At 36.6% G+C, this 72,089-nt stretch overlaps 3 protein-coding genes across 3 annotated transcripts in view; all 3 read right to left on the minus strand.

Moving 5' to 3' along the window:
- Positions 1 to 36,917: 36,917 nt before the first annotated feature.
- On the minus strand, positions 36,918 to 42,357 carry LOC106079790 (ankyrin-1-like). The gene is made up of 2 exons (XM_056035250.1): positions 42,220 to 42,357; positions 36,918 to 38,669 (listed from the first exon to the last, which is right to left on the minus strand). Exons 1-2 carry the CDS (start codon positions 42,329 to 42,331, stop codon positions 37,108 to 37,110), a joined length of 1,674 nt encoding a protein of 557 aa, XP_055891225.1. The 5' UTR covers positions 42,332 to 42,357; the 3' UTR covers positions 36,918 to 37,107.
- An 11,652-nt stretch (positions 42,358 to 54,009) lies between these two features.
- Positions 54,010 to 56,473, minus strand: LOC129927243 (ankyrin repeat domain-containing protein 50-like). Its single transcript, XM_056035249.1, has one exon. It carries the CDS (start codon positions 56,396 to 56,398, stop codon positions 54,446 to 54,448), a length of 1,953 nt encoding a protein of 650 aa, XP_055891224.1. The 5' UTR covers positions 56,399 to 56,473; the 3' UTR covers positions 54,010 to 54,445.
- Positions 56,474 to 67,406: 10,933 nt separating this feature from the next.
- The window catches only part of LOC106077637 (uncharacterized), a 13,365-nt gene continuing 8,682 nt past the window's right edge, over positions 67,407 to 72,089 (minus strand). The window contains exons 5-8 of the mRNA XM_056035248.1: positions 71,015 to 71,615; positions 69,349 to 69,553; positions 68,633 to 68,906; positions 67,407 to 67,528 (exon numbers count right to left, since the gene is read on the minus strand). Of these exons, the coding sequence (XP_055891223.1) occupies positions 67,419 to 67,528; positions 68,633 to 68,906; positions 69,349 to 69,553; positions 71,015 to 71,615 (1,190 nt within the window). The 3' untranslated portion in view covers positions 67,407 to 67,418. The remainder of the gene's footprint in view (positions 67,529 to 68,632; positions 68,907 to 69,348; positions 69,554 to 71,014; positions 71,616 to 72,089) is intronic.

The following is a 72,089-nucleotide window of genomic DNA, read 5'->3' on the forward strand; positions in this document are numbered from 1 at the left end:
ATGAAGGCGATTTTTAGTCTAGCTAGGCCGTGTGACGTAGTGTTTTTTTTTTCCCTCTGACGTTATATGGAATTAATTCTTCAAATGAAATGAAAAAAGAACTCGGTATAGTAATGTTTATTAAGCCTCGTTATGTGACTCGCGTTTAAAAAAGGAATGATATCTTGATTTAGATCTAATCTAGATTTTTTAAACTAGATCTAGATTTTTATTACAGTATATCTAGATCTGGATTTATATTCTAATTAAAATTATTTTAGAGTCTAGATCTAGAATTTCTAGATCTAGTTTAGACTAAAATAGACTAGATTAAGATGTAGAATTTCAATTTCTAAACTTAAAGTGTAAAAAAAAAGTGTAGATTTTCATTTCCAAACGTTTTGATCAATATTGTAATGTTTTAATATACTAAAACTAATCTACTATTTTTTTTATTAAATTTAAATTTAAATTTACGGCAAATGAATCTTTGAAACATTATTACTTTTGACCATCGGATGGCTGCCTGGTCGTGCGGTTTGCGCGCTGGACTGTCGTTCAGATTTATGGATGGCCCAGGGTTCAAACCCTGCCCGCTCCCATCCCCCGTCGTCCTGCGGGAGGTTTGGACTAGGAAGTAATTATCTTCAACTCTGAAGGAACATCCGAAACGTGTAAAACATTTTACATCAAAATTAAATCACCTCTTGAATATTATTTGCAAATATGCAGATCCGACAGGGATCCGACTTCGACGGGGGCCGCCTCTGAGTTTGTGTAACACAAACTCTCTTTGTAATCTTGTTTTTTTTACCGTTTCACTCTTTTGAAAGAAAAAAAAATGCAATTGAATGATTTATTAAATGTTTATTAGATGACCTTATTAATGGTAATAATTAATTAATTAACTAACTAATTAAATAAATTAATTAATATATAATTTAGTAAATTAATTAGTATTTCATTTTGTCCTTTGTAGAAGAAATTTTACATGAAATCAAATCAACAACCTACTAAAGTGACTAAATCATTGGTAGATTCTTTCTTTCTTATATTCAATGAAAATGACAAAGAGTCCAAACTAATTTCTATTTACATCTCGCTTCAAAGAAAGTGGAACTCGGCGGTAAGCTTAAAACTTGAAATGCAGCATCTGTTATGGTTCAGAGAATAAGTGGCTTGTTTATGGAATAGCGCGGTGGCCGATTGGTTAAGTGCTTGGCTCCAGGGGTCTAGGGTTTAAATCTCGGTGAAGACTGGGGTTTATAATTTATAATAACTTAATGGGCACGCTCAGACACACTCATCTCTTGTCAGGGGCGTAACCAAAAAATTTTCATCGTTTGGGGGGCCCGGGGGGCTTGACCTCTTTTGGGGCCCCTGCAGTTACTTAATATTAAACTTTCAATGTAAAAAACACTCATTTGGGGGCCCCCCTCAAGTGGGGACCCGGGGGGATTTTCAAATTCCCCCCCCTCCTCCCCCCACCCTAGCTACGCCACTGTCTCTTGTGTCTTACATTAGTCTGACACTCTTTGGGAAAACTAAAGAGGTTGGTCGTTGTGCTGGCAACATGACACCCTCGTTTCGTTCACCGTCAGCCATCGAAACATATGATCCCAACATCATCTGTCTTATAGATAGTTCTGAAAGATGGACTTTATGTTATCTTTGTTGAAATGCACACTTTAGTTGAGAAGCAGTAGAAATAGAAAAGGTCTACATAAGCAGAGAATCATGAGCTTGGTTTTTAGTAAGGTAACATCGTTGATTGATTTAGTATTAGACCTGCAAGCATATGTATTACATCTTTATAGTGATAAGACAATAGAGTACTTATCATCTTTCATCTGTAAATAAATCTTAGCTGATGTTTCTCATGTATATCAACTCGCTTGTTAATGTAGCCTTTTAATTTAACTTTACATAGTAAAGTATTAACTCTTTCTCTCCTATATGACGATACCGTCGTTGATTTGACCCCATTAAATTAATTTGTGTATTTTTATAAACGTTATATTTGTGTTACATAAATTCCCCACGAATTCTATACTAAATACAAGATTTTGTGCAGGGGCGGACTGGCTATATGGGCATTCGGGCAAATCCCGGTGGGCCGGTATCCAAATGGGCCTGTAGGACCACAGTATGTATCTTCTTTTTTGAAATTACGTCTGTATTTTTATAAGATAAGGGCCGCAGGGATGCCACCATTAAATTGTTAAATTTTTCATAGTATTCCTTTTTCAGAGGAAATCTTTTACAGACTCTACAAAGGCCTACTAATTTAATCGAACAAATTTTCCGAAATAATGTAATAGCCTACATCGGTAGAGCTTCATCCTTTTAGGGCCTATACACTTTACGATTAAAAAGCAATATAAAGCCTTTATTCCTTATAAGGACATAGTGTTCACTGTAAGCATGTGCACATTTATCGATACATTATCAAATTTAACATAATGATATTGACGACAGGTTGACCTAGAACTGGATGTCCATCATATAATATACAATTGATGGGTCGGATGGTATAGAAATGCCCAGATCGGTTTTGATACCCAGTCCACCCCTGATTTTGTGATAAAGTTATAGAATTTAATAAAAACAGGGACGTGATCTACAAATGAACAAAATGAATAATTCTGTCAGATCATGCAAAATAATTACGGAGAGAAAGAGTTAAATTATCTATACCGGCGTTTCCCAAACCTTTTATTGATTAGAACACTTCGCATATGCTGAGTATTTAGCGAAACATTTTGCTTATTTTTTTTTTTACGAGAGATTAATTCACGTGGTGGCCTAAAAAAAAAAGTAAAGTTTCCCTTTCAGACCTTGTGGTCTATTGGGCAGATGATGTAAAGGTCAACTGATTCTGTGGCTTACGGTTAACGAGGGTGTCATGTGGCCAGAACAGACTTTACTTTTCTTCAGCTAATGTCAGGTACCCATTTAAGCTGGGTGGACTCAGAGGCGATTCGATTCGGGATTCGAACCCGGGACCCTAGGTTCAGAAGCCAAATGCTTTACCACTCAGCCACCGCGCCTCCACGTGGTGGCCTACTAGTTGATTATTCCAGTAGTTTGTGGAACACCTATCCAGGCCTCGTGGAACACCTATCCAGGCCTCGTGAAACACCTATTCAGGTCTAGTGGAACACCTATTCAGGCCTCGTGGAACATCTATTCAGGCCTCGTGGAACACCTATTCAGGCCTCGTGGAACACCTATTCAGGCCTAGTGGAACACCTATTCAGGCCTCGTGGAACACCTATTCAGGCCTCGTGGAACACCTATTCAGGCCTCGTGGAACACCTATTCAGGCCTCGTGGAACACCTATTCAGGCCTCGTGAAACACCTATCCAGGCCTCGTGAAACACCTATTCAGGCCTCGTGGAACACCTATCCAGGCCTCGTGAAACACCTATTCAGGCCTCGTGGAACACCTATTCAGGCCTCGTGGAACACCTATTCAGGCCTCGTGGAACACCTATTCATGCCTCGTGGAACACCTATTCAGGCCTCGTGGAACACATATTCAGGCCTCGTGGAACACCTATTCAGGCCTAGTGAAACACCTATTCAGGCCTCGTGGAACACCTATTCAGGCCTCGTGAAACACCTATCCAGGCCTCGTGGAACACCTATCCAGGCCTCGTGAAACACCTATCCAGGCCTCGTGGAACACCTATCCAGGCCTCGTGAAACACCTATTCAGGCCTAGTGGAACACCTATTCAGGCCTAGTGAAACACCTATTCAGGCCTCGTGGAACACCTATTCAGGCCTCGTGGAACACCTATTCAGGCCTCGTGGAACACCTATTCAGACTGTGATCCGCGGATCAGAGGTCCTCAAGAAAGCAGTAGGTGGTCCATTGAAAGAAATTGTATATAATTAAATTAACTTCTTAGCTTATAGCCGTTTTATCCGATGGGATTATTTTAATAATGATTACAGTTAAATATATATATATATATATATATATATATATATATATATATATATATATATATATATATATATATATATATATATATATATATATATATATATATATATATTTATATATATATATATATATATATATATATATATATTACGTATATATATGACGATCTAATTTAAAAACCTTCTTTACTTGGATATTCCCGATTAAGCATTGAACCCTTTAGCGTGTGGACAGACTCAGCCAACATGCACAGTAAGTCTACACTAATAGAAGAGCAGTTTATTGAAATATCCATAAAGAAGAACTTAAATGAATAGTTAAACAAGGATCCCATAACTTCTGGTTACAAAAACATAGTCCAATTTGATTTGATTTGATTTTAGGCACATCGGCACAATTTAGGCCATGTCGTGCCTGCATTCCCTTAAGGACTACTCTCTCTCTACATAACAAGGGCTAAATTCTATACAGTTAAATCATTAAAATCAAGGTCTATTCACAGTTAAAATAGTAAAGGTAGTAAAAATTTAAAAATTTGGTAAAAATCTAATGTAAATAGTACATGTTCACAAATTCATAAATCAGATCTTCGTAGACAGCCCCACTTCCCGGATAAAGCCCAGTACCTTCCCAGGGTCGACATTGTCGAATAGTGTTTTTAAGTTAGTGGCTCCCTGACATCCTGGTATCTGGGGCAATCAACGAGTCCAATTTTATATCCTGCATTATGTTCATTGTGGGAAAAGTTTCTGACTTTCTAATATTCTTATTCTGTATAACTTGGTTCTATGGCCGTAATGAAGCTCGTCACAAAATAACAAGAAGCTGACTAGACATTTTGGTTTCTTGAGATTAGCTGTTTCTAATTACAAACACTGACACCAACATAAATAGACTTATTAACATCTCACCAACCACATCCAGGTCATTAATTTGATTACAATTTTATTTTTAAAAGTTTTAAATCTCAAGAAACACTCCTTCGACGAAATTGGTCTAAACATGTATGTAGCTTTTTCATTTAGTAAGCAAGTTGTGTCTTTACAACGGGGTCCCCGAATCAGAAAAAAAAGTTTTGAGAACCACTGCTTTACTGGCATCGTGAGAACATCTTTTAAATTTCTAGAAATCAATTAACTTTAAATAAAATCTTCTTAAAATTCTTTAAAAGTGCGAGCTACACTTCTGTTGAGCCAACTGAATAAACAAAAAGAACCGTAACTCTTTCATCAAAACGCTTAAACATTTTATGCAAGCTTTTGAATTTGTTAAGAAAAGCATTAAACATTTGGGTGGGAGACTATTCATCAATACAATTGGAAATCAATATAAAATTAAGGAAACATAAACTAGTATGACACACTTTTATGCAAGTATATTGTCACCATAATTTGCTAATGAAATAAAAAGTTATTGGTATTGTAGTCCATTATTTGATAGCGATAGCCCATGTCACATTAAAATAAATATCAGAGAAACTAATTCTGATATTTTTTTGTGTGGACATAATGGGTCTGAAGTGTAATGGAAGTTCCCTTACTGTCAACTGGAATATGAAATGCTAATTTTAAAAAAAATGTAGCTTTGAAGAGGAACATTAGTTACCTTTATACAGTAAACTGACTAACCAACTTTTGGGATTAATGACTTTAAAATACATAGTTAATGTCAAGTCCAGGAGGTGCTAAAGTGACCAAGGAAGAACATGAAAATGGAGTGACTATATTTACCTTTCCAGTGTAGAGCCTTTGCCTGCTAGCCAAGTCAACCACCGTCTTCGGGGCACTACCCAAAACGTTGCGGTGTGTGGCAGCCATGGGGCGGTCGTCTCTCTTTATTTGAAAAATTTGATTTGCTTGTTATTTGGTTTTTATGTTAAGAGACTATGGTTTACTACATTATTTGGCCAGCAGTTCTTTTGTCATATTACATATTTTAATTATAAAGAAACCAGCATTGAAGGAAGTTATTTCAAACCTGCTCAAGTGACTTTATAATACATAGTTAATGGCAAGTACCCGTGGTGCTAAAGTGACCAAGGAAGAACATGAAAATGGAGTGACTATATTTACCTTCCCAGTGTAGAGCCTTTGCCTGCTAGCCAAGTCAACCACCGTCTTCGGGGCACTACCCAAAACGTTGCGGTGTGTGGCAGCCATGGGGCGGTCGTCTCCCTTTATTTGAAAAATTTGATTTGCTTGTTATTTGGTTTTTATGTTAAGAGACTATGGTTTACTACATTATTTGGCCAGCAGTTCTTTTGTCATATTACATATTTTAATTATAAAGAAACCAGCATTGAAGGAAGTTATTTCAAACCTGCTCAAGTGACTTTATAATACATAGTTAATGGCAAGTACCCGTGGTGCTAAAGTGACCAAGGAAGAACATGAAAATGGAGTGACTATATTTACCTTCCCAGTGTAGAGCCTTTGCCTGCTAGCCAAGTCAACCACCGTCTTCGGGGCACTACCCAAAACGTTGCGGTGTGTGGCAGCCATGGGGCGGTCGTCTCCCTTTATTTGAAAAATTTGATTTGCTTGTTATTTGGTTTTTATGTTAAGAGACTATGGTTTACTACATTATTTGGCCAGCAGTTCTTTTGTCATATTACATATTTTAATTATAAAGAAACCAGCATTGAAGGAAGTTATTTCAAACCTGCTCAAGTGACTTTATAATACATAGTTAATGGCAAGTACCCGTGGTGCTAAAGTGACCAAGGAAGAACATGAAAATGGAGTGACTATATTTACCTTCCCAGTGTAGAGCCTTTGCCTGCTAGCCAAGTCAACCACCGTCTTCGGGGCACTACCCAAAACGTTGCGGTGTGTGGCAGCCATGGGGCGGTCGTCTCCCTTTATTTGAAAAATTTGATTTGCTTGTTATTTGGTTTTTATGTTAAGAGACTATGGTTTACTACATTATTTGGCCAGCAGTTCTTTTGTCATATTACATATTTTAATTATAAAGAAACCAGCATTGAAGGAAGTTATTTCAAACCTGCTCAAGTGACTTTATAATACATAGTTAATGGCAAGTACCCGTGGTGCTAAAGTGACCAAGGAAGAACATGAAAATGGAGTGACTATATTTACCTTCCCAGTGTAGAGCCTTTGCCTGCTAGCCAAGTCAACCACCGTCTTCGGGGCACTACCCAAAACGTTGCGGTGTGTGGCAGCCATGGGGCGTTCATCTCCCTTTATTTGAAAAATATGTTTTGCTTGTTATTTGGTTTTTATGTTAAGAGACTATGGTTTACTACATTATTTGACCAGCAGTTCTTTTGTCATATTACATATTTTAATTATAAAGAAACCAGCATTGAAGGAAGTTATTTCAAACCTGCTCAAGTAACCTAGGGGTCGCACCGTCTTCACCGGTTCGCTGGGCGCTCAGAATATGATCCATCTAAAAGAAGAATCTAGGAATAAAAGAAATGGATATCTTAGAATACAATACTGTAAGGGAGTCTCATTAACAAAGACTACTTATACCTTACAACAATAAGCTTAATTATCTGTAGCATCAATGTGCTTTGAAAATCAAGCAAAGTATGAGGTTTTATGTAAGAGAGATACCACTAATTATTAAATCCTTTTTTTTTTATCAATTTATATATTGATATTTTGATATTAGAACAGGAAGTGAAAGAAAACAACGTGTACAATTATCTAAGGGGACAAAATCCCAAATATTTAACCATAAATGTGAACTGTGAAGATAAATTTCTCTTGTTGGTATCAAACGAAATCATTAGAGTTACCAGATATTAATAGACTAAACAGTAATTAAAAAAAATTATTCGTGTTTATTAAAATAACAATTTAAAAAAAAAAAACAATAAAAAATTTGTATATTTGAAATTCATTTCAAAATGGGTGTTACATAAAAAAAAATAAGTTTACTAAAAAAAAAGAACAAGGTTACAAAGACAGTTTGTGTGGAAACACAAACTCAAAATCGGCCCCCGAAGTGGTCTACCCAAGCAGGTAAAAAGGCAGGTTTCAATATTCTCAGAAAGAATATCAGAATGAAATTCTATCAAAGGCAAATGACAGAAAAGAATGGAGAAAAAATGTTGACAGATCATGTGTGGTGCCCCAATTGCCCAGCAGAGCAAGGGATAAGTGAATGTGAAGTTAAATGTAAACCTGGGATAACTGATGTGTTATAATGTGTATCTAATTGGTGTTATTGCTCTGCAATGTATTCCTCTAGTTAAGTCCTCCGTACCGTCATTATTTTTTAAAATTTGGTTCCACTTATATGCATACTAAATAGCTTTTTTCTAGTAATAAAAAAGTAAACTTTTTTTTGTAAATGTAGTGGTTAGATTGCCAGAACTTACTTGACTTAGCAATACAATTGTAAAAAAAGATTGACAAAAAAAATCTAAAACCATTTGCATAAATGTGATAAAAATATGGTAAATAGTCATCACCCTTACTAAATAGCCTCCTGTGTTTGTTACTATTAATAGTGAAATTTTAAAAATAGTGTACTTTTGTGAAAACACTGCTTGCATACTTGATTTAAAAAATTAAGACTTTTCGAAAAGAAAAAAGTAGGCGTTGCGTCCTGGGTTCGAATCTCGGTGAAGACTAGGATTTTGAATTTCGTGATTTTTAGGGCACCGTTAAGTCCACCCAACTCTTATGGGTACCTGTCTTTAGCGGGGAAAGTAAAGGCGGTTGGTCGTTGTGCTGGCCACGTGACACCCTGTTGATAACTATTGGCCACAGAAACAGATGACCTTAGCATCATCTGCCACATAGATAGCAAAGTCTGAAAGGGGAAACTTTACTTTTTACTTATTTACCATAGCTGAGTGGAGAGTAAACAATTTCATGTAAGTAATTTAAATAACAACAATCACTAAAGAACATTCCTAGCACATTCGCTAGCTCTTTCTTTGGATATAAATTATAAACATGCTTGATCTCTTATTGTGTTTAAATTTCACGACTTTCAACCTTTCATGCTTATCTGTACCTATATTTCATTCTGGAGGAGCGGTGGTTGAGTGGTAAAGCGCTTGGCTTCCAAACCGGGGGGGGGGGGCGAGTTTAAATCCTGGTTGAAAAAAAAAATGGGATTTTTAATTTTGGGATCTTTAGGATGCCTCGGGGGTCCAACCAGCTATATGGGTACCTGACATTGGTTGGTCGTTGTGCTCGTTCCATGACACTCTCGTTAACTATGGGCAGGGGCGGACTGGAAGTCAAAACCGGCCCGGGCATTTCTATGCAATCCGGCCCCCAACATGCCATATGAGAGAGATCGAATTATACATCTCCTCAAAATCATTATGCTAAGCTTGATAATCTGACAAATAAGGTTGTAGTGTAACTGAGTTGATTTTCTGCGTGCGTCCAGCGTGTCAGAAGGTCATGCTCAGTGTGTGTGTTTCATGTCCAGTGCGTGTGTGTTTATAGTACTGCATCGGTGTTATGCGAGACGTGCTGGTTTCATTCACTGTTTACTGTGGTCTAATTTTGTGGAATAAAGCCATTGTATTGGTAGACTAGTCGTTATCATTTCATTACAACGGTGTTGAATGTTTCTAATTTCACCCTAACAGTTGTAGCTTCATGACCTTTTTCCTTTTGGGAGTATAGCATCTTGAGCACATCAAAATAACTGAATCTCATTTTTGTTAGAGCATCCTTTCTTGATGACCACATTGTAGGACAAAACTTTTCAAAGTGTAATAGAGTCTTTACTCTCCATATTAGATTTAAGACGCCCCCATCTTGCTATGTTGTGAGCATAAAACACCTACGCATTTTTCACACTCCGCGAGTTAGCAGTTTTTAAAACCAATTTTACAAATTTTTAAAATTGCTGTTGTCTTTATATATCACAATATTCCCAAAAATATAAATTTTTACTTAATGTGCAGTATTTTACTTTTTACACTCGTGCATAATGTTCCGGAACTGTGAAACTATCTTACTAGTTGTTACCTCTGTGACTGCTGTCAAATTAGCCGGTCAACATTGACCAGTGATTATACTTGTTTAGATTCCACAAAATAAAATGTAAAATGTTTTATATGTTTCGGATGTTCCTTCAGAGTTGAAGATAATTACTTCCTAGTCCAAACCTCCGGCAGGACGACGGGGGGGTGGGAGCGGGCAGGGTTTGAACCCGGGACCATCAATGAATCTGAACGACAGTCCAGCGTGCAAACCGCACGACCAGGCAGCCATCCATATAATAATAATGTTTGCTCACTGAATGAGACAATAATATATGTTCTTGAAGTTAAAAGTCGGTACGGGGAAAACCTGCCCTTATGGAGCATCAACAGAGAATGATGGCCATGTCCTTCAATGGTGCATACTAAATCAAGAGACTCGAACAAGACACTCCAAAGACTATTCGGAGAGCTGCCTGATCTGGAAACCACTGCGCCATTCATCTCAGATATAGAACTACTGATCTGAACCCTCCAACATGTAAAATGAGAACGAAGAAGAAGAACAGATGTATGTGTACCCAAATATTTTGAACAGCAGCAGAGGTTTTTTAATTTAAAAAATACAGCTTCTGGCACCCATAAGACTCCCGTGGTAGTACTGACTGGAACTTCTCTTTGCTTGGAGTCATGTCCTCTGGAGCTGAATCAGCTTCTGTGCTAAATGGTGAGCTGATAATATTTAAAACTGGTTCTTGATGTCTTAAAATTTGCTTTTATAAATTGCACAATTAAGGAATCTTAATAAGTGTTGTACTTTTAATTATTTCACTAAAAATAGTTTCACCTTTCAGCAAAGGAAAATGACAAAAACTATTTTCCTTTGCTTGCCTGTAGAAATGGGAAAGCCTTGTTTGAAAAGAATAAACATGCATTTATATTTTATATATAAACAACCAATTGCAATAGCCTTTATAAAAGACATGATATCTGTCTTTCACTCTTCATTAGAAATATTGGTATCAAAGTCACAGTCAATGTCCTTCAAGTAATATAACAATTTCTTCATTGAGATTTTATATTCTTCTCATTTGCCTTGCCCGTGCTAAGCTAGCGTTACATTGGATTTGTTCATATATCGGAAACCGGTAGTTAACATCACTAGCTCTATTAAATATGATTTCTAAGATTAACATATTATTGCGTTAAAGAAATTTTATGCAACTTTGTACAAACTTTCCTGTTTAGAGTTTATGGTTGGGATATTTATTTAGATCGAGTACCATCAGTTGTTACTCTTGCCATCTTGTTCCAAGCCTACCCAACACTCAGAGATTGTGTCTTGAATTGAGTGTATTGATGTATACCCAATAAGCATAATCTTCGTTTACTTAAAACTTTTATAATGAGACAGTTTCAATAATTTATATAGATATTATTTTTAATATTTGCATTTTTATATGTATATACCGTGGGCTCACCAGATTTCTACATGTGTCGGCGGGCCGCATAAAACACTTCGGCGGGCCGCATGTGGCCCGCGGGTCGTAATTTGCCCACCCCTGGTCTAAAATATTTTTTAGTTTACGAGATCTAAACGGGACGGACGGACAGACATTTCACACAAAACTAATAGCGTCTTTTCCCCTTTCGGGTGCCGCTAAAAATGTACAATTATCTAAGGGGACAGAACTTTGCTATTTCAGTCATTCCTATTACTATTAAAAAATTAATCTCCCTTATCGATACCAGCATTTAATTTACCTGATCCGTGAATGGGTGTAGGAGAAATAACGTGGAAAAACTATTTACCAGACAAACAGGTCGACAGACAGAGTTGATATAAGCTTTGTAAACCCTTAACTTAGACTTGGATTTTTAATTTCGGGATCTTTGGGCGACTGTGTCCACCCAACTCTAATGGTTACCTGAAATTAGTTGGGGAAAAGTAGTGGTAGTTGTTTGTTGCGCTGGTCACATGACACCCTCGTTAACCGTAGGCCAAAGAAATAGATGACCTTTACACTATCTGCACTATAGATAGCAAGATCGGAAAGAGGAACTTTGCTTTTCTTTTCATATTATAGTATGCCTATTAAAATAGATCAAATTCTACTTAATCTAAATTGGGTGAAAATGTTATGAGCTCAAAAAAGGGTTGGAGGCCCTAGCCGAAGTGAATTTGGGGGCCTCACATTAAAGAAAAACAGCGAGCAAAAACATTACCTGCCCGTCTGTATCTAAATCGACAAAACTGAAACTCAGGTATCGCTATTTTTAGTAGTGGCTCTTCTTTGAGATCTGATCCTAGTTTAGCTATTTATTTCTCCCTTTTTTTTTTTAGTCCTAAACGTGGCCAGCATCAGGGCGGCTGCCTTGTTTGCCCATGCCTAAGGCCGGCCATCCAGTTGCCTCAGTATAGCTTAGTGTTATTATTGTGTGGGGTGTATTACTTCAGTGAATTTACATGAATATATGGCAGAGTAATGCTGTCTTGTGAATTGTTGAATTAATTGAATGTATGTGTTTAAAGGAGTTAATAAAAACCAAAAAAAAATTACAGCAGCTTGTTCAGTGTGTTTTAATCATTTCAACTTTCCACGGCAATCAATGGACCTCATTCACCAATCGTAAACAAACAAAATTTAGCCAATGATTCTCTATCTCTTCTATGCAGATCTAATTTTTAATACAGAATGGCTATCACGTTACAGTTTTTTTTTTCGTTATTTTATCAATATTATCATGTGACTAAATATTAGTTGTTTACAATTGGTGAATGAGGTCCATTATGTTTGTGCCATTGAATATACAGAAACTAAAATAAGCGTTGTATTGTCAACCAAATTTCAAACATAAAATCAGCACATAATTGGCACTGAAAACATTTCGTCGTATGCGTAGCGCGGAGTTCACATTTTAGCATTAAAATATCGTACATGATAGAATTAAATATGTAGATACGTATACTCTATTTTTGTTTATAATAATTTAGAAATTTGATTTCACTGATAAATGGGATTTTAACATTGGTAGCACATATTGAAATAGACACAAAATGTAGCTTCTTAAAAATCATATGTTTAATGCAGAGATAGTTAAGCTTTTATAAATTTACATTAACAATAAAAAAACACATACCGGAATATAGATATTAAATACTAATTGTTACCTCAAACTGTACGTACTGCGATAAAAAGGTCATTTGTAAGTGTTATTACCAAGAATTCGATAAAACTTTATGGTATACGCCTCAAAAAAGATACAAATAATGGCGTTATACAGTCATTAAACTTAGAGGTTGGATTGTTCAAACCCTAGGAAAAGATACCAATAGAAGAGCTTAAAATTGCTGAGATGGGTTGGTCAAACCCTAGGAAAAGACACCAATACAAGAGCTTAAAATTGTTGAGATGGGTTGGTCAAACCCTAGGAAAATGATACCGATAATTACGATTACAATCTACACAGATGTGACATAATTGACACAATAAATGTATTACTTGATATGCCTAGAATCTATTGCAAGTCTAAGGAAATCTCGGAATTGATTATAGATGACTCAGACAATGATGTCTTCCCATGTGTTAAATTGTTTTATAAACACCATTTGTAATAAAATTCAGCAATAACTGATCGTAAAAACCTATGCTTGAGGTTTGAGAACAAGAGCTGGTCCTGCACTACCACTGGAAGTTCGGAGTTATGTACCCTTTGTCGTCTGCCCTGGTCTGAACCTAAAGCAGATGAGACTTTAATGAAGCACAAAAGCTCCAATTTTATTGGCTGGCGAGAAACTTCCTTTAAATACGGAAGAACTTCAGAGTTCCGTTGTTGCAAGTAATTTAAGATGTTTTCATTTCTTGATAAAATGTTGATGTCTGCACCCGTTAAATACCAATTTTCGAAAAAATATTGAACGAAGTCCAGTCTATCCAGAATTAAGGAAAAGGCAAGTGGCGATACAGAAGTCTCAAGCCAGATGTTATTTTTAACAATTATATCTTTTGGACAAATCCCAGATTTCATTAATTTCTGTATCAGTGTCACAGATTACATTATAGAATTGTTTGTACATTTCACTTTTGAAAGTAATATAAGCCCTCGACATGAGTCTCGGGATTTAATCCTCAAATTTAGACACTTGACGTTCAAGTCAGGATTTACCCAAGGGACATAATTAGTATGTTTGAAATCTATTGGTTGATTTGAATTTAAACAAAGACATTTTTGAAAAGAGTTAGCGCCAGAGAATTGGCGGTAGTAAGAAAGAAAAGTCAGTCGATAAAAATAATGTTCTTGTAGCTAGTCACGTTTCTAAGAGCTCTGATATAAAGCCTTTGTAATATGTTCCATATTCATTGATTTGTAATTTGTACATAAACTGTACTTACGTTGTATTTATTAAAGTTCCAGAGTTTTGTTTTATCAAAGAATCGTTAATTGTAATTCTAGATCGTCATTTTTTGCAACTATTGAATTCAAGTAAAATCCCCGGCATAACAACACATCGTAACATCGTGCATGTTGTTACATCTGGCACAAGTGTTGTTACATTGGCACTCTCCGACAAATAAAAGTTCACGGACAACTTTTAACGAAATTTATTCAAGATCTAGGACCAATTTCTAAACTCTTCAAAGGAACTTCATTCTTATTTAACGGAGGACAGAATTTCTGTGTTTAACAGGTCAGTTGGTTATCGATAAATCATTTATAAAGATTTTCGTTAGAGTTACGTCTAACTCACGAAATCTATTATTATATGTAATTGGCAAAAGGAGTAAGACCAATATACATAATAACTGGCAATATAAAAGACCAGTAAAGCAAATAACTGGCAATAAAAAAGACCAGTAAAGCAAATAACTGGCAATATAAAAGACCAGTAAAGCAAATAACTGGCATTATAAAGAAGACCAGTAAAGCAAATAACTGGCATTATAAAGAAGACCAGTAAATAATCATTTGTGCAGCACAAAGTAAACAGAAGACCAGATTTAACCAACTGTTAAACCAGTAAAAAAAGTACATCGGCTCAATAGATCTATATATCAATCATACGACTCCAGTAACTACAAGTTTACTGTCAAGAATTTATTAGCAAATTGAGGCTTCAAGAACTTTGTCACTAGATCTATATTATTATTATATCTGAGATAAAGCCAAAATCCAGATATTGTACATTTAGCTCCAATACAAGAAACTAACAAAGAAATTAAATATGGCCTCCAGTTCCAGAACACAACGACTCTTCGAATTGATAGAATTAGCCAAAGAAAAGCAAATGCCAAAGCCAGACCAGTGGGCAGAGAAACAAGAAGAAAAAGAATATCAAGAGCAAGAAGCTGAAAAACAAAGGCAAGAAGCTGAAAAACAAAGGCAAGAATCTGAAAAACAAAGGCAAGAATCTGAAAAACAAAGGCAAGAAGCTGAAAAACAAAGGCAGGAATCTGAAAAACGCATGCAATTAGAAGAAAAAAAATTGCAAGACGCCGAAAAACAAAGGCAACATGAAAAAGAAAAAATGGAATTCGAAAGGCAAAATAAAGAAAATAAAGAAAGCATTCCAATTCAAGGTCACTCAAGTATGTTTGACAAATACAGATTAATGAACAAAATATCGGTTTTCAACGAAAACATTGACAATATGGACTCGTATCTCATAAGATTTGAAGAAATAGCTACAACATCCGGTCTACCTGAAGCACATTGGTCGAGCTCACTCCTTACCCTCTTGACTGGCAAAGCTGTCAACATTTGCTCACAACTGTCCATCAATGAACGCAGCACTTACTCTGATATCAAGGAAGCTCTACTGCGGCAATACGGAGCAACTTCAGCCAACTATAGAAAGAAATTCTATAATGAAAGGCCACAGCAAAATGATGATCCTCAAATTTTTGTAGCAAATATGTCAATGTGGTTTGATAGATGGGTATCCATGGCAAAAATAGAAGAAAGTTACCAAGCTCTTCGTCAACATATTATTATCGACAACATCACCCATGCTCACTCAGAAGATATTCAATCCTACATTATAGAGAGAAATCCTACTGATATACAGACATTAACCAAGATCATCAGACAATATAGAGCAGCCTATCCAAGCAAGTCAGTCAAACCATCTGTTGAAGAAAATTTTGTCTGCTTTGCTCAAGACAAAAATGCAAGATATAAGTCAGATGACAAAGTCAAATGCAACAAATGTCATAAACTAGGGCATTTCACGTCTCAATGCCGCAGCAGAACCACAGAATGTTCATATTGCCATAAAAAAGGTCACCAAACTCATGAATGTTGGAAAAAACTGGCAGTCTCCAAAAATCAAAATTTTGATAGACCCACATCACCAACTCAAAGATACAGCAATAGAGAGCAATACAATCTCAACAAAACACCTGGAAATAATAAACCAGATAACAACAAACCTCGCTACAGAAGTCATTCACAGGACTCCAGACCACAATATATGCCAAACAGAAGCTCATATAACAGAAGCTATTACAATGAGCACTCAACTATGACAGTCATTGCAAAGTCCAATGGTCTCAAATTTTATCCAGGCTTTGTAGGAGACAAGAAGGTGGAAGTTCTTCGTGACACCGGAAGCACGTCCACATTAGTACATGAACGCTTCGTACACGCAAACCGTTTCACAGGCAACCACGTCCAAGTCACTGCATTCAACGGAACTGTCAGCAAGTTACCTGAAGCCATCATTTATGTTACTACACCATTCTTCAGTGGTCAAACAAAAGCATTAGTAACACCCAATCTACCAGTGGACCTAATCATTGGAAACATAGAAGGAGTTAAAGAATGCACTCCTCAAGAACTTGCTGAATGTACAAATGCCATAGAGCAAGGTCAAAAATGTTTGGCAGTAATGACAAGATCCATGTCCAGACAACAAGAACATTTGGCACCTGAACAAGTTAGCCAAAATAATCACATAGCTACCTCAGTTACGCAAGTTATGCAGAATGCAACAGAACCAGTTACTAGTCCAGTTGCCAGCAACAATCAAGAACACTCAACATGGACACCCCCAGTTACTACATGTCCATCCCTACCTGCTACTAGTTCTACATGTCCATCCCTACCTGACAATACAAGCCCGTCCCTACCAAGTACTTTCCCATCCCTAACCACTGATGATGACTTCATACATCAAGACTTGAATAAGACTGCATCTGCATCAAATACTATGATATGCATTGAACATTTTTGCTACAATCAAGACAAGTCTCATGAACCAGAAGCAGATACTTATATTCAATCAACTTTGGCTATACCAGACAAAAGAAAAACTATGCAACTTGACTCTAACACTCATACAAGTATTCCTCATTTGAAAGAATGTGAGTCAACTCAAGAAGCCATTACAACCATGAACATTGGAAGTCAAAGAATATTACATGAACACATGAAATCAAGATATTTTGCTCAAGGAGATCAAATCAATTTACTGTTACCAGATTGGAGTAACAAGCTATTCTACAAATGGCAAGGTCCATTTACCATCACCAGAAAGATTTCCAACCTGCTTTATGAAATCAATGTCAACAAGGTTACCAAAGTATTTCATGTTCATATGTTTGAACATTACCATGAAACAGATAATGAAGACATCAAAGCAGAAGTTGAACATTTTACAAGCTTAGCAACTATTCCTGAGGAAGAAGAAGAAACATCATCAACACCCATTCCTGAGATAGATGTTTCATTACCAGCATCAAATCAAATTGACATTCCCAAGGTCATCACTCTGGATGACATAGCACTACAGAAAGCGAAGGACGCTAAAGTGTTTCCAGACCATGCAGATTTCTTTACCGGTGTTTCTGAAACATTTCCAGTACTGCAATTTGAAAACAACTCAGAGAGCAACAACATTGACAACACCAAGTTTCATCCTCCTTCTACTCAAGGGGCAACTTTTCTTCAGAAAGGAACAAATGAACTTCTTCAACATTGCTCTATTGAACATTCTAATGCAAGGCATTCTGCTATCATTGTTCTACAGCGTCAAAGTTCATCAACCAGAAAATTGAGTTTTGGTTTCGGACAGTTCTTATTTTCACCAAACTCAAACGCGGTTCAATCAGACATTATCTGTGAGATCATTATGACATGGAGACAACAGCTTCATAAACTGAAAGACCTTTTCTTCAAGTTTAGAAAACGCACATGCACATCCATGTCGGCAATTCAGAAGGGTTCCGAACTTTACATTTCTACTCTACATATGTACTATAGCATATTTAGTGCCGCTTGATCCATTATCATTCATACTCAAGGAAGAACAGTATTCAGTTGTACTTAATCAATTAATTTGTCTACTCATTTTTTCCACAGGAGTTCTATATCAGATGTTGTATTTATTTCAGCACCAAGCAACCCACTGAGGAAAGTCACTCATTCAAGATACTTTGTTTATTATGTTTCAGCATCTTTGCATATGACATGCATCAGACATCTTAATTTTTAAATCATGTGCATTTTATTTCAGGTCGAATATTATTGCATATATCCTATTATAATAGTACAGATACATGACAGACAATTGGAATTTTTCATTGCTTCACACATGTTGAGATTTATATCACATTGAGTATTATTATTCAGAAGATTGATCACATTGAGTACTATTTTCTCAGAAGATTGTCATGTACTATCACAATTATTTTTTCTATGTCAATTTTTCATATGCAATATATTTTTCCATGTACACATTTTCACATTAGTACTAACCAAATGAGTTATATTGTCATATTTTAATTTCATCATGAAGCTTCATAACCTATTCAATTCAAGATTTAATTTATCCAAGTATTATGCTTTGTACAATTTTTGATATTGTTCATGACAAGCATTGTCTCATTTTCATAACCACTTGAATAGTGAGACAGGTATTCAAAATCATCAATAATTTTATTCACTGCATTTACATTTTTCTATTATTGTCGTTATCTCCAAGTTGACTTTATCTTGTCATATGTTACCTCATCCATTTTTCTATAGTTTCATGTATGGTATTTTATGTATACATATGAGCATTTCTATTACCATACAAATGCTAAATGGAGAGGGGGGTAATATGTCACAGATTACATTATAGAATTGTTTGTACATTTCACTTTTGAAAGTAATATAAGCCCTCGACATGAGTCTCGGGATTTAATCCTCAAATTTAGACACTTGACGTTCAAGTCAGGATTTACCCAAGGGACATAATTAGTATGTTTGAAATCTATTGGTTGATTTGAATTTAAACAAAGACATTTTTGAAAAGAGTTAGCGCCAGAGAATTGGCGGTAGTAAGAAAGAAAAGTCAGTCGATAAAAATAATGTTCTTGTAGCTAGTCACGTTTCTAAGAGCTCTGATATAAAGCCTTTGTAATATGTTCCATATTCATTGATTTGTAATTTGTACATAAACTGTACTTACGTTGTATTTATTAAAGTTCCAGAGTTTTGTTTTATCAAAGAATCGTTAATTGTAATTCTAGATCGTCATTTTTTGCAACTATTGAATTCAAGTAAAATCCCCGGCATAACAACACATCGTAACATCGTGCATGTTGTTACATCTGGCACAAGTGTTGTTACAATCAGTATGCCATCATTACCAGCAGCGATGAGTCGATGAATGATGTCTCGTCTGACTAATTCTGTACTAGCACCTTGGTCTATTAGTACCAAAGCCATTTGCTGGACTTTTTTACAGGGGAGCCATTGGTCAAGTACTATAGACAAAGCAGACTTCTCTCGCATGTCATCTTGACCTGAATCAGCTGTCACATAACAGTTCAGATTCACATCAGCGCCGTATTTCAAGAGAGTCTCCGCACAATCAAATTGTTTCGTCATAACTGCAATGTGCAGCGCTGTCAAACCATTTTTGTTTCTTCTGTTCACGTCTGCTCCCTTTTCAACCAAATATTTGAGAACCACTACGCCAAGGCTACTTTGAACAGATGCTATCAACGCCGTACACCCATAGTCATCTGTGTCTTCTAAAACCGCACCGTTCTTTAAAAAGGTCTCTATACTAAGTAACAGTTGTTCCTCCATCTCTTTGGGATTAAGTCTTTGGTCAGCGGCTAAATAATCCCACGAGATTGCGTTGATCAAAGGTGTTGTGTTTGTTCTCAAGTTGACATTGGCTCTTTTGCTTAATAAAAAGTTTATAACTTTGATGTGGATAGTGCTCATTAAAGGAGTCTTATTGTCGTGGACCCCGTCAATGTCCGCCCGTGCGTCTAGCAGAAGCTGGATTAGCTCAATGTTTCCTAACTCCACAGCTCGTATCAATGTTTCTGGTTTGTTCACTTCAACACACTCCTTCATGAGGAAGTCGACCGTCATTGAGTTCTTGCTCCTCAAAGCTTTAAAGACTGCCCACACAGGGTCGAGAGCAGCACCGTGGTACAAAAGGAGGCTGGCTGTACTTATTAAAGACTTTTTTAAAGCTATATCCAGAGCCGAACCGTCGTAAATCCAGCGGCCACGTTGATCATAGAGGTTGACAGGTGCCCCATGGTTTATCAGAAGTGGAATCATCTGGATGCGATTCCAATAAAGAGCGAAAAACAGCTCGTCTTGAGTGACCTTAGCACCATATGCACACAGAATTTCAGCCACTTTGTAGAATCCCATGTTTAGCACGAGCTCCATGGGTGACATCGGACAGCACTGACATTTGTTGACATTTACGCCCAGTCTGCAGAGCTTTTCAATAAGTCTAATATTAAAAATTGTCCAATGATTAATTTTTTTAAGAACATAACAGAGAATGTCAGGCCGAACATTTTGAGTTTCATCTCTATCACATAATCTATACTTCAGCAACGCCAAGAATGTCTCAAAGTCATTTTCAACAGCCGCCAACTTCAAAGGATGTACGTTTTCTAATTTGGCACGATACAGCAACTCCAGCAGTTTACTGAAGCCCTTTCTTTTGGCCACATCAAAAGCACATTCATTTGAATTGTTGACAAGAGCACCATCCAAGGAAATCAAACCACTCTGTGAGTGTTTCTCGGCTGTTTGGTTTGGGTTAGCTCCAGCACTGATCAGCAATTTTACCTTCTTGAGATGAGATGTCTCAATGGCTGACATTAAAGCAGTGTTCCCAGTCGAGTTTCGTTCATCTAGATGTATACGGCTGTCTTCTATTAAACACTGAATTACTTCCCTTGACGTAGCCAGCATCAGAGCAGTATCCCCGTTGTTATTTTTAGCATTGACGTCAGCCCCAAGCCTCAAGAGTCTACCCACAATTCCTAAAAATCCTTTTGCAGAGCAAATCATAAGAGGTGTGTTTCCGTAATCGTCTCTAAGTTCCAGTCGGGAACCATCTTGGAGAAGGAACTGGAGGAAATCGGTGTGGTTTTTATTACAAGCCTCAAAAACAGCCCAGTTCAGGGCGTGGTTAGAAAAATGTTTAGTTTTGTGATTACACAGTCTCAAAAGTTTGAGAAACTCTGACGTACAACCGGAAGCAATTGTTTTGAACAAGATGGAGTCATCGAGCTGAACTTGGTCCTTATTTTCAGCCATGTTATCCTCAACAGCTGCCATGACATCACATGCGTCTGAAAAAAAAATGTCAATATTAAAATTTATTGTCTTGTAGACATTGTAATAACGATAAACATCTATTGTCAAATTTATAGGAAAATATTTAGATCCCTTTTTTTTTTTATCTTCCATGAGGTTATGACTTGAGTAGAGTCATTTTAATAAAAAGTACAATCACTATCAGTTAATTTCTCTGTATTGAAGATTTTCAGAAATGGCGAGTAAACTATAAAGAGCCAAGCCTTTTGGTGTATCCGGCGTACAAAATAAATGATGCGTTGATAACAAGAAGCTCTGTGATGTTTTCTGAACTCTTTAGCTTGTAGAATCAAATTTTCTTAGCTTGAAATTAGTTTTGTCGCATTAAAGTTTAGTTTAGCGACCTTGACATTGCTTTGTTTAAATTAGTTTTTCGTCAAAATCTACAACTGGATGTTTTTAAACAGGGCTGCTTACTCGCATTGAAATTTTGTCGAAATAGTCCTTGGATGCTGAATAAAATGATGCAACGTTTTGCACGAGGGCATTTGCTTGAAGCTCCAAACTGAAGGAAACGTGTTTTTATTTACGGCGTTAATCACCAAAATTAAAACGATGATTGTTACTTGCCCTTGTTTATGAGGCAGATAGCGGCCTTCTTGCACACACATGGCGTTTCGATCTATGCAGAGAAATCGATAAGGTTTCTTACTTTTAGGATTTTCTTTGAACTTTGTGAAAGAATAGCTGGCCATACTCCAGAAGTTTGCTAACGGAAGTTTTACACAGATAATTTAGGGTTAGGGTATGTGTGTCTCTTTTTTTTTCTTAAGTTAATAAATCTACTGTAAAATGTCCCTGAAAATTGTTATAGCGGTTTTATTCTTGTCCTCTACTTCAATTCATTCTTTCAGTCCCTTTGCTTACTCCCCCTGACCTCTTGACCAATTTGTCAGGTCATTGTTTTCCTGCCACGTCTGACTGTACGCATGACGTGACGTCATTCACCACCTTGCCATAGCCTCCGCCTTCTCTATTGTTTTTTTTTTATTTGTATTTGTTAACCCCCCCCCCCCCCCACAACCACGCACACAGCATCATCATGCCTTACTCCCACCCCTTCCCAAATAATCTAGCCTGGATATACTGTAGTCCAGTGGTTCCTTAACTTTTTTGTCTCGTAGTGACCTTCCCATGTTTTCTGGTTTTCGGTAGACCCCCTGCTTAACTTATATTGCATTTTTGCAAATTCATGAACATCTTTTTTAAAACTTATTTCTAATCGTATTGAGTTGAAGTGAATAAGTAATATAGAGCTACATATAGAGCTATAGAGATCTATGGTCTTTATTGATAAAAATCAAATTTAAATAAAATAAAATAACAATCATTTATTACTGTAATCCCCTAACACACAGGATTTTTTTTTTCTGCTATTAATATGTTTCATATAGAACTATGTTGTTTTATGAAGTAGTCCTTCAAACATTAAATAATTAATTAAATAGTTAATTTTTCTTAAATTATGATTGTAATGCAATTTCTCACGTATTTTTTTATCTTTCACGTCTTTCTCAAATATTGGGTCAAAGGAATTGTTTTCACAAATAAAAGGGGCGGCTTAACCAATAAACTTTGAGCAGAAAGTGCTCATTAGCCTTGGCTTGCTACCCACCTAGCAAGAAGGACGGCTGCCTGGTCGTGCGGTTTTCGCTCTGAACTGTTGTTTGGATTTATCGATAGTCTCGGGTTCAAACCCTGCCCGCTACCATCCCCCATCGTCCTGCGAGAGGTTTGGACTATCTTCAACTCTGAAGGGACATCCAAAACATGTAAAACAGGCCTCGCAAAACAGTAAGGAAAACTGAATCCAAAACTCTGCTGCCTTGCAACTATACCGTAACATGGGGGAAGGTTTTGTGCGTGTTATGACACGATTAGGGATTAGTTATTTGTTTCGGGAATAGGGGAAAGTTTTTACTTAGTGACGATGACGTGATAGAACTTTAAAAAGTAAGAACACTCTAGGGTTTGATGAATCAAGACGCTTTTCATTTGGGAGTAGAATTAAGAATTTTATAGGCGGCTATAAGAAAGGACATTCCAGGTTTCCCTTTATTGGTATGAAAATTACTTATTTGTTCAACACCAGCGTCGATTACTTTTATCGATTGTTGGCCCTTTCACTAGTGTTATATGTTCCAGTATTGAGTTCAGCGTTACGTCACCCTGGATTTTTTTTTTCACCGCGGAAGCGCATAAGAGGGTCAACCTTAAGGAAAACTTACGAGTCTTCGACCTTTAGGCAGTTTGCAGCACACTGCCTGTATCAAAGCCTCTGACGCCGCTGTTCCCAAACTGTAAATATGTCGTTTGCAAAGAATTACATAAGAAGTTTTTAATTTTATAATTCATACCACCGTTGCACCCTTTAACTGTATTGTTGCTTAAAGAAATTCTTGAATAATATAGGTGTATTATTAATTTAATTAATACATGTAGATTTGTGTAAAATAGTTTTTTAAAACTACAACGGCTTGTAAAATCAATGTTTTTCCTATTATCCGAATTTCGATATAAGAGATATTGTAAGACGCCCACAAACAACTTCTCTATAAGAGGTGGAAGAGAGATTTTAAAAGTTGAAAAGTTTTTTTCAAATCTTTTTCTTTTTTTTTGTCAGGGTTGCATTGTCTCAAATAATCCTCCATCTTAATTGGTTTCGTATCGTCATAAAAAGTCACTAAGGCAACCGCTTGTTTAACAAAGAAGAAATGAACCCCAATCAATAATCAACGCTGTAAGTCACAATTCTTTTTGTTAAGCATTAGTTACATGTAGAAAAAAATTAAACTCTTTAAGTAAACATTGAAATTAAATACAACAATTTTAGTTTGAATATCAGGATAAATATTTAAAGTATTAACTTAGGTACAAATCATATATTAGTGCATGAAAGAATTACATTAGTGGGATGTAAAAATTAAAGTCACGACCTGCTGAAATGAAATCCATTATCGTGGACCCCCGAGGACATCTCATAGATCCCCAATTTATTTTTTAACTTTCGTAGACCCCTTGGAAGTCTTCGTAGACCCCTGGGGGTATATATACCATTTTGGGAAACACTGCTTTAGTCCAATCGTTATACTATGGCGCTTGTTCCAGGCCTACTATCTCCCACGCTCCACCTACAGCATTTTAAACACTCCATTTAATCACTCGACCCATATATAAATATATATAATAGAATGGGGTTCTGTACCGAGAAATATATTAATACAATTAACTTAATTAACGACACAAAATACTATTTTCACTTATGAAAAGTCTGAATCTGAACAAGATTTAAAATGTATAATATGAAATGCATAGCTATTTCTATCTATTCTACATGCTTTTTCAGTAAAAAATATATCTAGGCCTACTAACTTGCGTTGATACACAAATCAATCCAATAGTTCTATTCCATAGACTCTCTATATGTCTCTATTTACTCTATTAATTAAAACTAGTTTCTAAATTATCTTAATAAATAAATAAATAAAACTTTAAAACGTATTTACCTGCCGCCATGGAAAAAAAACAACAACACCCACTTACTCGAAAACAAGGGAGGTAATAGATTAAGTCTAGAATGGATAGTGCCCACACCTGTCTTTTGTATACCAGTAGCCATTTGGGGGTCAGAGGTCAGGGGCTATCCACAGCGCCCTCTAGAAATGTCCACCTCATAACACTAGGTACGTTGGGTAAGGATGAAAAGAATTCAATCCCCCCCACCCACAGAATCTGCCATCATACCATTGTGGGCGGGGGGGGGTGACATAATATACAAAAATCGGTTAAATGTAAATGTATAAGTATAGGTTATTTAAAAAAGTAAATAATTGTGTACACAAATAATACCTTTTTTTATTTTAATGAAATTTATCCCTTCCCTCTTTGATCATATGATCCTATTGTAATATAGCCTGTTAGTAAAGATTGTACTTTCCAATTTTATCTTGGCCAATGTTGAGATTTAATTAAATTTTCATTGTCATAAATGCTACTATACAGGGTCCTTAGGGCGCTTCTGAGTCTACCCAGCTCCAATGGGTACCTGACATTAACTGGGAAAAATTAAAGGCGGTTGGTTATTGTGCTGGCCACATGATACCCTCGTTGGCTTTGGGCCACGGAAACAAATGACCTTTATATTATCTGTCCCATAGAACGCAGGGTCATAAAGAGGAACTTTACAATCAATTATCAGCAATTAATTAAATTTTACTTCATAGAAAGGGAGAGAAGGCTTGCAATACTGAAATAAATTGAAAAGATTGTGCGCTGATTTTCTATTTAGAAACATTTTTTTCAAATTATTTTTCTATATTTAGCATGTTCCTCGTTGTATTCTCTTGTATAATTTGGATTTGAAAACTAAGATCCTAAAAAAGTGTACGAAACAAAGAATTAAATAATAGTGCTGGGCGCTGGCGTTACTAAACAAGTAACTTGAAATTATTTTGTTGTAAAGACAATACATGCTCTACACAATTGCATATCAATTTGATAATATGCAATGAATGATCCCACACTAATGCTTCCCCCCCCCCTTTGTTTTCCATACAACGAAAAAAAAAAGATCAAAAGTTACAAGAGGAGTTGACCGGGGTTCGAATCCTGATGAAGACTAAGATTTTTAATTTCAAGATCTTCAGGCTCCACCCAGCTCTAATGGGTAGCTGACGTTAGTTGGGGAAAAGTAAAGGCGGTTTGTCGTTGTGCGGACCACATGACACCATTGTTAACCCTAGGCCACGAAACAGAATACCTTTACATCATCTGCCCTATAGACCACAAGGTCTGAAAGGGGAACTTTTTTTTTTTACTCTTTAAAACATACAAGACGGTGCGAAAAATATTCTTGAATGTCTTTGTATTAATTAAACTTTTTAATGAACAGGGCCTACTTGCGGGGGAAAAAAACTGAATCCGCTTACGATAACTATTGTCTAGACAGAATTTAATTTTAGAAGAAAATAACTCAAGGTATTTATAACTGTCAAACTAGGGTTTTCAATGGTGGCCAATAAACCGGTGATTCTTGTTCTAAAAATTTATACACTATTTGTAAATTTTTTTTGAAAAATAATCGTTAGAGCTTTTTTCGAGATATATGTCTACCAGGTTCCACCATCTTGTCTTTTGACAAGTTTATTTAGTTTTCATCCAGATAAAAAGTGTGCAAAATATCTTATAAAACTTTGTAAGAAAAACCTGGCATATTGGCTTCAAAGGCAAATGAAAATATTGAACATTTTATGTCTAATTCAAAAGTCACAATTGATGCTGAAATCAATGTCAGTGTGATACTAAAACTTGAAGTAGTGACAAACGCTAAAACAAAAATGCTTTCCATAATGCTGACACATTTGAGCTAATTTTGGGAACAAAAAAAAAAAAGGTGGATCTAGGCTTGACCTTCACCGAAAGAATCTATATAGGTCAGTTTTATCTAAATACCAAACTAGAGATAGAATGTTCAATTTGAAATAGCTTTAGGTTATATAGAAGTAAGTTAAATGATATAGTCAATATATATGTAGATACTAGAATAGATCTAGCCAGATTTTATCAGTTTGCTGAGAATCAATATCGGCCAATGGTATTTGTAAAAAACAATATAGATACATTTATTTATTTACTAAGAAAGTAAAAAAAAGCAAAGTTCACGTTTGTTATCTGTGGCCCGCGGTTCTCGAGGGTGTTATGTGGCCGGCACTTTTGACCATCTAACATCAGGTACTCATTAGAGCTGTGTGGACTCAGGATAAGCCCTAATAGACCACGAAATAATAAAATAGTTTTCACCAGGATTCGAACTCAGGTCCTCTAGGTTTGGAAACCAAGCGTTATACCACCCAGCTACTGCGCCTCCGATCTAGTTTAAACATTTAAATTCAATAATTTTTCGTATATTTTTTAACTAATAAGTTCTATGTCATTCAAGAGGTCTAGAAATATATATGTTATATGATATATAGGACTTCACGGAAAAAAAGTTCGAGATGAACCATAGTCGTTCTACGACTGAAGGAGGCCAATGAAGGATATATAATAAATAACATTTTTTTGTAGGCCACACAATTCCATTTCAACCAGTCTGTCCTTCGTTGAGTCCACGTGTTTTCCCTTAGTTTACCTCATTGTTTTCCCGACAGCCTTGACATTGATTGGTTAGTCCACCACCTTGCCATATCCCAGATTCCCCAGGCTCTGCTTGATGATTTTTTAGCTTTTTTCTTACTTATTCCCCCCCCCCCTCCAATTAAAACAAAAACAAGCTAGGTAGGTAATCTCATTCCTCGTCCTCCACACAGTCACCCGGCTTGGTTTTAACCCACTCCGCCGACGCCAAAGAATGGAATACGTCGCGCAGGCCAGGCGTGGTTGACCCCAGGCTAGTAGCCTACCTTTAATGTACCCGTCATGTAAGCTAGCTATAGTAGCATTGTTTTTGTTGTTTGTATTGGGGGTTTTATAAAGAACGATAACTTTAGCCTAGTAGACAAAACAAACAAAATATTTAAAATTATATTTAAAACCTACTTTTTAAAATATAGGCTAAGACAATACCTCCTTCGAAAACAAAGTGATTAATAAAAATATTTTAAAATATATTTTACTGCGCCCGATCTCTACCCCCAATCTTATGCGAAAAAAAAGTCCTAGTTGATTGAATGTAAATGTTGTGACCATGGAGCGTGTTACAGTACACTAGATATATAGGTCTATGGTCTAGGCCAATAATATATATACAAACGATATAATCCTCCAGGGGTCTGCGAAGATGAAAATTAAATTGGGGGCCCATGAGATGTCCACGGGGGTCTACGGTAATAAATTTCATTTAATCAGGTTGTGACTTTAATATGTCCATCCCATTACTGTAATTATTTCCTAAACTAATCTATGATTTGTACCTTAGTTAATTCTTTAAATATGTATCATGCTATTTAAACGAAAAATTGTTGCATTTAATTTCAATACATATTTCAGTAGCTTAATTTTGTCTACATGTAACTAATGTTTAACAAAAAGAAAAACTGTACAGCGTTGAATATTTTTAAGTGGTATTCATTTTTTTCCTTGTCAAATAAGAGGCTTTATGACGATATGAAACCATTTACGCTGGAGGATCATTTGGAGACAATGCCACCCTGACAAAATAGATAAAGGTTTGAAAAACTTTCGAACAATCAAAGATAAAGTTCAGAATAGACCCACAAAATCCCTCTTTGACATCATGTAGAGAAGGCGTCTTACAATATCTCTTAACTTATAATAAAAACCGGAAAACACTATTGGTAAAACATTGATTTTATCAGCCGTTTTTTAAAACTGGTTTACACAAACCTACATCAGATATTATTAAAACAATTTCTTTAAGCAGCAATACAGTTCAATGGCACATTGTTTAAAGCTTCTTATATAATTCTTTGCAAACGACTTACATACAGTGTTTTGGATTAGCGGTATCACAAGGCTCTGACTGAATGTAATGCTGTGTGCTGAAAACTGCCTAAGGGTCGCCGGCTCTTTATTTTTAACCGGGTTGACCCACGAGACGTTTCCAGTGTTTGGGTATAGCTGCACGCAGCGGAGGTTTGAATTCAGTTTTCCTTCTGCTAGGTGGGCAGCAAGTCTAGGCTAATGAGCCCTTCCTGCTCGAAGCTACTGGCTTAGGCACCAGTTACTCACCTTCGCCCCTTCTTCTGTTAGTGAAAACACTTCCGCTGGTATAATATTTGACGCACACGTGAAAGATCAAGAAATACACGAGAAACTGCGCTTTGCGAAAACTTTTACAATGATACATAAGGCAACCTTCAATTAACAAATAGGGTAAACCCGTTTTTCATTGTACCCATTCATTTCGCGCTACTATCATTTTAGTGCTAAAGCTATCTCTATTCGCTTTTAACAAATCGCTTTAATCTGTTTCCATAGTATTTTATATTTGATATGGATGTAATTTGTAAACCCATTTTCGCGATACAAATTTTATTTTCGTGGCGAAATAGAAAAACTTGAAAGAAACATTAGGTAAGTTTGACATAGATCTACATCCAATCCACTAGATTAGTAATTCACAAACTAAGGCCAGCAGGCCGCGGGTAATGTCCGGCTAGTATCTTATAAAAACCAGACCTTATTTCACAAAAGATGAGACGCGGTGGATTTGTGGCTAAGCACTTGGTTTTCAAACCTGGGGTCATAGGTTCGAATCTTGGTAAACAAAAAAAGGGATTTTGAATTTTGGGACTTTCAGGGCACACAACTCTAATAAGTACCTTGCTTAAGTTGGGGGAAGTAGGCGGTTGGTCATTGTGCTGGCTACATAACAACCTGCTCGTCAACCGTTGGCCCCCCAAAAAAAACAACAGATGGCCATAACATTATCAGCGCTATAGATCCAAGGGTCTCAAAAGGTGACTTTACTGTATTTCAAGAGAGAAGATGATATAAGCTTTGAAATAAGACTAGAGTAACTTTAATAGTGGAATAATAAACTTAAGATTTACTTCTGGACAGATGCTAAAGGTTTGGACTAGGATGTAATCATTTTTTATGAACATAATCTAGTTACAAATAATATTCACATTTCCTAATGTTGCAATTGAATTTCTCTTTTCTAATGTTCGGCCTTTTGTTAATTGGGATCATACACGTCAGTGATCAAGGTCAGAGCCTTGGGTGAGCTTTTACAGGAGATAGTGTTGTGAGGTGGACACTTCTAGAGGGCGCAGTGGTTTGCCACTGACCAGTAACCCTTTTCCTGATGGCTGCTGATACATAAGAGACAGGCGTGAACATTGGCACTTCTTTCTGCACTTACGTTGTGCAATCTATTACCTCCCTTGTTTTCAAGTCAGTGTGTGTGGTACTTTTTTTTTTCATGGCTGCAGGTAAATACCTTTTTAGCGGCCCCCGAAAGGAGAAAAGACGCTATTAGTTTTGTGCGAAAAGTCTGTCCGTCCGTCCCGTTTAGATCTCGTAAAATAGAAAAGATATTGAAAATCCGACATCACAAAATTTAGACCATTCAAAGTTCTGATGCAGCGGCTACTTTTTTTTTTCTGAAAGCGAAAAATCTAATTTTTTAAATCAGTTATGCAAGCATTTTTTCAAAAAGAAAAAGCTAATTAGTATGCATTATAAGTTAGACCTAATTTAAAACGAATAGCAATCTTGTAAACTTCATTTTCCATAACGTTATTATGAATTGCCGAAAGTAGTATTTTTTTTTTTTTTTTTTTTTATAATTAGAATAAGAGATTGAGCTTTTTCAAACAATTAGATTATAAGAATAAGGCCAGGGGAGGCGCGGTGGCTGAGCGGTAAAGCGCTTGGTTTCCGATAATAATCCTGGTGAAGACTGGGATTTTCAATTTTGGAATCTTTGGGCGCCTCTGAAACCACTCAGCTCTAATGGGTACCTGACATTAGTTGAGGAAAAGTAAAGGCGGTTGGTCGTTGTGCTGGCTACATGACACCCTCGTTAACCGTAGGCCACAAAAACAGAGGAACTTTACATGATCTGCCCTATAGACCACAAGGTCTGAAAGGGGAACTAGTTAGGTCAGGTTCACATCTAACTTATTCACTTTCATCTATCCTTTGATCTGCTGGACCGTTGGGGCACTACACAAGATCTGTCAACCTTCTTTCTCCATTCTTATCTTTCATTTGTCTTTGATATAATTTCATTCGGATGTTCTTTCTGAAAATATTGAAGCCTGCCTGGGTGGACCACTTCGGGGGGCCGATTTTGAGTTTGTGTTTCTACACAAACTGCCTTTGTAACCTTGTTTTCATTTAGAAATATATCTATTTCATTCAAGCACAAAGCAAGACATTTCAATACCATACCTTTGAAAAGCCATCGCACTTTATTATAAAGAATGAGGCCGGAATACTGAGTCTCCATTTCGTTACAAATTCTTTAAACTGACGATAGTAGAGTGCTTTTGACAAGATGCTGTTAACAATCTTAATTACCAAATTCATGACCTCAACTATTTCGCCGGAAATGTTTGGACAAAAAGCGCTTTTTGGTGTATTATGCAGTGAAACGTAAGAATTTCTTGGTTTATTTTGCGCCAAAAAATCGTTGTTAACCCTTTATTTTTTCCATTCATACTTCTGGCTCCATCAGTTGCTATTGAAACGATTTTATTTATATCGATTATATTGTTTTCAAGGTATTTTTGGACGACATTAGCTGTATCTTCTCCTCTAGTTTGTCACGACAGTTGTAGCAACGCTTGGGAAGACATATACCTGACAAAAAGGGCCACTTGTGCCGTGTCTATTATGTCGCAAGACTCATCTATTGATAAGGGAGAAGAAAGTTAAATGTCTTCTACCAACAAATATGTTACATTTCAAGATATGGGGGAGGGGTGAAAAGCGAGTACAATACTCTAATACTCGTTAATCGAATCAGAACATTTTTAAAAGTGTTATTTTTCAATAAAAAAAAAATAATATTTCCGCATGGAACTAAAGAGCCTCAGCTTAGCATCCAAAGAGCCGCATGTGGCTCGCGAACCCCGGACCCAGCTTCAGTAACCAAGTGCTTTACCGTTCAACCACCGCGTCTCCCCTTTAGATTAGTATTCTTTTTGTAATTTCAAAAGTATTCCCAAAATGACTTATGGTATATATCTTTCCTAAAGAAATTATTCAACTGAGCGAGGCTCGGTCGTCTAGGTCAGTCTAGGACGAGAATCAAATTTTCTTGCGTAATATTCGAACATAAATTTCTCGTTACAAGAAGTTTTTTTTTTTTATTGCGTTCTTTTGTTTGTTTTTATGATAAATATTGAAAGCCTTCAAACGTGACCTTCGTGATTAAGACAGCCTTGTCTCAAGCGTCATAGCTTAACATAGCAACAGCAATTCTGCATATACTGGCTATTTCAAAGGAAGTAATTCATTGTCTACCATATGGCATACACATTTAGAGGAATATTGTTAAACTTGGAGCACTGCCCCCCCCCCCCTTTTTCCAAACCCAGGCATGATTTATATTTGGCAATTTGTTATTAATTAATGCGATCAAAGTCACAATTAAGTTGGTGTACACAGGTAGTGACCAAACAAGTTCGTCCCTGTTGGACAAATAAATTACATTTACGCATGCATTGGATGGAAAGAAAGCCAAGCTTAAACAGACCACATGCGGACAACGACTTTGTCTAAACGAGATGCCGACAAATATACAGGCCGCTACTGGATTTGCATAGTCAATTGAAACACTGCATTGTAATCATTATTAGTAACTTGGATTGATTGACGTTTGACGGGAAAGATTGTTTCAAACGGGAAGGGTGGGGGTTGAATAAACCTATGTTAGGTTATTAAGGGGAGGGGCAGGAGGGTAGAGAGGTTAAAGGACCGCATGGTGTGTGGGGGTGGGGGGGGGTGAGGCTATTCAGGGTTTGGCTGGTTACAAAACAACATTTAGAGAAATCAAGGTTATGATTAGGTGAGGGGGGGGGAATTGTCAAGGACAAACATGCCAAGTAAACAATGACGCAACAAAAGGGAAAAGACATAGGCAAAGTAATGGCTAGGAAAGAAAGGGATAATAATAAAGATGGATAAAGTGATTGTAGTACACTGGCGGGTCCAGGGAAGAGCGGTAGGGGCGATTGCCCCTCACTTAGCCGACCCCCCCCCCCCCCCCACGAATTTTAGTAAAGAAATCACACAAATTGTTTGCGAATTTATTAGATATGTTAATAGTATGTACGAATTGTTTATATTTCAACCTATTTTAAGATTTTTTCGCCCCCCCCCTCTAGTGTGTTGGACGATTTTGTGGGATGGGGATGGCATCAACTCCGCATCCCCCCCCCCCTCACACCATAAACGTTCTGATGGGGGGGGGGAGGGTCCAATTTATTTGTAGAAATTACAGCTAGTTAACAGAATAAATTAAATAGCTATATATTAAAACTTGTTATTGATATTTTAACCAATCTTTATATAATGTCATTCCCCTGTTAGTCAAATGGGTGGGGTGGGGTGGGGTGGGGGGCTAATACATCTACTGCAATTCCCACCTAAACCCTTTGAGTGGGGGGACGGTCCTACATTTATGGACAAATCATAAATTGTAAACAAAATTAGTTGAATTACTTAATCATTTTATATTATGTCGCTACCCTTCTGGTATCTTGGCCGATTCGGTGAGGTGGGGGGGGGATGATTACTGTAGAATCTAATTGGTTTACTTAATTTCTCCTCCCACTTCCAAAATTTTTTTGTTTAGAGCTTTGAATTTTAGTCCGTGACAAAACAAAGTTACAAACATGCCTATTGAACAAAATGTATCACCTACAAAGGATATATATACATATGACCTTAAAGAGAAGCTTTAGTAATTTCTTCCGGGAGAGTTTTAAGAGTACTGAAGCTGTATTTGTACACTTAAAAAAACTTTGCTGCAAAATTTCACATTTGGGTCCACATTCACTGTGAACAAGAAATTTGTCTTGTTTAAAAATAAACAAGTGTAAGAACAAGTCCGTGATGACTGTCTGTAATTTGACAGCAGTCACAAGGATAACAACTAGTAAGCTAGTTCCACGGCTTCTAAACTTTATGTACTAGTGTAAACAGTTAAATACTTCACATTACGTACAACTGTACATTGTAGGTAAAATGTTTTGATATAAAATGACAAAAAAAAAAAATATTCGTATAAACTAGTTTCGGAAATTGCTAACTCTTGTTATAATTCCTCAATTGGAAATGTAAAAATGTATTGTAAATGTATAATATAGTATAAATGTGAATTGAAAGTTAGTATACACGATAAGCTAGCTTATTTTTCTAAGTTGTATTATACATATGTATATATGTGGCCCCCCATTAAAAAAAATTTAATGCGGCCCTCCATATAAAAAGGTTGTCCACCCCTGTTTTAGACAATTCAAAGATCTGATGCAATGGCTACTGTTTTCTTTTCTGAACGCGAAAAATCTAAATTATTTTAATCACTTATGGAAGCAGTTTTTTTTTCCATAAAAATACACCAATTTTACAAGTATTCACTATAAATAGTAACAAACACGGGAGATGATTACTTACCATATTTTGAACTTATTTTGCAAACGCATCTAGATTTTTTGTAAAAAAAAAAAATATTTACATTAATATTGCCAAGTTATATATGTTCTATCAAAACTATTACTACATTTACACAAAAAAGGTTTGACCTTTTTTAAAAGGGAAAAAATCTATTTAGAATGGATATAAGTTGGACATAATTTAAAACAATAATATAGAAGTAGTTTTTAATAATATCGCGTGAACGGCAGCACATCCACGACACCATAAGACACTTAACTAAAGGTAAAAAAAAAATTACGCATTTTTTTTCTTGAGGGTTGGAATAAGAGCTTGACCCTTTACAAAACAATTAGATCAATAAAATACTCATTATAAGACATTAGTAAGGTCAGGTCCACATCTAACTTCACATTTACTTTCCCCTATCCTTGGTCTACTGGACCGCTGGGGCACCACACAAGATCTGTCAAACTTTTTTCTTCATTCTTCTCTGTCATTTGTCTTTGATAGAATTTCCATCTGATGTTCATTCTGAAAATATTGAAACCTACCTTTTTACCTGCCTACATCGGGGGCCGATTTTGAGTTAGTGTTTCCACACAAACTGTCTTTGTAACATTGATTATGGTTCAGTGTTAAGTTGTTAGGATACATTTTTAATAGTTATTAATGTTGTAATCTCGGGATCGAAAGCTTAGACAGAATTATACCGGAAATACGACATGTTTGAGACACTTAAACTTGAAGACTCCACAACATTTTTCCCATGTAAATAAACTTATTAAAGGTTTAATGAAGTGTTATTCAATTTTTAAATCTGAAAAGCCGATTAACTGTACGGACTCACATGTGTGGTAAGTCTTGAATAGAGCCCAACAGCTGGCGAATTTTTTTTATTATTGCTATTAACTTTTTATTCTTCTTTCCTGAAGGGTCTCTAAATTTGGTGATTTTACTAAAGGTGTTACTCTAATAATCTTCTTTTCTGAAGGGTCTCTAAGCTTGGTGATTTTAATAAAGGCGTTATTCTAATAATCTTCTTTTCTGAAGGGTCTCTAAGCTTGGTGATTTTACTAAAGGCGTTATTCTAATAATCTTCTTTTCTGAAGGGTCTCTAAGCTTGGTGATTTTACTAAAGGCGTTATTCTAATAATCTTCTTTTCTGAAGGGTCTCTAAGCTTGGTGATTTTACTAAAGGCGTTATTCTAATAATCTTCTTTTCTGAAGGGTCTCTAAGCTTGGTGATTTTACTAAAGGCGTTATTCTAATAATCTTCTTTTCTGAAGGGTCTCTAAGCTTGGTGATTTTACTAAAGGCGTTATTCTAATAATCTTCTTTTCTGAAGGGTCTCTAAGCTTGGTGATTTTACTAAAGGTGTTATTCTAATAATCTTCTTTTATGAAGGGTCTCTAAGCTTGGTGATTTTACTAAAGGCGTTATTCTAATAATCTTCTTTTCTGAAGGGTCTCTAAGCTTGGTGATTTTACTAAAGGTGTTATTCTAATAATCTTCTTTTCTGAAGGGTCTCTAAGCTTGGTGATTTTACTAAAGGTGTTATTCTAATAATCTTATTATTTTCTGAAGGGTCTCTAAGCTTGGTGATTTTACTAAAGGTGTTATTCTAATAATCTTATTATTTTCTGAAGGGTCTCTAAGCTTGGTGATTTTACTAAAGGCGTTATTCTAATAATCTTCTTTTATGAAGGGTCTCTAAGCTTGGTGATTTTACTAAAGGTGTTATTCTAATAATCTTCTTTTATGAAGGGTCTCTAAGCTTGGTGATTTTACTAAAGGTGTTATTCTAATAATCTTCTTTTCTGAAGGGTCTCTAAGCTTGGTGATTTTACTAAAGTTTTTATTCTACTAATCTTCTTTTCTGAAGGGTCTCTAAGCTTGGTGATTTTACTAAAGGTGTTATTCTAATAATCTTCTTTTCTGAAGGGTCTCTAAGCTTGGTGATTTTACTAAAGGTGTTATTCTAATAATCTTCTTTTCTGAAGGGTCTCTAAGCTTGGTGATTTTACTAAAGGTGTTATTCTAATAATCTTCTTTTCTGAAGGGTCTCTAAGCTTGGTGATTTTACTAAAGGTGTTATTCTAATAATCTTCTTTTCTGAAGGGTCTCTAAGCTTGGTGATTTTACTAAAGGTGTTATTCTAATAATCTTCTTTTCTGAAGGGTCTCTAAGCTTGGTGATTTTACTAAAGGTGTTTTTCTAATAATCAGATTTGAAGGTTTAAAAACAAAACAAAGGAACAATGTTATAGAACTGTCATTGTTTAATTTGCATTAAAAAATATTATTAGATATTAACAACAATATATTTTAGTAATATGTACAAAAGCATTAAGGCAACTATCCTCTCTCACAGCCTTGTCAGGTTTGAATCTGTTGGGAAAAAAAAGAAACTCAGTATTGTGCTATGTATACAGTTTAGAAAAAGTTCTTTTATAGTTTGTTTTCTGTAAACTAATTTTAACGAGAATATCAGCACAGCACAGCTCTCTCCACCTTCATTTTCCGAATGAAGCAGTAAAGCTCTGTCAAGATTAATCTGAAAATGACTCATCCAAATCATAAAACTCTGGCAGCCTGTCCACCTTCTCTATTTGATTTTTTGTCAGCTGTACCATTAAGATTGAACCATCTCTCACTGGTTCAAGGACCTTCTTCTCTAGGTTTTCAAAAGAAAGTTTTTCCTTCAATGGAAACGAGAGCTCGGATTGAAGAATCCTTTCACTTCTGCCACTGTCAGACCCTAAAGCTGAAGAGACAGTAATAAGAACAAGTTGTTCTAATTTCATTGGCTGTTGTGAAACTTCGTTCATAAACTGTCGTGTCTTAGCATTACGTGCTTCCAAGTAACTCAAAATTGTTTCTTTTCTAGAGACAAGTTTGACGTTTGATTTCGTTAGATACCCATTCTCGATAAAATATCGAGTAAAGTCAAGGCTGTCAAGCATCAGGGCAACAGACAGTGGAGACAAAGAAGTCTCTGGCCAGCCTAAGATGGTTGTCTTTAGATCCACTAATGTTGGGCAAAAGCCTGCTTTTATTAATTCTTGAACTAGTATACCGTCGTTTCCCGCGGCGATCAAACGATGAATGATGTCTCTTCTGACAAAGTCTGTATGTGCCCTACGCTTTATCAGAACAGTAGCTGTACTCTGGGACTTTTCATTTGGGAACCACTTGTTAAGCACTAAAGAAAGTGCCGAATTGTGTTGTTGCTCATCAAGGTCTTTTGCATTGGCATCCATTAGAAGCTCGACACATCTAGTGTTTAAGTTATATGCTGCCATATATATTGGGGACTTGCCGACATGGTTTTTGTGGTTGACATCAGATCCTTCAGAAATTAAGAGATCTACCACTTCATCGTGGTCTCCCCAAAGTTCTGAGGCCAGTAAAAGTGGCGTGTTCCCGAATTCATCCTCGGAGTCAACTCTTGCTCCGTTAACAATAAGTAATTTAGCTATGTTTTGGTCTTCAAGTGCCAAATGCAGAGGGGTCTTCCCATCGTTGGTCTTAGCATTAACTGAAGCTCGATAATGTAAAAGAATTTGTATTAAGTCTAAGTTGAGATTCTTGACAGCGACGTGCAATGTCGTGTATCCTTCGAGATCTTGTTGGTTGACTTTGCATCCTTTTTCAAGCAAAGACTTTTGCACTTCTAGTCCAAGGCCATTCTTGACGGATGACAATAAAGCGCTGTTACCGCATAAGTCGGTTTCATCGATGTTTTTACAGTTTTGCAAAAAGAATCCAACAATGATCATCTGTTTTTGTTTCAATTCTTCTAACGACAACTTCCAGTTGTATCTTGAACGTATGGCTGATAAAAAACTAAACGACATAGCGTTTAGGAGAGGCGTTGTGTCCATTTTGACATTTATATTTGCCTTGTTTAGCACCAAAAACTTGATGACGTCAATGTCTAGTGCATGCATAATTGGAGTTTTACGCTGATATGCCATGTTTATGTTTATTCCTGAGTCTAACAGTTTCTGCACAGTTTTGATGTCTCCTAGCTCCACAGCTTCAATGAATAATTCCGGATCTTCACTGTCAGCTCCATTTTCTACCGTATCTTTAGCAGACACATACACGTCTGAAACAAGAGAACGTAAAAACAATAGATGTCAGTGTGTCCACTTATGTATTGGTTGTGTGTGTGTCTCATATTCTGTTTGTGTCTGTGTTTGGGTTGTGCGTGAGTGTCTCATATTCTGTGTGTGTCTGTGTTTGGGTTGTGCGTGAGTGTCTCATATTCTGTGTGTGTCTGTGTTTGGGTTGTGCGTGAGTGTCTCATATTCTGTGTGTGTCTGTGTTTGGGTTGTGCGTGAGTGTCTCATATTCTGTGTGTGTCTGTGTTTGGGTTGTGCGTGAGTGTCTCATATTCTGTGTGTGTCTGTGTTTGGGTTGTGTGTGAGTGTCTCATATTCTGTGTGTGTATGTGTTTGGGTTGTGTGTGAGTGTCTCATATTCTGTGTGTGTCTGTGTTTGGGTTGTGTGTGAGTGTCTCATATTATGTGTGTCTGTGTTTGGGTTGTGTGTGAGTGTCTCATATTTTGTATGTGTCTGTGTTTGGTTATGTGTGAGTGTCTCATATTCTTTGTGTGTCTGTGTTTGGGTTGTGTGTGAGTGTCTCATATTCTTTGTGTGTCTGTGTTTGGGTTGTGTGTGAGTGTCTCATATTCTGTGTGTGTCTGTGCTTGGGTTGTGTGTGAGTGTCTCATATTCTGTGTGTGTCTGTGTTTGGGTTGTGTGTGAGTGTCTCATATTCTGTGTGTGTATGTGTTTGGGTTGTGTGTGAGTGTCTCATATTCTTTGTGTGTCTGTGTTTGGGTTGTGTGTGAGTGTCTCATATTCTGTGTGTGTCTGTGTTTGGGTTGTGTGTGAGTGTCTCATATTCTGTATGTGTGTGTTTGTTGTATGTGAATGTCTTATATTCTATGTGTGTTTGTGTTTGTTTGTGTGTGAGTGTCTTATATTCTGTGTGTGTCTGTGTTTGGGTTGTGTGTGAGTGTCTCATATTCTTTGTGTGTCTGTGTTTGGGTTGTGTGTGAGTGTCTCATATTCTGTGTGTGTCTGTGCTTGGGTTGTGTGTGAGTGTCTCATATTTTGTATGTGTCAGTGTTTGGTTGTGTGAGTGTCCCATATTCTTTGTGTGTCTGTGTTTGGGTTGTGTGTGAGTGTCTCATATTCTGTATGTGTGTGTTTGTTGTATGTGAATGTCTTATATTCTATGTGTGTTTGTGTTTGTTTGTGTGTGAGTGTCTTATATTCTGTGTGTGTCTGCGTTTGGTTTTGTGTGAGTGTCTCATATTCTGTGTGTGTTTGTGTTTGGTTGTGAGTGAGTGTCTCAGATTCTGTGTGTGCTTGTGTTTGGTTATGAGTGAGTGTCTCATATTCTGTGTGTGTCTGTGATTGGTTGTGTGTGAGTGTCCCATATCCTGTGTTAGCGTTTGGTTGTGTGTGAGTGTCCCATATTCTGTGTTAGTGTTTGGTTGTGTGTGAGTGTCCCATATACTGTGTTAGTGTTTGATTGTGTGTGAGTTAGATATTCAGTGTAAGTTTGTGTTTGGTTGTGTGTGATCGACTCATATTCTTTGTGTGTCTGTGTTTGGTTTTGTGTGAGTGTCTCATATTCTGTGTGTGTCTGTGTTTTGTTTTGTGTGAGTGTCTCATATTCTGTGTGTGTCTGCGTTTGGTTGTGTGTGAGTGTCTCATATTTTGTATGTGTCTGCGTTTGGTTGTGTGTGAGTGTCTCATATTTTGTACGTGTCTATGTTTGGTTGTGTGTGAGTGTCTCATATTCTGTGTATGTCTGTGCTTGTATTGGTAGTGTGTGTCTCATATTTTGTGTGTGTCTGTGTTTGGTTGTGTGTGATTGACTCATATTCTGTGTTTTGTTTTTGTCTGTGTTTTTCTGTTTATGTGTGTTTACATGATTAAGTTTGAGTGTGTCGGTTCTACTTGTTTCCTGTGTGTGAAAGTAAAACACTTGTGTAAGACTAAGAGTTATGTTTAGACGTCCCTTTAATTTACAATACAATTTGGGATAAATAAAAGGCGCGTAGTTAATGCTTACGTTATACTGGTAGTATGCCCAGCATTATCATATGATTGTATTTGATCAAAGGGTTGGTTGATTTACACTTCTAGGAGTCAGAACTTAATGAAGAATCATGTTTTAGTTCAATTGATAAAGTGAGAGCTTGATTGATAAGAACTAATTAACAGCTTTTTAAATATTGAGCTAGAAAGATTGAAAATAGAAAAGCACTGGCGTCACTAGATGGGTGCGAGGAGTGTGGGACGTACCTGGTGATATTGACCATAGTGACGCCACTGAAGCCCGCTCCTCAGGCACCCAGGCAAAGAGAGAGTTAGTTGAGGGGACTAACATCTGGGAAGGTTTAAAGCAGTGATGCCCAAAATACGGCCCGCGGGCCAGATCCGGCCCGCGACGTGGTTCAATCCGGCCCGCCGAAATGTCGGCACAAAGTGTAGACAACCCCATCGAAAAAAAAGCTGACTTATGTATCTTTACGTACGTTAGGGCCCTTAATTTTTCTTTAATTGATTGGTACTATGACCTTTAACATTAGTGTGTTTATGAAGTGAGAATCTACCAGAAAAAGAGAACGGATCTTAACTTTTTTTTTAGTGGATCATGATAATAAGCCTACATATTTGATCTATTAAAAAAGTGTGTCTGTTTCCAAAAAGAACAACATATAAACGTCATTGTGAAACAAATATGATGTCATTCTTAGTTTGAGCCGCGAATAAAAAGATTGTTAGACTACGCCTAGAGATCAGAGGATTGTTGGAAATATTTACCAAAAATCGACAAGAAAATGAGTCGACGTCAAAGCTAGCTACAATGTTGTTCTTTTATTAAGTACAGAAATTAATCCATTTTCTGACGCGTGAAAAAAAGTCACTTCAGATATCCAATTCCTTAATGTAAGTACTAGCTCCACAGTTTTATAATCTAATAGTTTCAAATTTATGTAAATTTCATTTCGTTTTGTGTGTGTGTGTGTGTGTGTGTGTGTGTGTGTGTGTGTACATTTTCATTCATGTGGCCCGCGACACGAGTGTCAGAAATTAAAATGGCCCGCAGGTCGAATTAGGTTGGGCATCACTGGTTTAAAGTATAGGCCTTTCGTAGTCGAAGATGAGCACATTTCTCATTTCCTATGTACTTGAAGATGACTGTAAAGTACAATCATCGCTTTAAAAATGCGGCCGCATACGTGGCATAGGTAGGTTAGGACAGTTGCAGATAAGCCTGCTTCTTCTCTCTGTTTTTTTGTTGGTTCGGGGCTCTTTCGCCCTAGTTACTCAAACCAAAAGGTTATCTTGACATTTTTAAGTTTAAATAACTCTAAAAGTTAGAAATTATGCAAATCAGTGAACACTAGTGAAAGAAATAGCGCAAGACTTAACTCAAGAAGAAAGTATACAGGCAGAAACACACTCTAGCATGCCAACATGACTGGCTAGCTAAATCCAGTAATATATAGTTTAGGAAAGGACATGAACCCAGTTCACGTAAAATTAAGCTGAGGAATCCTATGTGCTTCGAGGTAAACATGGAAAAGCATAAAGTAAATATGAAAAAAGCATTTTAAAAATATGCCTTTTACCTTCATGTGACCCATCATCCTCATGTAAGTGACTGTACTGACTGAATGTTCTGGGACTCTGATGATCAAGATCACACTGGAATGGTCTGCCTGGATCTCTTAGTTGTTGCATTGATTCTCTAGATACTTGTTAAGACAAACCTACACACACATGTGTATTAATTGTAGTTTTAAATTATGTTCATCTTATATTCTTGCTAAATAGATTATTTCTCTTAAAAAATATATATTCTTTTTTTTTTTTTGTAAATGTAGTAGTTAGTATGACAGAACTAATTTAAACTTAGTAATACAAATGTAAACATTATTTTTTTTTTACTAAAAATCTAAAACCATTGCACATTAATGTATTGAAAATATGGTGAATAGTCTTCTCCCTTACTAAACAGCCTCATGTGTTTGTTACTATTAATAGTGTATAGTTGTAAAAATGGTGTATTTTTTTTAAAATAAATTGTTTCGGATATCGGTGAAGAAAACTTTTTTTTCTAGCGGAATGAGGACAATCCGCTAATAGTTGTGTGTGCTGTCCGTCCGTCTTGTTTCACAGAAACTAGAAAAGCTGGGAAAATCCATTATCGTTCATGCAAAGTTCTGGTGCAACGGTTTCTAATTTGTTACCCAAAGCTATCCGTTTACTTCTTACAATTAAATAGGCAATAAAAAAACATTGTTGAGCTAGGCCCAAGTTTTTAATATAGGGACTGTCAAGTGAGCACAAACAGGGCCGGTCCTAACTATTGCGGGGCCTTATGCGAAACGAATAGCGCGGGGCACAGTCTGGGTAAAGATACGTATAATAAGTGAACATTAAGATCTTGTATTAGAAAATAAATTCGTCTTTACATTTTATTCATTCCCTACTAAGTAAAATATCGCGATCCAATTAACTTGACGAGTCTTGCGTGTAGCGAAGCCATACAGTATATCATTAAACTTCTATTTCCTACATAGATCACGCTCAATAGCAAGTACTGCCAAATTGTTCAATATATCTTTGTGAATTGTTGACCTCAAGTAATTGAATGACACCCCAATATGACAATTTTGTCAATTTTTCATGAGATTTTTATGATTTCATGAGATTTCTAATATTCTCTGGAAAATCTGGAGGCCGCGGAACTCTATTTAGGATGGTTTAATATAATAATGTACACCTGTGGAAATTAGCGCGGGGCCTATGAAGGTGCGGGGCCCCCTGCGGCCGCATAGGTTGCAGTGGCGTAAGACCGGCCCTGAGCACAAGAATTCCAATTTGACCAGGAATCTTTATAGCATTACATGTATAAAGTCAGGACAGAAACCTTCCAGATACTACCTCCTTCCTCCTCCCGCTCTACAGACCTTTGCGATCTATGGGGTAGATGATGTTAAAGTCATCTGTTTCTTTGACCAACGGTTAACGAGCAGGGTGTCATGTGGACAGTACAACGACCAACATCCTTTACTATCCCCAACTTAAGTTAGGTACCCATTAAAGTTGGATGGACTCAGGGGAACCCTAAAAAATCCCGAAATTCAAAATCCCAGCCTTAACGAGATTCGAACCGAGAAGCCCAGCTTCGGCAGCCAAGCACTTAAGCTCTCAGCCACCGTACTCCATAGCATTTCTATTGTATACGCATTAATTTTGCGCTGTACAAAAGCTATTTAAAAAAAAATAGTTCCATAAGCAGCTTTGGTAATAGTTTAGATGCCCAGAGACATTTACTGACCACCATGTTGTTTTTAAGCATATTTATCTCCCTTATCTATATTAATCTTTTTAAAAAGAGATTTCTGTTCTTATGCTGTCAACTTATGCATTTTTAAGTGTATTTACTGAAATGAAGGTCTAAAAAAATGTTAATAATAAATTGATGAAGTTGTTTCTTCATTTTTTCAATAACTTTTTTTAAGAGATTTTTTTTTTCTTATGCTATCATTTTAAATGAATTTTAATATTAGATCTAATAGCTGCTAGAAAGAAAGACAAAACAGCAACAGAAAAATGTTGGCAAGTAATTCAAGGGAGTCTAGTATTGAGCCTTAAAACAAAAATGGCGTATTTCCAATGACAATATATGGTAATAAGAAATAAAACTTAAAAATTGATATTTTAAAAACTATTTATCTCCGAGGAAATCAAATTACATATTTGTAATCTGCATTTTTTTCTGCATATTCTTGAAATATAAGAGAAACCTGATTTAGCGTTTCTAGTCTCGTAAACTAATACCGCAGCTTTTATTTCATTGAAGGACAAGTTCTAGTAAAAGCGAAGATCCAGAATAACATTAACACAGTGGTTAATGCATTTTTCAAGTATTATATTTACTGAGTATTTCTTCACCTTCAGAACTGGGCGTCGACGTCGTGGGCTGATCCTCTAGAGGACTCAAATGTAGGGGTCGACTTTTTCCCATCTGGTTTTCAAGCTTGTTCGCCTGGTTCTCTTGGTCTCTGCCGCTTTCTGTCGGGGAGCTGGGCGTGTCTGCTGGAAAGAGGGAGACACATTTTTAAAAATGTCAAACTTCTAGACAAAAACAACATTAACATTAGATCCGATTTCTAAATCATTTCCAGCCACCAATGCACATTTTGCAAGCATGTAAGAGGAATTGTGATAATTTCTTTTACATCATTATTACATCTTTTATTCATCACGTGATTGTCCTACATCATTCTTCCTTTTTACCTTTTGTACACCTCTCCCTCCCCCTTTTTGTTTCCTACCACATTATTTTTAGCAGTTCTGGCAAATTTTAACTTTGTCAAGCAATTCTCAAAAATAGTTTAGTTTTCAAGGATACTTTATATAGCCGAATCCATTTAAGTTCTTAGAACTCTTAAGATCTACTCAAGATCTAATTCTTTGATCTAGAATCTAATTTTAATCTATATTAGATTTAAATAAAAATAAAAGCGATGCTTATAAACTTAATTAAAGCATTTTTTAATTTACTGTTATCGCATTTTTACCTTAATACGGCTGACCACGCAATGTTTTCTCCAGACCTAGATCGAGGCTCCAGCCATATTTACATTTATTTATTTCTTACTTAGACTAAAACGGTAACGGTCAAACTAAGGTTTTCACGCCTGGCCAACAAGCTAGTAACTATATACACCAATTTTTAAATTTTTAGGAAAATTATTAAATACCTTGAGAACTCGCAGGATGAAGAGTGTCGTGGTCACCATGTCCCGTCTTCTCAAAGGTGCTGGCAGGGTTGAGGTGTGTGGCAGCCATTCGGTGGTCCTCTCCCTTTATGTGAAAAATATGTTGTACTTTTACTAATGTAAGAGTTTATGGTTACTTCATTATATCCTTTACTCAGTGATAGATTGCCTAAATTTTAACTACTAGTAAATTAATAATAAGCGTTAAAATACAAGGAAAGTAAAAGTTATTCCCCACATTGAAAAAGGTGCTGGTACGCTTAACTGGTGCGTACCGTCACAAAACAAAAAGCACTGCATGTTTTAGTTGTGAAGAAGCCAGCATTAGTTATTTCTAACCTGCTCAAGGGTGGCATTGTTAATGCCAGTTGGCTGGTCCATCAAAATTATGAACTTGCTCACGGAATAAGTGTTGTTGAAAATGGCGTGAACAAATTTTTTCCTAGACAAAGTTGATAAAAGGTTTGTAAAAAAAAGGAAAAACAAGCATCATATTTTATCAACTCATTTTGATCAAACTAACTGTTAACATGATGTAAAGTTCCAATTTCAGACCTTGTGGTCTATAGGGCAGATGATGTTAAGTTCCAATTTCAGACCTCGAGTTCTATAGGTCAGATGATGTAAAGGTTCTGTTTCTGTGGCCTACGGTTAACGAGAGTGTCATGTGGCCAGCACAACGACCAACCGCCTTTACTTTTCCCCACCTGTCAGGAAGCCCATTTGAGCTGGGTGGACTCAGGGGCGCTCAAAGATACCGAAATTAGAAGTTCAGTGTTCACCAGGATTCGAACCCGGGAACCCCGGTTCGGAAACCAAGCGCTTTATCGCTCAGCCACCGCGCTTTATCTTATCTTATATAATACAGACGTTACTTCAAAAAAGAAGATGATTACGTCCTTATGTTAACATGATGTACCCGATTTAATTAGTGACAGGATCATGCTGTGAGTTTCTTCAGAAATACTTCAGTCATATATAAATGCAATCTAGATCTTGGCGTAAGCTGCTTAACAGGCGTCGTAGTTACACATGTATTGAGATAGAATCTAGACAGAGTTAAATACACAAACGTTGCATCTATTTTTGTGGTTTCGTTTGTTCAGTTTAACTTGTACATGTTTACCATAGCTGAGTTGGGTGGGGGGAGGGACAGTGGCTGAGAGGTTAAGCGCTCGGCTTCCGAACCTGGGGTCCTGGGGTTCGAATCTCGGTGAAGACTGGGATTTTGAATTTCGGGATTTTAGGACGCTTCTAGGTCCACCCAACTCTTATGGGCACCTGACTTTAGTTGGGGAAAGTAAAGGCGGTTGGTCGTTGTGCTGGCCACATGACACCCTGCTAAATAACTTTTGGCCACAGAAACAGATGACCTTAACATCATCTGCCTTACTTTTTTACCATATTTAAGTGGCGGGTAAACAATGCCATGTACATAATTTGATAACAACAATTGCTACAGAACATTGCTAGCACATTCGCTAGCTCATCCAATGGATACAAATTATAAACATGCTTAATCTCCTATTATGTTTAAATTTCACGACTTTCAACTTTTCATGTTTATCTGTACCTATATTTCATTCTGGAGGAGCGGTGGTTGAGTGATAAAGCGCTTGACTTACAAACCGGAAGGGGGCAAGTTCAAATCCTGGTAAAAAAAAAATGGATCTCTATAATTTTGTGATCTTTAGGATGCCTCGGGGGTCCAACCAGCTATATGGGTACCTGACATTAGTTGGGGAAAAGTAAAGATGGTCGGTTGTTGTGCTGGTCACATGACACTAGTCAATTGTAGGCTACAGAATCAAAATATTACTCACGTGCTTTTGTGGATTGAGACAACTTATTGTTTTGTTAGTGTAAGTCAATCTATTTATGTAGAGAAAGCGGTGTTTAAGACAGCGCTACTTAACTGATCCTATACAAAGTTTTCTATATAATTGATTTATATGCGTAAAGTCTTTGAAATAATCTTTACATGAACAAATAGCATTAGATATAATATTTACACTAACATTTAATTAATTTATTGTACTCTACAGCTATCTTACTATTTATAACGTTCAATTTTCATCACAAAATCGTCTCCCTTATATTCTATGTCAAAACAAAAATAATTACTAAAAATGGATTAAATTATTGTTGTTTTTTTTTTGTTTTTGATTGATCCTTGGTGCAAGAAATAATTGTGCTAAAGCTCAACTTGATCTGAAGTTGGGTGTGGGAACAAACTTTGTACCATATAGACCAGCGGTTCTCGGCGACCCACTAATACGATTCATCAGTAAGCCGCAACCCCTTACCTTAAACTGTATTTCGTTCAAAGGCCTAGTTAGGCTTTAAATGTGATTCTGCTAATGTAATACAATCAAATTTTAAATGTATGCTGTATTTCCATAGCAAAAGCTTTATATAATTGTCTTCAACATTTATTTTCGAATGATAATTCTATTTTTAAAGAAAAAAAAAAAAGAAGTAACTATCAATGGAAAAATGTTTATTTGTTGAAAATTGTTCTGTATCTTCTGGTAATATGTTCGTGTTTTTAAATAGGCCTCTCTCTCTACAACCCCACCCCATTTCTATATCATTTTATTGACGATACACGATCGTTTTATAATTTATTTAGTAACATCCTAATCTGAGTAATATTCTTTGACTTCCTACATTAGAGTGTCAATGTAAACCATGTACTTGTTACAGCACGTAAGAAATGACCACAATAAAAGTTACATAAAAAAATATATACACAAAGATGACAAATGTAACTGTAGTATTAGGCGACCTCTGTAAAATAGTTGATTTAAGCTTTGTAAAATAAAAAGAATGAATAGCAACAATTTGTTACACACGTAGTCCCCCAATGTAACGCTTAGAAACGTGACTGTTGATGTTTATAATTACAAGTATCAGAGTCTGCATTTTTTGTTCCTATTACACCCAGAGAACAGTTCTGTTTCTTTATGAAATGAGTTATTAAAGATGTTTTCTATCAAAAGCAACATTCTCAATTTTTTTTTCTTAAAATTAACCTATTTTTTAGATTTATTTAAAACGATACAGACGGCGTGAAGTTGAACTCTTAATACTTGTCTAACTTGTTCGTATCTCGGTGAAGTCTGGACCCTTGATTTTCCTGATTTAGCATACACTTATAGGGGCAACTGTGATTTGTTTGGGGAAAATGTGGGACTTTGTGGTTGTGCTAGCCACACGAAACTCGCTGTCTATAGTAAAAGATGACCTTTGCATCATCTGCCTCATCTGGATCTGAAAGGGTTAATTTACTTTTTTTTGCATGACACAGCCTATTTAATTGAATTAGCTATTTAGCGTCAAATTTCAATCCCCTTCACCACACAAAAACATTGACACATAAAATGATCATTCTGTCGCAGTGGATCTATATTATCTTATCTTATATAATACAGACGTTACTTCAATAAAGAAGATGATTACGTCCTACGCGTCATGCATTTAGTCATGCATATTAACCAATGACTTAAATTCAGCCAAGTCACTGGTTTTCCTGGCTAGCTCAGGCAACCCATTCCATGCTCTAATAGCACTAGATAAGAAGGAGTATTTGTACAAATTTGTCCTAGCATATGGGACGAGGAATGTGCCTTTATCTTTGTGTCTTTCAGAGTATTTTATTAGATTTTGTTTTTGCATTTGAAGATCATGGTTCAGTGTTTTATGTATCTATAGATCTATATAATTGTTCTTCAGCAACGATTATTTATCATATAAAATATTTATACAAAGTGTCTACCTGTAGTACAGTGTAAATCCAATTAAAGTACACTACATCCTTCCTGTAAGCAAGAATAATAGAAGACTACAGTAAAAACTGTTCACCAACCGATACACGTGAAAAAAAACATACACACAGACACTGTGACACACAACAGTCTCTCAAAGAGTGTCAACTGTAACTTATAACGCCCTATTTCCCCCCACCCCACACAGAACACACTAGGTGACCACTACCACTCTATTCCCTCCCCCCCCCCCCAATCATCATTTAATAAGCCCAGTAGAGCTGTAAGAATATTAACCTTTACTAGCAAAATCTACACAATCTTTATTTTTAAAAAATGTCTAAGGGGAATAGCTCCGGACTTGCAATCATATCTCTAAAATATGTAGACGTTATGTCCCTTATCAGACAAAATAATTACCAACTAATACCAACTATTGATCTACTTCTTGGTTACTTTTTTTAATTGATTCATGTTTTGTAACGTACGTTTAATAATTGTTTAAAGGTTCAGCTTGATCCGAGAATGGGCATAGGAGAAAACAAGGTTACAAAAGACAGTTTGTGTGGAAACACAAACTCAAAATCGGCCCCCGAAGTGGTCCACCCAGGCAGACTTCAATATTTTCAGAAAGAACATCCGAATGAAATTATATCAAAGACAAATGAGAGATAAGAATGGAGAATGAAGGTTAACAGATCTTGTGTGGTGCCCCAACGGTCCAGCAGATCAAGGGATATGTGAAAGTGAATGTAAGGTTACATGTGAACCTGGCCTAACTAGTTCCCCTTTCGGACCTTGTGGTCTATAGGGCAGTTCATCTGTTTTTGTGGCTTACGGTTAACGAGGGTGTCATGTAGCCAGCACAACGACCAACCGCCTTTACTTTTCCTCAACTAATGTCAGGTACCCATTGGAGTTCAGTGGTTTCAGAGGCGCCCAAGACTTCCAAAATTGAAAATCCCAGCCTTCACCAGGATTCGAACCCGGGACCCCCGGTTCGGAAACCAAGCGCTTTGCCGCTCAGCCACCGCGCCTCCCCTGGCCTTATTCTTATAATCTAATTGTTTTGAAAATGCTCAATCTCTTATTCGAATCCTCTAATGGAAGATCTATTATATAGTGTATTAATATTGATAAGGATTTGGAAAATTAAGTTTATAAGATTACTATTCGTTTTTAATTAGGTCTAACTTATAATGCATACTAATTTCTCTTTAAAAAACTGCTTGCATAACTGATTTTAAAAATTAGATTCTTCACTTTCAGAAAAAAAAATGTGACCGTTGCATCAGAACTTTGAATGGTCTAAAACAGGGGTGGGCAACCTTTTTGTATCGAGGGCCGCATTTTAAAAAAGTTTGGGAATGGCGGGCCGCATATATGTATATATCTTAAAAAGATACGCTCGCTAACTGTGTAGAATGTCTTTTAACTCATATTTACACTGTATTATATTCGCGTTTCTTTCTTTTTTTTCACACTCCGCGAGTTAGCAGTTTTTGAAACCAATTTTACAAATTTTTAAAATTGCTGTTGTCTTTATATATCACAATATAAATTTTTACTTGATGTGCAGTATTTTACTTTTTACACTCGTGCATAATGTTCCGGAACTGTGAAACTATCTTACTAGTTGTTACCTCTGTGACTGCTGTCAAATTAGCCGGTCAACATTGTCCAGTGATTATACTTGTTTAGATTCCACAAAATAAAATGTAAAATGTTTTATATGTTTCGGATGTTCCTTCAGAGTTGAAGATAATTACTTCCTAGTCCAAACCTCCCGCAGGACGACGGGGGATGGGAGCGGGCAGGGTTTGAACCCGGGACCATCAATGAATCTGAACGACAGTCCAGCGTGCAAACCGCACGACCAGGCAGCCATCCATATAATAATAATGTTTGCTCACTGAATGAGACAATAATATTTGTTCTGGAAGTTAAAAGTTGGTACGAGGAAAACCTGCCCTTATGGAGCATCAACAGAGAATGCTGGCCATCTCCTTCAATGGTGCATACTAAATCAAGGGACCCGAACAAGACTCTCCAAAGACTATTCGGAGAGCTGCCTGATCTGGAAACCACTGCGCCATTCATCTCAGATATAGAATTACTGATCTGAACCCTCCAACATGTAAAATGAGAACGAAGAAGAAGAACAGATGTATGTGTACCCAAATATTTTGAACAGCAGCAGATGTTTTTAAATTTTAAAAATACAGCTTCTGGCACCCATAGGACTCCCGTGGTAGTACTGACTGGAACTTCTCTTTGCTTGGAGTCATGTCCTCTGGAGCTGAATCAGCTTCTGTGCTAAATGGTGAGCTGATAATATTTAAAACTGGTTCTTGATGTCTTAAAATTTGCTTTTATAAATTGCACAATTAAGGAATCTTAATAAGTGTTGTACTTTTAATTATTTCACTAAAAATAGTTTCACCTTTCAGCAAAGGAAAATGACAAAAACTATTTTCCTTTGCTTGCCTGTAGAAATGGGAAAGCCTTGTTTGAAAAGAATAAACATGCATTTATATTTTATATATAAACAACCAATTGCAATAGCCTTTATAAAAGACATGATATCTGTCTTTCACTCTTCATTAGAAATATTGGTATCAAAGTCACAGTCAATGTCCTTCAAGTAATATAACAATTTCTTCCTTGAGATTTTATATTCTTCTCATTTGCCTTGCCCGTGCTAAGCTAGCGTTACATTGGATTATTTTGTTCATATATCGGAAACCCGTAGTTAATATCACTAGCTCTATTAAATATGATTACTGGCTGTGTTAGCTTACTGCGTTAAAGAAATTTTATGCAACTTTGTACAAACTTTCCTGTTTAGAGTTTATGGTTGGGATATTTATTTAGATCGAGTACCATCAGTTGTTACTCTTACCATCTTGTTCCAAGCCTACCCTACACTCAGAGATTGTGTCTTGAATTGAGTGTATTGATGTATAGCCAATAAGCATAATCTTCGTTTACTTAAAACTTTTATAATGAGACAGTTTCAATAATTTATATAGATATTATTTTTAATATTTGCATTTTTATATGTATATACCGTGGGCGCACCTGATTTCTACATGTTTCGGCGGGCCGCATATAACACTTCGGCGGGCCGCATGTGGCCCGCGGGCCGTAATTTGCCCACCCCTGGTCTAAAATATTTTTTAGTTTACGAGATCTAAACGGGACGGACGGACGGACAGACATTTCACACAAAACTAATAGCGTCTTTTCCCCTTTCGGGGGCCCCTAAAAATGTACAATTATCTAAGGGGAAAGAACTTTGCTATTTCAGTCATTCCTATTAGTATTAAAAAATTAATCTCCCTTATCGATACCAGCATTTAATTTACCTAATCCGTGAATGGGTGTAGGAGAAATAACGTGGAAAAACTATTTACCAGACAGACAGATCGACAGACAGAGTTGATATAAGCTTTGTAAATCCTTAACTTAGACTTGGATTTTTAATTTCGGGATCTTTGGGCGACTGTGTCCACCCAACTCTAATGGTTACCTGAAATTAGTTGGGGAAAAGTAGTGGTAGTTGTTTGTTCCGCTGGTCACATGACACCCTCGTTAACCGTAGGCCACAGAAATAGATGACCTTTACACTATCTGCCCTATAGATAGCAAGATCGGAAAGAGGAACTTTGCTTTTCTTTTCATATTATAGTATGCCTATTAAAATAGATCAAATTCTACTTAATCTAAATTGGGTGAAAATGTTATGAGCTCAAAAAGGGTTTGGAGGCCCTAGCCGAAGTGAATTTGGGGGCCTCACATTAAAAAAAAAACAGCGAGCAAAAAAATTACCTGCCCGTCTGTATCTAAATCGACAAAACTGAAACTTAGGTATCGCTATTTTTTGTAGTGGCTCTTCTTTGAGATCTGATCCTAGTTTAGCCATTTATTTCTCCCTTTTTTTTTTAGTCCTAAACGTGGCCAGCATCAGGGCGGCTGCCTTGTTTGCCCATGCCTAAGGCCGGCCATCCAGTTGCCTCAGTATAACTAAGTGTTATTATTGTGTGGGGTGTATTACTTCAGTGAATTTACGTGAATATATGGCAGAGTAATGCTGTCTTGTGAATTGTTGAATTAATTGAATATATGGCAGAGTAATGCTTTCTTGTGAATTGTTGAATTAATTGAATATATGGCAGAGTAATGCTGTCTTGTGAATTGTTGAATTAATTGAATGTATGTGTTTAAAGGAGTTAATAAAAAACAAAAAAAAATTACAGAAGCTTGTTTAGTGTGTTTTAGTCATTTCAACTTTCCACGGCAATCAATGGACCTCATTCACCAATCGTAAACAAACAAAATTTAGCCAATGATTCTCTATCTCTTCTACGCAGATCTAATTTTTAATACACAATGGCTATCACGTTACAGTTTTTTTTTTCGTTATTTTATCAATATTATCATGTGACTAAATATTAGTTGTTTACATCTGGTGAATGAGGTCCATTATGTTTGTGCCATTGAATATACACAAACGAAAATAAGCGTTGTATTGTCAACCAAATTTCAAACATAAAATCAGCACATAATTGGCACTGAAAACATTTCGTCGTATTCAGAATACACCATACACACTTTAGCATTATGTACATGATAGAATTAAATATATAAATACGTATACCCTATTTTTGTTTATAATAACTTACTAAATTTGATTTAACTGATAAATGGGATTTTAACATTGGTAGCATTTATTGAAATTGACACAAAATGTAGCTTCTTAAAAATCATATGTTTAATGCAGAGATAGTTAAGCTTTTATAAATTTACATTAACAATAAAAAAAAAACACATACCGGAATATAGATATTAAATACTAATTGTTGCTTCAAATGTATATACTGCGACAAAAAGGTCATTTGTAAGTGTTATTACCAAGAATTCGATAAAACTTTATGGTATACGCCTCAAAAAAGATACAAATAACGGCGTTATACAGTCATTAAACTTAGAGGTTGGATTGTTCAAACCCTAGGAAAAGATACCAATAGAAGAGCTTAAAATTGCTGAGATGGGTTGGTCAAACCCTTGGAAACGACACCAATACAAGAGCTTAAAATTGTTGAGATGGGGTGGTCAAACCCTAGGAAAATGATACCAACAATTACGATTACAATCTACACAGATGTGACTTAATTGACACAATAAATGTATTTATTGATATATGATATGCCTAGAATCTATTGCAAGTCTAAGGAAATCTCGGAATTGATTATAGATGACTCAGACAGTGATGTCTTCCCATGTGTTAAATTGTTTTATAAACACCATTTGTAATAAAATTCAGCAATCACTGATCGTAAAAACCTATGCTTGAGGTTTGAGAACAAGAGCTGGTCCTGCACTACCACTGGAAGTTCGGAGTTATGTACCCTTTGTCGTCTGCCCTGGTCTGAACCTAAAGCAGATGAGACTTTAATGAAGCACAAAAGCTCCAATTTCATTGGCTGGCGGGAAACTTCCTTTAAATATGGGAGAACTTCAGAGTTCCGTTGTTGCAAGTAACTTAAGATGTTTTCATTTCTTGATAAAATGTTGATGTCTGAACCCGTTAAATACCAATTCTCGAAAAAATATTGAACGAAGTCCAGTCTATCTAGAATTAAGGAAAAGGCAAGTGGCGATACAGAAGTCTCAAGCCAGATGTTATTTTTAACAATTATATCTTTTGGACAAATCCCAGATTTCATTAATTTCTGTATCAGTATGCCATCATTACCAGCAGCGATGAGTCGATGAATGATGTCTCGTCTGACTAATTCTGTACTAGCACCTTGGTCTATTAGTACCAAAGCCATTTGCTGGACTTTTTTACAGGGGAGCCATTGGTCAAGTACTATAGACAAAGCAGACTTCTCTCGAATTTCATCTTGACCAGAATCACCTGTCACATAACAGTTCAGATTCACATCAGCCCCGTATTTCAAGAGAGTCTCCGCACAATCAAATTGTTTCGTCATAACTGCAATGTGCAGCGCTGTCCAATCATTTTTGTTTCTTCTGTTCACGTCTGCTCCCTTCTCAACCAAATATTTGAGAACCGCTACGCCAAGGCTACTTTGAACAGATGCTATCAACGCCGTACACCCATAGTCATCTGTGTCTTCTAAAACCGCACCGTTCTTTAAAAAGGTCTCTATACTAAGTAACAGTTGTTCCTCCATCTCTTTGGGATTAAGTCTTTGGTCAGCGGCTAAATAATCCCACGAGATTGCGTTGATCAAAGGTGTTGTGTTTGTTCTCAAGTTGACATTGGCTCCTTTGCTTAATAAAAAGTTGATAACTTCTATGTGGATAGTGCTCATTAAAGGAGTCTTATTGTCGTGGACCCCATCAATGTCCGCCCCTGCGTCTAGCAGAAGCTGGATGAGCTCAATGTTTCCTAACTCGACAGCTCGTATCAAAGTTTCTGGTTTGTTCACTTCAACACACTCCTTCATGAGGAAGTCGACCGTCATTGAGTTCTTGCTCCTCAAAGCTTTAAAGACTGCCCACACAGGGTCGAGAGCAGCACCGTGGTACAAAAGGAGGCTGGCTGTACTTATTAAAGACTTTTTCAAAGCTATATCAAGAGCCGAACCGTCGTAAATCCAGCGGCCACGTTGGTCATAGCGATTGACAGGTGCCCCGTGGTTTATCAGAAGTGGAATCATCTGGATGGGATTCCTTTGAAGAGCATACACCAGATGGTAGTGGGTGACCTTAGCACCATGGTTACAAAGAATTTCAGCCAGTTTGTCTAATCCACTGTTAAGCATGACATCCAATGGTGACATCGTACAGCACTGACATTCGTTGACATTTACGCCCAGTCTGCAGAGCTTTTCTAGAAGTCTAACATTAGAAACTGACCATACATATTTGTTTCGAAGAAAATAACAGAGGATGTCAGGCCGAATATTTTGAGTTTCTTCTCTATCACATAAATTATACTGAAGCAACGCCATGAATGTCTCAAAATCATTTTCGACAACAGCCAACTCCAAAGGATGTACGTTTTCCATTTTGGCACGATACAGCAACTCCAGCAGTTTACTGAAGCCCTTTCTTTTGGCCACATCAAAAGCACATTCATTTGAATTGTTGACAAGAGCACCATCCAACGAAATCAAACCACTCTGTGAGAGTTTATCGGCTGTTTGGTTTGGGTTAGCTCCAGCGTTGATCAGCAATTTGACCTTCTTGAGATGAGATGTCTTGATGGCTGACATTAAAGCAGTGTACCCAGTCGAGTTTTGTTCATCTAGATGTATACGGCTGTCTTCTATTAAACACTGAATTACTCTTTTTGACGTTGCCACCATCAGAGCAGTATCTCCGTTGTTATTTTTAGCATTGACGTCAGCCCCCAGCCTCAAGAGTCTACCCACAATTCGTAAAAATCCTTTCGCGGAGCAAATCAAAAGAGGAGTGTTTCCGTTGTCGTCTCTAAGTTCCAGTCGCGAGCCATCTTGCAGAAGGAACTTGAGTAATTTTTTGTTGCGTTTATTACAAGCCTCAAAAACAGCCCAGTCCAGGGCGTGGTTAGAGAAATGTGTAGTTTTGTGATCACAAAGTCTCAAAAATTTGAGAATCTCTGACGAACAACCGGAAGCAATTGTTTTGAAGAAGATGGCGTCATCGAGCTGAACTTGGTCCTTAGTTCCCGCCATGTTATCCTCAACAGCTGCCATGACATCACCTGCGTCTGAACAAAAAAAATGTCAATATTAAAATTTGTGACATTGTAATAACGATAAATATCAATTGTCAAATTTATAGGAAAATTTTTAGATCCCTTTTTATAGAAACGTGTCATCTTCCAAGAGGCTCTGACTTGAGTAGAGTTATTGGAATAAAAAGTTTAAATCACGTACAATCACTATCAGTTTATTTCTCTGTAATGAAGATTTTCAGAAATGGCGGGAAAACCTTAAATAGCAAGTCTTTTGGTGTATCCCGTCTGCAAAGTAAAGGAAGCCTTGATAACAAGTTCTGTGATCAGTTTTCTGAACTCTTCAGCTCGTAGAAACAAATTTTCTAAGCCTTTAATTAGTTTGCAACATTGAAGTAAAGTTTAGCGACCTTGACATTGTTTAGTTTAAATTAGTTTATCGTAAATTTCTACAGCTGGGTGTTTGTTTTAAAGGGCTGCTTACTCGCACCGAAGCCTCTCTCAGTCTTTGGATGCTATCATGCTAAGTAAAATGATACGGCCAAGGAACTAAAGGAACAGTAACTTCAAACATGATCTTCGCGAATCCAGTCTGCACTTCCTGCGCCGTATTTAAAAAAAAAATTATTGACTCTTGGAAGGATTTTACTCGCGTGATTTAGCCTTGTTGATTAGAAAATGGTTTATTTTTTGGTTCTTTATAAAGACAATTAAAAGTATCATCCATTTTCAGACAAGCTGTTATGGATGTTGTCTAACAGGGCTGTTTACTCTCACCGAAACTGTTTGAAACGTTTGCACGAAGGCATATATCTGAAGCTTCGCGCGGAAGGAAACGTGTTTTTATTCATGAGGCTTATTACCAAAACTAAAACGATGATTGTTACTTGGCTTCTAAATGAGGAAGATAGCGGCCCTTTACTAAACTAGAGGCGGAGCTGCCACTCGATGCAAAGAATTCGCTGAGGTTTCTTAATTACTAGGATTTTCTATGAACTTCGTGAAAGAATAGGCTAACCGAGCAGTTTTACAGTGGCTATTGTTTTATCGTACCAGTGGCTAGTATTTTACAGTGGCTATACAGTGGCTAGTATTTTACAGTGGCTATTGTTTTATCGTGCCAGTGGCTAGTATTTTACAGTGGCTATTGCTTTATCGTGCCAGTGGCTATACAGTGGCTAGTATTTTACAGTGGCTATTTAGCTAGTATTTTGTTTTTATTTCTTTAGTTAATACATCTACTGTAAAAATTTCCTTGAAAATAGTTATAGCGTTTTTTTTTTTAAACCTTGACCACTATGTCACCTTAATTCTTCCAGTTCCCCTTGCTTACTTCCCCTTTCTCATTGTTTTCCCGCCACGTCTGACAGTACGCATGACGTCATTCCCCACCTTGCCACAGCCTCCGCCTTCTCTATTGTTTTTTTTTTTAATTTGTATTTGTTAATTGTTAGACACCTTATTTATATATTAGTCATTTAGCGACGCACCATAGAAGACGCATATTGAACGGGACTAGTGACGTTTGGGATATGTTGGGTTAGAGACCGGAAAATCAGTTAGCGATATAATCCTCTAGGGTAACGACGTGTTTAGTGACAGAGACTTTTACTGTGGCCTTTTCTTGGAATAAATACATGTTACATTGTTCTTCAGCGTTGACTACATCTCTTTACTTGTTAAAACCGATGTGTTTGTTTTGTCTGGATTGTTGATCAACTACACGGAATACACCCGAACAATAACACCCAAACGCTTGCAGAGTAATTGGTTGAAATTCAACAGTCATCCATAGTTGACCTCAAGACAGCCTGAACAAGCAACATCACATAATATCCCCCCACACAGATAGCATTGTGTGCGCCTTTCTCCCTCCCACCCATCCCCAGTAATCTAGCCTGGACTAGGCTAGGCTTTATACAAGTGTTATGGCACAATTAGAAATTAATTATTTGTTTCGGAAATAGGGGACGTTTTGACTTGATGACAATGACGTGATTAGTAAAAACAAGGATTGGGTTTGGGTTTGAGACAGAAACAAATACCAGCCGACGTAAACAGACTACTTTCAGAGTTACGTAGAACTAAGTAACATTTTATGAACGTAGAGATTTGCTGACATTCGATAGTTCCCTTCATTGCTATTAAACTTGTTCGACATTCAGTATCAGCGTCGATTATCTTCTATTGATTGCTAGGCCATTCGCCGGTGTTATTGGATGACGTATTACGTTGAGTGTTAGGCCTACCTCCATTTGGTTTATTGGCAACCCCTCCACCTCCCCCGTTTTAAACACTACATCCCATCCCTCAAGTGACTAGATCTACATTCAAATACAACATATACAACCAAAGCCCGCGGGCCTTAACCAGCCTTTGAAGTAATGCTTTCCGACCAATCGAGACGCTTGTCTGGTGATTTACATGAGTCTGAAAGGTCTCCACCCCAGTAGACCGCAACCTTGTTTTGTTTTGAGGTGAAGTGACCCAAGACTTGTGCCTATGTTTTTTTAATATGTCCACCAGTTTTGGTCAAGGCCTGTGTACACTAACCTTGTCATTAATCTAATGCAATACACACCTACATTGGGGCGGGGGTGGGGGTGGGCAGTGCCCAAGTTTGGAAATGTTTCTGTAAATGTATTTGTCCCTTAGCAAGCAAAGAATTATTTCCCTTGACTTATCTATCCAGCGCACGCAGAATGGCTGCTGTTATATTTAGCTTGAAGGCTTTCTTTATCCCAAAGGCCGCGTTTGAAGGCGTTGAATGTTTAGCTTATAAGAACTGAATTCTAATTGTAGCGATATTCTTTGTAAATGTGACTTTATCAACGTTTCAGAAAGGAATTGAAAAAAAAAAATTAATCAAAGCTCATATTAAGCCGAAGTTTAAAAAATGTAAATTTAAAAGTAGAAAACTAAAGTAAAAAACACATTCTTATCTTCTTCTAATAATAATAATAAGGTTAGTCTTCAAGTCCGAAGATCAGTAACAAAAATGCAGTATTTCCAGTGGCTGCGCAGTCCCAGCTGTGACCTACATATTTTGACACATCCTCGGCAAGTATAACCATTGTCCGCCGGTGGACGATTTAAATTTTCTTATCGCCGCCTACGTTTGTCCTCGGCAGCAGATTTTCTTTTGGTCTCAAATGTGTATCCCGCGGCCTTCTTGAGTGACCTCCAGCTGTCTCGTTCTGAGGCCGCATGCAACCAGGTGCTCTCTTCTTTGTCAGCCAAGGAAAGTTGACGCCTAAGCTGGTCTTGTGGGGCGTGGGGCGCCTCTGTTACGTCGACCACCTTTTGGCTCACCAAAAAAGACTGCCTTTGGCATACGTTCGTCTCCCATTTATCTTCTTCTAATCTTATATATTACAGACGTTACTTCAAAAAAAAAAAAGATAATTACGTCTTACGCATTTCATGTGTCAATCTAGTCATGCTTGTTAATCAGTGACTTAAACTCCTATAAGTCTTTGGTTTTCCTGGCTGATTCAGGCAACACAATCCATTCTCTGATGGCACTAGGGAAGAAGGAGCATTTGTACGAATTCGATTTTTTACCTCATCCTCTAATTTTTAGTGCTTTTCAGAAAAAAAAATCGTTAATGTTTTTATATTATTTTATTATTATTTTCACCTTTACGTTTTAATTCTTATTAGCATTATTTCACTGTTGATGTGTTTAAGACAAAAAAAAAATGGAGTTTTTCTTCAATGTCTTTGAAAGTTGAATGTAGTTATGGTTTCCACGATTAATTATTTCAGTCTTTTGTAGACAGAAAAATCATTGGTGAATTTGGTAATATAAGACAAAGGTAATTACCACATAAATGATTAATAAATATTTAAATTGTATATTTTGTTTTATTTTATTTAAGCTTTCTTTTAATTACAATTGCCTTATTCTCTACTTAATGCTAATCTCACCTTAACTTAGGAATTTTGTAAAAAATAATTAGTTACGATTAACTAATAATACTAATTACATTTTTTTTGTGACTGAATTATTTATATGTTGTCATCATACACGAGATTCTATGTAAAAATTGAAAGTTTGATGGCAATGGAATGAGTTGAAGAGCAATCGAAATATCGAGTTAGAAAATTAAAACAACCTAATGCAAAGAAAGGCACAGAGCTCATGATACAAGCGTTATGCAGAACAAAAACTACCCCAAAAAAAACATCAAAAAAGCACGTGGATTTAAAAATATAGGATGGTCGTTTAAATTATCAAACATGTAAAAGTATATTTAACGTATTTAACGACACAAAATGCTATTTTCACTTTTGTATAGTCTGATCGGAACAACTTTTAAAAAGTAAAACACTCGAAGAGTCTTGTGAAATACATAGTTTTATTAATCTACATGATTTTTTCATAAAAAAATATATCTTCAAACCTGCGTTGACATTCAAATCAATCCAATAGTTCTATTCCATAGACTCTACATGTCTTTATTCACTCTATTAATTAAAACTACTTTCTAAATGGTGTTTAAAAAAAATTAAAAAGTATTTACCTGCAGCCATGAAAAAAAAAGCACCACACACACTGACTAGAAAATAAGGGAGGTAATATATTGCGCAAAGTCTATTGATGCAAAAAGGGCCAGTGTCCACGCCTGTCTTTTATATATCGGAAGCCATTTGGAGGGCAGAGGTCAGGGAGGGGGGCCTGGGGGGGGGGGGCTGTTCACAGCGCCCTCTAAAAGTAGAAGTGTCCAGCTCATAACAATAGGTACGAAGGGTAAGGTTGAAAACGGGGCGGTATATTCAATCCCCCCACACACAGAATAGGCCGCCATACTAGTGTGGGGGGGGAGGGAGAATATTGTGTAATAATATCAAAAAATTATTTGAATATATATATATATATATATATATATATATATATATATATATATATATATAGTATATGTTATTAAGAAAGGTAAATAAGTTAATGATTACGTACACAAATAGTGTGATTCTTTGGGTTTTTTTTAATGAAAATTAGCCCGTCCCTCCTTTTCGTTTAAGCTCAAGGATTGGTCTCAGCATAAACTCCACAAACTCATTCCACTGTAGACACTGAGCCCCCCCCCCCTTACAATACTGTCAATCCACCCTCGTTTAAAATATACCAAATGATCATACTGTAATGTAACATGCTTATTAAAGGTAGATTTAAAGAACGCTTTCCAATGACGCCAATTTTATTTTGGCCAATGTGAGAGATTTAATTAAATTTTAATTGTCAAAAATGCAACAGTACAACCACAATTTAAAAATAAAAAACATAATAAATAAATAAAGTATAACAGAGAGACACACAGTAATGCACAGTGGATGAGTGGTAAAGCACTTGGTTTCTGAACCTAGGGTGCCGTGCCCGGGCTCGAATCCTAGTGAAGACTGATTTTTCCCTTTAGGATACTTAGGGCGCTTCTGAGTCTATCCAGCTCCAATGGGTACCTGACATTAGCTGGGGAAAATTAAAGGCGGTTGGTCATTGTGGTGGCCACATGATACCCTCGTTGGCTGTGGTCCACGGAAACAGATGACCTTTACATCATCTGCCTTATAGATCGCAAGGTCTGAAAGAGGAATTTTACAATCTATAATTGAAAAATAATTACATTTTGTTTTATAAAAAGGGAGATAAGGCTTCCAATACTGAAATGTATGGAAATACTTTTGCATTGTTTTTCTTTGTAGAAGCTTTTTTTTTTTAAAGTATTTAAAATAATTTTGGTTGTTCATGGTTGTGTTCTCTTGTATAATTTAGGTTTAAAAACTAAGATCCTATAAGGAAGTTTACGAAACAAAGAATTAAATAATAGTGCCTGCCATTACTAATTAAATAACATTGCAATAATTTTTAAAGACAAATCCAATACAATATAGAAGCGCTGCCACCATATCACAATAGTGTTTAATGAATGATAAACATAATGCCCCCTCATTTTATCTTTCAATACGACGAAAAGATAAAAAAGATCACAATTTACAAGACGGTGCAAAAAATACTCCTAAGAATCTATTTATTAATTAAACTTTTTAATAAACTGGCCCTACTTTCGGGAAAAATAAAACGCTACCGATAACTATTGCCTAGACCGTATTTAATTTTAGAAGAAAATATTCCTAAACATTTAGAATGAAAACTTGAGTTTTCACAGTGTGGTAAATAAACTGATTTTTTTTTCTAAAGATATATGCATTAACTGTCAAATTTGCTAGAACAAAAATCGTTAAAGCCTTTTTCGAGAAATATGTCTACCCAGGTACCGCCATCTTGTCCTTTGTCCGGATGAATAGCTTCAACCGGAAAATAGGCGTAAGATCCTTTTGTTAATCCTTTTTTAGAAAAATGAGGCACAATGGTTTCAAAAGTAAATGAAAATATTGACTATCTTATGTTTGAAAAAAAGTTACAATGGATATTGAAGTCAATGTCAATATGTGATACTAAAACTTTATCTAGTTGACCATGACCAACACTCGAACAAAAGAAGTGTTTATGCTTTCCATAATGCTGACACATTTTATCTAATTTTGGGAACAAAAAAAAAGATGGATCTAGGCTTGACCTTCTCTAAAACTATCTATATAGGTCAGTTGTATCTAAATCTCTAACTAGAGATCTACTAATGATCTACTAATGTTCAATTTGAAATAACTTTAGATTATTTAGAAGTAAATTGTTATATTTAGAAGAAGGTATGTAGATACTAGTATAGGTCGCCACACTTTGTCATCAGTGTATATATAACATTTATAACAATGAGATGCCCTTGTACCTTAGCGAACTGATTAGTCCATATGTCCCCCAGAGAGCCCTGCGCTCAATGGACTCAACGCTTTTAGTAGTGCCACGTTTCTCCCTCAAAAGCTACGGTCTGCGTGCTTTTTCAGTTCACGGACCAAAGGTTTGGAACTCACTCCCCATTGATCTCAGACAGACTCCATGCTACACCACTTTTAAGAAGAACATTAAGACCTATCTGTTTAAAACTTTTTTAGATTAACTGTCATTTTAGCTCTGGTGTTTTTGTTTGTAATGTTACAGCGCCCTGAGCCTACATTTTGTTTGTTAACAGCGCTTTATAAATACAATTATTATTATTATTATTATTATTATAGATCTATTCCGATTTTTATCTATTTGCTGAGTATCAATATCGGCCATTTGTATTTGTAAAAACAGCATGTAGAGAAATTTAATTATTTACAAGAAAAGTAAAAAACAGAAAAAATATCCCCTTTGTCATCTGTGGCCCGCGGTTTCCCTAACTAATGTCAGGCACCCATTAGAGCTTAGTGGACTTAAGAGAAGCCCTAAAAATCCAGAAATAAAAATATCCAGTTTTCACCAGGTTTCGAGCCCAGGACTCCTAGGTTTAACAATTAAGCGCTATACCATTCAACTACCGCACCTCCGATCTAATGATAATAGTATATATAGTAATATATAGTAATAGTATATAGCTACGTGGTGCTCTATCTCTTCTATATAATTTACGATCTAATGTTTAATTCATGATGGTTGTCACGTGACAGTTTTTTTCCCCGTTGTTTTTATCAATAAGATCACGTGACTAAATGTTGTTTGTTTACGATTGGTGAATGAGGTCCCATGGAAAAATTTTCGCAGCCTACATTTTTAACTAAGTAATTAGTTCTATGTCATTCAAGAGTTGGGGCAATATAAATAATATATATATAATAAATAACATTTTTGTATACAACTCCATTTTAGCCATTCGGTCCTTCGTTGAGTCCACGTGGCTCCCCTCCTCCCCCCCCCCCCCCTTTCCGTTTTCTTGTCCCGCCGATCGGCCAGTATATTGCTTCATTGTTTTTCCACCAGCCTTGACATTGATTGGTTAGTCGACCACCTGGCCATATCCCAGCATCCTCAGGCACTGCTTTTTTTAAAAGCCTTATTCTAAATTATCCCCCCACCCCACATAAACAAACAAACTAGGTAGGTCAACTCTTTTCTCTCTCTCCACACAGTGACCCGTCCTGGTTTCACCCCACTCCCTTCGACGTCAAAGAATGGATTACGTCATGCAGTCCAGGCTTTGGTTGACCCCACCCTAGCAACCCATTTTTCACTGTACCTGTCCTAGAAACTAGATCTAGTGACATTTTGTTGTTTCTATTGGAGATTTTGTCAAGAACGATAACTTCAGCCTAGTAAATTAAACAAACAACGTTTAAGAGAAATATTTAAAATACTTTTTAAACAAATAGACAATACCTCCTTCAGGTTCAAAAAAAAAAACTGATTAATAAAAATAGAAGAATAACATTTTTACCCCGCCCGATCCCACCTACGATTTTTTAAAAAGGAAAGTAAGATAAAAGTATTACGCGCTTATCTACACATCCCAGTGGACCTACAGCCAATGGAGGGCCCTGGTCTGCTTTAGCACATCTCTCTATTCTGATCAATCATGGGCTTTATGTTTCCAAGCCCAGGATTTAAGCTGTTATAGATCTGACTCTACGTCATCAAGCCACCGTACTCGTGGTCTGCCTTTGGGGCGCCTGCTTTTTGTTTTTTGACAATTAAGTACTATATATTCCTTTCTTCAAATCTAAACTATAGCATGCTTTTAGATATAAGTATTTTTTTTATTCATTCGTGGATCTTAATTCAAGCTTTTGAAAGAGAGTACGGGCCTCCATAAAAATCTTGCCTCGGGGCCTCAACATACTTAAATCCGGGCCTGATTGTACTTTAAAATCTTCATTAATATTTATTAAAAATTTTAAGTATTCCTCTTTTACAGTTTTCTCAGATTTTTCCTCAATATCGGCGTTGAAGCTGGTCATAAGCCCCCTTGAAAAAAAAAAAAGAATCCGCGAAGTAGTGTAATGTATGCATATGACAATGTACACATTATGTCTGTTTTTCAAAAAAAATCACAAATTTTTTTTAATTTCAATAAAATATGATATTGTTTTAATAATTACAACAAGTAATACAATATATATAAAACAACGTGCAATTGAGTTTCTGGACAGAACATTCATTGGCATTCTTTGGTCAGCAGACTGACTATTGACTAGATAGGGACACAGTGAATAGATAGATACAATGAAACTTGTATTGTTGAAGATTTTCACGCCAAACTGAACAATGTTAAATTGACCACATTTGGCATTACTGTAGCCAACTAAATTTTAAAAAAAAATGAGATACAATTGTAACACTATCCTAATACGAGGCAGTTGATCTCAGAGGTGTAGTGAAAAAACGTGCGCCAGGGGCAAAAAAAAAAATTAATTGGCGCCCCTCCCCCACCCCAATTTTTTCAAGAACATCACATAGAAATATAGGTTTATAAATAAAAGTATTTAAAAATAATACAATACAAATAACCTTAGAATGTATTACCTAAATGTATTACAAAACTATCTATAACATTTTTTTGGCTCCTCTCTATGTATGGCGCCCCCCCCCCTCCCTGCAGGTGGCGTCGTGCCCCCTTGCCCCCCACCCACTCACTATGGTTGATCTTCTCATCCAGTCTCCTTTATTGCCGCTAGCTAGAGGCCCAGTTCTCTTCTAACAAGCTGTAAACTCACAGAGTAAAAGTCTAAAGTTCTCCCAAAGGAAGGGCCAAGAAAACTTGATTATCAAGTGCTCTAAAAGTGCTCTAATATTATCTTATGTCTAAATAGATAAAAAACACATAGCTTAACAGCACTTCCGCTTTTTTTTTAAACCGGATACACCATAAAGCGAGCTATTTATAACTTTTCCCCACCATGTAAAGAAATCTAATATTATTATTGCTTCAACGAACGAGCATTCATTCTCTGGCACTGCCTTAATTCAGTGTCCACTGAGGAATTTCCTGGTGATGTGGCAGGTCTGCTGCAGTACCGCCCCTCTAACAGGCAACGAGAATTTTCCAAGGAATGTTAGGGGCCTTGAAAGTATCTGTGAGGTCAGTTGTCATTATCCCCTTGGTTGATGTAACAATGGCGTATATTGAATCAGAATCTCCAAGCCTAGGTTCCCATATTTTTTTTCTTCTTCTTAATATTATTATTATTATTATTATTACGCGAATGTATTCTGTGCAGTATTTCACGTTGCTACTTAGACCCAATTGTGACATTTTTTGTCACATAAGACACAGACATAGCTTTTATTTTATTTTTATTTCGACATTGGGACCTGAGTTCGGCGGGAGCTCTTCATTTGAGTCTCAGAGGCGGATTCATGTTCTGCAATTTTTGCAAGAGATATCCCGCTTTCCTTTTTACGTCAATCGCTGTCAGGTTCTTCTTATTCCAATGAAGGGTAAACTGTGGCCACCTTTGTTCTTGCCTTCATATAGGTCAAATTATATATATTTTTATCGTTTTTTTATGATACCTCAGCTTTTAAGCTTTTGACTTCAGGTGTCGATCTGTCTACGTTCATTATATATGTAATAAGTTTCAGACAAAAATATTTCATTACATTATTAAAAAAGTATAGACCAGGCAAATCTTATGTTCTTCTACTGTCAAGACAAAAGCGGTGTATAGATGTGTGAATAAATAAGATGAGATCACAGGTTTCTTTATATTATGGCGCATGCGCGGCTTTTCTGCGGACGAACTTGTGGTTGATCTTTGGTAAACTGGACTTCCGGTGTTGGCTGTTTAGTGGAAACTCTGGGCGCAGTTTTGTCTGTAAATAAAATGATATTGTTTTTTTATTGTCAATAATTACCAGTCTGGTCACCGTCTTCCTGTTTAGTTTAGCCCAATAGTTCTTCATTAACTTTATCTTATCTTATAATCTAGAGACGTTTCATCGATTTATAAATCAATTCGTGCATGTTAATTAGAGACTTAAACTCTGTTTAATAGTTGGTTGTCTTGGCTGATTCATGCAACCCATTTCATGCTATAATGGCGATACTGCATTTTTTTAAAATATCGAATAAGGGAAATGAATGACTTCTACATTATTGAGATATATAGTTGTAAGTGCGGAGTTCTTCCTCTTAGATAAGGCCTTGTGTTTTAAAAAAGGATTTTTTATATGTTGCTTGTTTAAATATTGGATTCTGTATTTTGTTTGTTCATATGACAAACATTGTCTCAACTGAATAATTTCAGGTTATTGTTTCAGAGTCTTAGTTCTTGCCTTGCATTCAATACGGGACTGAGTCACACCCGAGATAGAATAGACAAGTTACTTGATTTATTACAAAGCTTATATCAATCCACTCTGTGTCCGTCGGGCCAAAAGTTTGTATGTGTTATTTCCCCTACACCCATCTCGGATCACGCTGAAATTTTGCACAATTATTTCTTTTAAATGACAACACAAGAATGAATTTAAAAAAAAAAAAAAGTTAATTAACTATTGGTAATAAACTACTTGCTTTAGTATATCAAACAAGGCAAAGAAATAGTGCTTGACTGAAGTGGTGGTATAAGCTGAATTAGTCCTCTTTAGTCCTCAGATGCTTATTACAAATTTAATTACATGATTTATCCAAACTTATTGATACACTTTTTTAAAAAGTATTTTTTTTTCTGTATTTTTGCTTGTAACCTACATAGCGAGGATTCTCGTTCATTATGATTCGTGGCATTAATGACATTAATGACTTTAGTGACATTAGTGACATTAGTGACATTAGTGACATTAATGACATTAGTGACATTAATGACATTAGTGACATTAATGACATTAGTGACATTAATGAAGATCACTTTCAATATAAAAGGAAGTAGGGGGCCGAACTATTCCATCCAATGAGAGAGAAGCATGGAAACAAACCTGGAGCCTCTTGAGGCTTCCTAAGGGAGTTCACATCACTCTGTATCTCTTGCAGTTCCCTGCTCAGCTCTCTCAGGTGCTTCTCGAGGTCTTTGGAGTCGATGACCAGCATCTCCGACTTCTCCTGAGGCGGCGGGGTGGGCTGGGCGGCCAGCTGGCGGTAGTAGGCTAGAGTGCTGTTCTCACCGTCTCCTGGTACGCTGGGTGGTGGAGAGTGAAGCAATATGACGGGGGTCGTCTTGCGTGGCGGCGGCGGCGTTGGCTTGAAGTTAAACTAAAAAGAAATACGAACAAGAAATATGTGACTATGATGTTGTGGTGGCAGTTAGATGTCTCAGTTTTTTTTATTATTATATTATATTATATTATATTATATTATATTATATTATATTATATTATATTGTATTGTGTCGTATCGTAACGTAACGTAATGTATCGTATCGTATCGTATCGTATTATATTATATTATATTATATTATATTATATTATATTATATTATATTATATTATATTATATTATATTATATTATATCGTATCGTATCATATCGTTTCGTATCGTATCGTATCATATCATATCATATCATATCATATCATATCATATCATATCATATCATATATTATATTATATTATATTATATTATATTATATTATATTATATTATATTACGTCATATATCTTTATGTCATCTCTGCTCTAAAATTTATTTATCTACATACCGAACCAGCGGTTGTTGACCTGCCGACCGCATCATCCATCATGCCCTGCCGTATAGCCCTCTCTGTTTCTTCCAGCCTGTCAGAGACATCCTGGTAGTCGTGGGTCTTAAGGGCGCCAACAAACGCTGGGTACGCCTTATTTCCACGCCTCTGAAGTGTCTTGACCAGCAACCTTGTCACTGCCCTGTCTCCTTGACCCTCAGTTCTATATTAGAGATTCATTGTGGTTGTTTTTTTTTAATGTTTTAATTACGGTTTTGTTTCGTATTCACAGGAAGGAACAAATAAAAATAAAGTCAAACAATAAGAGAAAGTAAGAGAATAGAAAAAGAAAGTGTGTAAGACAAAAAGTGAATGGCAGAAAGTGAGAAGAACGCGTGAAAGAGGGACAGAAAGTGAGATAAAAGTGAGACAGGGAGAGAGAAAGGGAAAGAGAGAGTGTGTGTGTGTTTAGGAGAAAGACCAAAGGGAAAAAATTGTGAGTCTGTGTATTACCAATAAGAGAAATAAGGTAAAAGAGAGAGAGAGAGGGAATAGTTCCTAACGGTGGGAGTAAGGTAAGAGAGTTAGGGTAAGATAGAAAGATACTGCAATGAGAGAAGGAGAGAGAAAAAAAGGAGAGAAAGAGGGAGGTAAAAAGAAAAAGAGAGAGAAAAAAAGGAGAGAGAGAGAAAAAGAGGAAGAGAAGGAGGAAGCGAAAGAAGTAGGGAAAGAGGAAGAGAGAGAGAAATAGGGAGAAAGGAAGAGAAAACAAAGCAGTAATGAAAAAAAGGAAGGAATAAAAGAAAGAGAGGACATTAAAGAGAAAGAGGGAGATTAAGAAAGAAAGAGAACATAAAGAAGCAGACAGAGAATACAGTAAATACGTACAAGAAACAGAGAGGTAGGGGGAGAGAATGGGTTATCAAAGATTTTCAAACATGGCGGAAAAACTAGAAATACTAAGTTTGTTTTTTTTTGGGTGTATCCGGTGTAGAAAATAAGCTATGTTTTGAAAAAGCGTTCAATATATGCCAATTTCGGCTTTTTAAACACTGCAGAATCAATATTTTAAGCTCTTTTGTTTGTAATGTTTCTTAAGTTGGCAAGTGTGAAGTTGAAATCGAGCGTCATTGGCATCTTTTATTATATCATGCAAATAACCAAAAGCTTAAAATTTGTGATATGTTTATTAAGTTGGCAAGTGTGAGGTTGAAATTGAGCGTCATTGGCATCTTCTGTTATATCATGCAAATAACCAAAAGCTTAAAATATGTGATTACATTTTTCCTCAATATACTTATCAGTACTGATCATCCGTTATAGTATCGTCACAGAGCAAATCTTTTTTAAATATTTAAGCGTACGTTATTAAAAAGTAAGTTGAGTCCCCTTTCAGACCTTGCGATCTATAGGGCAGATGATTTAATGGTCATCTGCTTCTATGGCCCATGGTTAACGAGAGTGTCATGTGGCCAGCACAACGACCAACCGCCTTTTCTTTTTCCCTAACTAATGTCAGTAACCCATGAGAGCTGGGTGGGTTTAGAGGCGTCTGAAAGATACAGAAATTTAAAAGCCCAGTCATCACCAGTATTCAAACCCAAGACTTCCGGTTCTGTGTCTCTAATTTCATTAAGTTAACTTTGAACTGATTGACAGACTAATTAACTTAAACATCACGTACCTGGAGAATTGAGTAAAGTCCATATGGGTCAACACATCATCATCATACAAGGTTTTGATCACCCCATACGGCTGGACATTATCCTCGATGTAAGGGAGCTCCTGCTCCAGGGTCTCCTTATGCGCCGCCTCCATGGGGAACACCCTCCACCGGACCGGCTCCATGCTGATCAGGTCCGACTCGGAATAGTTCAAGTATGGTATCAGCCCATCCTCTTCGTCAGAGCCAGTCTTCTTGGAGGTCTTCGTGTCTCTGGTGTTGGAGAACAGGCGGAGCAGCGTGTTGTCCAGCTTGGAGGCCGAAATCAACAGGTCATCGTCCACGATGTCGCTGTGGTTGTAAGAGATGGACAGCGTGCGTGACTTGGTCAAGCGAGAACGGTTGAACCGGTTTGTGGCCTTCTCTACGCGAGAAGTCACTCTCTTTGGAGCAGCGGTTCTATGGTCCTTGGAACTCGAATTTCTGATATATTTATTTTCGTCTGATTCTTTGGAGGCGGAATCCCATCTTGGGGTCGATCCTTTCCTGACCCCTAGCTCCTTCTCTCGAGCTCTTCGTGATAAAGGTGTACGTTTTGGTGGTAGGTCTCCGACTGCACTCTCTAAAGATTGAATTTAAACAGTGTTCAATGTCAGGTCATAACCAATTTTGTTGATACCATATAGGCTACATAATCAACAGAAACGCTTCTTCTCTACATGATTCTGTAAAGGTTGATAAATGGTAGAGAAATAATGGAGTGATGGTAGAGAAATGATGGAGTGATGGTAGAGAAATGATGGAGTGATGGTAGAGAAATGATTGAGTGATGGTAGAAAAATGAGAGAGTGATGGTAGAGAAATGATGAAATTATAGTAGAGAAATGATAGTATGTACATCCCTATGTAAAGGTTCAGTATGTACATCCCTATGTAAAAGTTTAGTATGTACATCTCTATGTAAAAGTACATCCCTATGTAAAATTTTAGTATGTACATCTCTATGTAAAAGTTTAGTATGTACATCCCTATGTAAAAGTTAAGTATGTACATCCCTATGTAAAAGTTTAGTATGTACATCCCTATGTAAAAGTTT

Source organism: Biomphalaria glabrata, chromosome 7 (genome assembly GCF_947242115.1).
Source record: "Biomphalaria glabrata chromosome 7, xgBioGlab47.1, whole genome shotgun sequence".
In the NCBI taxonomy this organism is placed as follows: domain Eukaryota; kingdom Metazoa; phylum Mollusca; class Gastropoda; family Planorbidae; genus Biomphalaria; species Biomphalaria glabrata.

Coding starts and splice junctions, on each gene's coding strand:
- LOC106079790 (XM_056035250.1), bottom strand. CDS start 42,331: ATGCAACAACTAAGAGATCCAGGCAGACCATTCCAGTGTGATCTTGAT. Junction 38,670..42,219: donor GGATGATGGGTCACATGAAG/GTAAAAGGCATA, acceptor CTCTTGTTTCAG/ACGTGTATGTGTCTGCTAAA.
- LOC129927243 (XM_056035249.1), bottom strand. CDS start 56,398: ATGTCAGCCATCAAGACATCTCATCTCAAGAAGGTCAAATTGCTGATC.